Source organism: Rhinopithecus roxellana, unplaced genomic scaffold, assembly GCF_007565055.1.
Source record: "Rhinopithecus roxellana isolate Shanxi Qingling unplaced genomic scaffold, ASM756505v1 contig2783, whole genome shotgun sequence".
NCBI lineage: Eukaryota > Metazoa > Chordata > Mammalia > Primates > Cercopithecidae > Rhinopithecus > Rhinopithecus roxellana.
In genome coordinates, this window is record NW_022142232.1 from 1 (window position 1) to 61,534 (window position 61,534).

The 61,534-nt window shown below is 49.6% G+C and overlaps 1 protein-coding gene and 2 long non-coding RNA genes across 7 annotated transcripts; 2 read left to right on the plus strand and 1 right to left on the minus strand.

Annotated features, from left to right (window-relative positions):
* The first annotated feature begins 5,900 nt into the window (after positions 1-5,900).
* LOC115895819 lies at positions 5,901-27,632 on the plus strand. Of its 4 annotated transcripts, XR_004055922.1 has the most exons (4): positions 5,901-9,756; positions 9,883-10,011; positions 11,798-11,915; positions 27,122-27,632. It is a non-coding gene; the product is annotated as an uncharacterized LOC115895819 (long non-coding RNA). The 4 variants fall into 4 exon arrangements; XR_004055919.1 differs by having other exon boundaries at positions 5,901-10,011; XR_004055920.1 differs by lacking the exon at positions 27,122-27,632 and adding an exon at positions 21,533-21,994 and having other exon boundaries at positions 5,901-10,011.
* Positions 27,633-37,778: 10,146 nt separating this feature from the next.
* Positions 37,779-46,369, plus strand: LOC115895817. Of its 2 annotated transcripts, XR_004055918.1 has the most exons (4): positions 37,779-39,155; positions 41,866-41,923; positions 44,608-44,710; positions 45,339-46,369. It is a non-coding gene; the product is annotated as an uncharacterized LOC115895817 (long non-coding RNA). The 2 variants fall into 2 exon arrangements; XR_004055917.1 differs by lacking the exon at positions 44,608-44,710 and having other exon boundaries at positions 37,780-39,155.
* Positions 46,370-49,518: 3,149 nt separating this feature from the next.
* On the minus strand, positions 49,519-58,902 carry LOC115895816 (SH3 domain and tetratricopeptide repeat-containing protein 1-like). Its single transcript, XM_030926407.1, has 5 exons — positions 58,612-58,902; positions 58,187-58,306; positions 57,222-57,378; positions 55,968-56,164; positions 49,519-49,623 (listed from the first exon to the last, which is right to left on the minus strand). The coding sequence occupies exons 1-4, from the start codon at positions 58,660-58,662 to the stop codon at positions 56,061-56,063; spliced, it is 432 nt and encodes a 143-aa protein (XP_030782267.1). The 5' UTR covers positions 58,663-58,902; the 3' UTR covers positions 49,519-49,623; positions 55,968-56,060.
* Positions 58,903-61,534: the final 2,632 nt, after the last annotated feature.

A 61,534-nucleotide genomic window follows, 5' to 3' on the forward strand; every position in this document is an offset into this window, starting at 1 on the left:
AAGTTCTATGACTTGATTGCCCCTGCGTACTCGATTTTGGTTTTCGTTTATGTGTCCGTATAGCACAAAGCCTACAAAAAAGCCGCCTCTGGGGACCCCACCCTAAGGGGGCTGTGGTGAGGGTTTATTACCAGAGTCGTGGTCCTTTTAGTTGAATGGCACCAAACGGCCTTGTGGGCCTACTTTGGCTTTTTTCGTTTGAACCTGTAGATTGTTAAAACTTAATTTTCAGTTCTACCCATTTTGAGCGGATTATTAACTTGGTGGATTTCTTGGTTCTAACGAAAGAGGGGTTTCTTGTTTCGTTTCTGAAGGGACAGGGAGCCACAATACAGGATGGTCCCTGGCTCACATATGGTTTACTTTGTGGACTTGTTTTTTTCACTCTTCTTTGTGATGTGTGAGAAACTAGTCCACCCCCCCCCACTCAGTGCCATTTGTTCGGCCCCAGATGGGCTGCCTCTGGAGAAAAAACCGTTGTAAGTGACAAAACAATATTATGTCCAAATTGCCCACTTTTCCAATTTTTAGGGAATTTTCAAGCCCTTACGCTGGTTTATTGGAACAACAAGTTTCATTTTCCCCCGATGGTAAGTCATGGGAAAACAGCATATGTGCTCATAAAAAAAGGTTAGAGGATGATCTCGTACGGATTTACCGTGAAGCTAAAATGTCTCTGATGTTGTTTACATAGGATAACGATGAAATCCAACAAATTTCAAGTGGGGACTTTTCGGAGGAAAAGCCTTTGGAGGGCCTTCACATGGTTGGCTCCTGGAATTTGGCAAAAAAAACGTGACAGTGCCCACTGGGCTTCTGGATTGTGGACTCTGTGCCTTTCTGCTTCGCCCCAGTTGGTGTTATTGGCTGCTTTCGAGGGGCCCACAAGGAGGAGAGGTCCAGCTTTTTCCCTGTGTTTTAGGTGGTTTGAGCGCTGCCTTAAGGAGGCTAGGTCCAATTTCTCCCCCCACGGTGTCTTCTTCAGGGGCCTTTAGGCCTTCTGACAACAAAACAGGGAGGTAAGGACGACTTTTTTTAGAGCTTTGGGAAAAATTTCTTCTCAACGGGGACCTTTCAGGGGCCACCCCCACACTTGGCAGGGAGGAGAGCCCCACTGGGAGGTCAGCCAGGGTTTTTTTGCCGTGCAGGCCTGGGTGTGGGGCCCAAAGGAATCCATTTTTTGTGACTGTGAATTGTTGGTGACGGGGACAAACAGGACGCAAGATAGTTCTTGGGTCCCCATTTCTGGGGTGTCGATTGTGCCGGCCAATTGCGTATTTCTGGCAATTGTTTTATCATTTGGATGTGGGGGAGGGACCGTTGGGGGTTTCTCGGGTCACCGGTTGTGCTGTCCTGGGAGGGTGAACCCTATGTTTAAGACCCCCATCCTGATCCCCCACGCCTTTGGAGTACACAGGGCCCCTCCGGTCTTCCACACGGCCACCCCCAACAGAAAGCAGTGGGTCCGGTTCCACTAACGCCCCACCAAGCTGTTTTCAAAGATGTGCGTGTTGTATCTTCCTCTGGTCCTCAGGGATGGGTTCCTGTTGTTTTGAGGTTATTAGTAAAAATATCTTTAAAGAGGGTTTTTTGGTTGTTTATTGTTGTTTTGAGACCAGGGAGTGTTTGAGCCATGTGAGATCCCCCTTCCCCAACCCCCAAATGCGATTTCCAGATTCACAGCAGGTAATACGGCAGGGGAAGTCTGTTGAGATCAACCTTTCCCAAAAACCAATGAACTTCAGATTCGGTCAGCGTTAACTTTAGGCAGCGAGGGCGCTGGGTGGCCAGAACCCTGAACTGTTGCTTGTTTTTCTGTTTGTTCTTGCCCCATGGACAGGAGTGTCCTGGGCCTGGCCCCGCAGTCCTCTTTGGGGGTTGAAGGTGGAGGCGCATGAAGCGGGTGCTTGCTGGGCCCTGGCTGGGCTTCCCCAGCCCCGTGGGTGCGGGTGGTTTCTTGGGATGGGAGGACTCGTTATTAAAAGGGACCAAACTTGGAACCCAGGAAACGGGCAGCCCCGAGGAGAAAGGGATGTGTGCCCTTCTTCGGATCGTTTGGTGCTTTCCCAGTCTCAGTGCCCCACTTGAGGCAGGCTCTGAAAGGGGTTCGTCTCCAGGAGGACTTGGGAAACAGTTGGCCCCCGGGTGGATTGGGGCTTGCAGGCGGTCTTGCAGGCGCTGGAAGTGGGGGTGAGTTTCTCGCACGCGGGACCTTTCAAGGGGCCCAGCTGGATGCAATCCGTGGAAAAATGGTGCCACCTAACGCGGGCTGCGGCCAGCCAGGACCTGAAAAAGGCTTACAGCGGGCTCTGTTTCTGCTCTCTCTCGAGCCTCTGCCACGGTTTTCCTTGGTTTTTGTCTGTTTGGAGTGGCGCTTCCCCCCTTTCGTTGCGCTTACCTAGCCTTCTGAGCTTCCTTGTTGAGTATGGACAAAGCCCTGAGAATGCATTTTATTCGCATAATTGTGTTATCCTGGTGGCTGGATATAAATGACCTGCAAATGTGGGTGGACTCAGTAGCTCTGAGGGTGTTCATATCCAAGACAGAGGTGGGAAGGAAATGTTCAGGCAGGCGTTCAGGATCTGTTCTCCGCTTTACATGGGGCCCTGGTTGCTGACGTCCTCTACACTCGATCCCAACATGGGGATAATGAAGTCTCACGGCTTGGCTTCAGCTGATGAGAGCTGCCTCCAGCCCAGTCTTGTGTGGAGACAGTTTCGTATGTTTTGGTTGCAAAAGTGCGGGCCGTCAGTTGATTTTATTTTGTGGTGGTGCTTATGTGGCTTTTCCGTAAGGATTAGACTTTATAGTTTTGGCAAGGGAATCCTGAGTGTTAAATTGGAAGTGTTTCAGGAAATTCTGGAACTGAGTGAATCTGGAATCTGTACGAAATTGACGATTTGGGATCTCACGATTCCTTTAATGCATTGGATTTCCCCGCAAACCCAGTGGTTGAGGACAGTCGTTTAGAGCGCTTCAGTTGTGCTGCCCCGGTTCCCCATTTTAAAAGGAACACTTTGCTTTCATCTAGAATGTTCTGAGCTCTGAGTGCTGCGGCAACCAAATGACCAGCTCTCTGCATCAGAGGGGAAAGCCAGGCTCGCTCACGCGCGTCCGGCAGCTGGGAGCTGACCCTGGACCTCAGGCACTGTGATGGTGACCTATTTCTGTAAACTCCAAGGGTGTTTGTGGTCGTTCTCCTTTGGCCCTTTACAGTCTTCTGAAGCTTTTGATGTGTCTGCACTTTATGATATTTTTCAGAAGTAGACAGCCTTTTCCCACACCCTTGGGCTGAGTTTCGTCAGAGGCTGGTGTGGGGAAGCACCACACCCCACATTCTGACGCGGAGAAGACTCTGGTGCCCAACTGAGGTCAGAGTGGAAATTTGTTCTTCCTTCCCTTCAGTCTGGTCCAACTGCTCCCTGCTTGGCCAGAAGAAAAATCTGCTTATCCAAGTTGTAGGTAAACCCCTGAAGTCCAAACATTTATCTTTTTTCTTTAATATGCCCATTCCCAGGAGGAACTTAAGGGTTTGAGAACTGACACCCTTAGGACTGTAGTTTTTTTCAGACTGTAAAAACCTTGGTGTGTGACAATACTGAAACATTGCCTGATCCCTGATACCTGTAAAACCAGTGATGGTTAAGACGTTCCCCCCCCCACCAACTGCCCCCCACTTTTACTGCAAGAAGCCCCTTCCCGTGTGGCTTAGGCTGACTGGCGGATGACCATTTACAAGGACAAGGCCAGACAAGGCCTTCAAAACCCCCTTCTCTGCCTTATAAGTGATTAGCTAAACTGCCTGTTCCCACTGATCGATCACCTCCCACCTTGAAATGGTTCTCCGTGGTGCAGTTGCGCCTAGCGGGGTGGACTTGTCTTTGTCGCCTTCCACAGAGGACGGTTAGGGTGGGCAGGAAAGAATTCTCTGCTACAGGTCTGCATTCCAGGCTGTTTCCAGAAGTGGGAATTCTGGTGCCCTGGAGTCGGGGAATGGATTTCTAGTGCCCCAACTTCAGGTGGAGTTGAAATTGAGTGAGACAACCCACCACACCCATCTGGAGCCAGGAACTAGAGGCGTTTTTAAAGTGGCAGATTCTCCATAAGATTACAAAAAAAAGTGCACTCAGCACGTTGCTTTCTTTCTCATATGCATTTGGCCATCTAAAATGGGAATGGTGGTTTTTGAAACATGAATGTAGTTTTAAATTTTGAGTATTGTTAACTAATGGCTTCTTAAAATGTTTGCCTGATTATCTGGAGACTTACTAAACCTTTGGAGTGGTAATAATGAGTTGATCTGTATGACTTTGCTTTCTATGATGCAATGAGACAAGCACGACTGTAATAAACCTCTGCAGTTGTCAGCAGGTATTGGCCAAAACAAAGTCTGCCTTTTGGGTTTCTTTAACCAAACAAGGGAGTAGAGTGTAGGCTGAAGTGGCAATTCATTTCAGAGCTGTCAGAGCCCTCAATGATTGAGCAGCCTTCTCAGGAGAAACGTGTAACGTGCCGTGAATCTTGGCAAGGCTGGCTACTGATGTGTGCACCTGCACCACGGAGCCCCACCTAGAAGAGTGTGGTTTTGTAACAAGCTTTGGAAAACCGAAGTTCAGCTTCATTATCCACTTTGTTACAGAAAAAGCTTTGACACAGATGGCCAAGACCTGATTGTCTCAGGGTTGAGACGTGGTTATAAAACTGCCCTTACTTGGTACAGTCAGTGTTGGTCCACAGTGATACTCCTGCAACTCACTGAATAGTTTGGAGACTGAAATGAGACGTGTGAAAATCTCCTTAAGGTGAAAGGGCTCTGGGGCACCTGGGAATCTCCTCACACCCGTGACCATTCCCCTTTAAGGTGGAAAAGACGGCTGGGTCACGCAGGAGCATCCTCACACCCGTGGCCGTCTTCTTTAAGGTGGAAAGGGCTGCTGGGGTGCCCCGCAATATCTGCACACCCGTGGCGATTGTGATTGTCCCCCTTTCTGCTCAGTCACCTCTCTGTTCCCACATTCAGGCTTTGGGACACTCAAGATCAGCTCGTCCCCTGGGCTGGTGAGGAAGGAGTGGGAGGTTGTTCTGAGGCTCTGTCACTGTCTGCCCTGTCATGAGCTGGGCAAGGCAGTGGCAGTGACCCCTGAGGAGTCTGGTCAGTGAGGGCTCCGGCAGGAAATGCTGAGGCTTGAGGTGGCTCTGCCTGTCGTAACCAAATGTCTTCCATCTTATTTCCACGATTCCTTCTAGTTCTGCACCTTGCACTGCAGTGTCTCTGTGTGTCTATAAATACACATGAGTTACGATACAGGTGTCTCTTTCACCTCTGTCTGGGGCTGGGTCCAGGGAGTGAAGTGCAAGACCCCCTTACTGCTGGATGCCCACCAGCACGAGGCACTACCTGCCCTGCTAACGAATGCCTACAGCAAGTCCTGGAAGCCCCCTTCTGAGCACCTGGCCTGTTGACGGTGTACACGGGAGACAAATGAGCTCCCCTTGCCCTACCCTGAGCAGAGACTGGGGAGGCGGCGGCAGCACTGTCCCCCATGGTGCATCCTTGGTGCATGGAGGAAAGTGTTCATGCTTAAAACAGCCCATCCTCTCAAAAGCAGGGTGACAACCACATTTACATCTGGAATCTTAAAAAAGGGCCCTTCTCTTTGAGAGAAGAACGTGGCATGTATGTGCGTACCTTTTTTTTTTTTTCTTTTTTTTTTTTTTTTTGAGAAAGTTTCCCTCTGTCACCCAGGCTGGAGTGCTGTGGTGTGATCTCAGCTCACTGCAAGCTCCGCCTCCTGGGTTCATGCCATTCTCCAGCCTCAGCCTCCCGAGTAACTGGGACTACAGGTGCCCGCCACCATGCCTGGCTAATTGTTTGTATTTTTAGTAGAGACGGGGTTTCACCGTGTTAGCCAGGATGGTCTCGGTTTCATGACCTCGTGATCTGCCCGTCTCGGCCTGCCAAAGTGCTGGGATTATAGGCGTGAGCCACCGCGCCGGGCCGTATGTGTGTACCTCTTTACAAGTTTTGCCTGACCCTTGCATTTAAAAATTATTGAAAAACTTAAGGATGTGACTGACAAGAACTTCATAGGTTTCTCCAAGTAAAAATTTGGAAAAGTTAAGGGAACCCATAATGTGTTTTATTTCTAGGAGTCCCACACTTGGATTTTTAAGTGTGGGCAAAACATCTCTAAGTTTTTCAGCCTGATTTCCGTGGAATTGTGAATGAAACGTGCTGAAGTTGCCGTGCGGATTTTGTTATGTGGCGGTGACAAGTGGGACTGGTCATTAAGCAATTGGAGGGATCCCTGTCTGTTCTGTGCTCCTGTTGGACACTAGGCACGTGCTTGGTGTTTTCTGTGTGTGTGGACAAGATGAGGACAGAATTTCTGGATGATTCACATGGTGGTATCTTCTCCCTTTTCTGTTAAAACGTGTCTTCTGCTTCTACATAGACCAAGTGTTTCTTTCTCTTGCCTATCTACATAAACGCTATTTAACAAAAACTGTACTGTAGACACGTGAAGCTGAATTCCACATTACAAAGCAGATGGAGATGACTGAGTATACTGTTTTGTGGAAGGAAGGTTTAAAATGATTTTTAGCTTTTTCCCTGAAATAGGGAATAATTTTACCTTTTTCCCTGAGATAGGGAATAATGAAATGGGAAAATAATTAAATTTTCCCATTGAAAGGTTAGATTATATTTAATTATTAGATTATTCATGTATTGCAAGGGAAAAAGGAACTAGATCACCCCATCTACCCAAATGAAATTTTAAAGGGTACGGGCGAATTCATTTGAACTCGTTTAATTTTTGTTTGTTTGTTTGTTTTTGACAGTCTCACTCTGTTTCTCAGGCTGAGTGCAGTAGTGCAGTGACAGCTCACTGCAACACCAACTTTCCAGGCTCAAGTGATTTTCCTGCCTCAGCCTCCCCAACTGCTGAGATTTACAGCATTAACCACCACACACAGTTTATCACCTCTTGGAGACCAGCTTTGAGTTTGGGCATTCAGTGAACTGTATTTTGGTTAATTCCCAAAGTTTCTCACTGTTGATCTTTAATTTGCTAAAAATCTAAATGTATTGTGAAATGCGTTACATTTCCTTAGCATTCACGGATTCCCTGTTAGTGGGGCAGAGACGCAGAAGGGCAGAAGGCGTTTGGACATCATCAGGGTTGCAGTTGAGTGCTTGCCCCGAACACACTGGAGCTCTGGGCTCTGTGGCCCCACAGGGGTCCTCTGTCCACTGAGGGGGTCGGGTTACCTGGAAGGTTTCTCCAGCCTCTGCGATTTTGCCCTTTTCAGGTTAACATCTCATCGTTGTCTTGGACAGCGTCGCCTTTCGTTCACTGACCCACGAGTGAACAGTTGGTCAGTGGCCAGTGCTGCTTCCTTCAGCTGGGAGGTGGTGATGTGATTACACTTCCGTGGAACTTGGTTCTTGGTGTATTAAGGGTTCAGTTGTATCTTGATTTTTAATCTGCACCTCTGAATTGGTCTTTTGATTGCAAAGAGATTGCTTGCTGCATTTGTTTCTGAATATTTCATGGATAACAGGAGAACCTCGCTTATCTGTGTGTTCATTTAATGTGTTTTTGCCGGGCATTTAAATGGGTGTGTTAGCCCTTAGCCCACTTTCTGTGTGTGGTGGATTCATTGAAATCATTTATATGAAGTCTCTCTTCTATTAAGGCCAGAGGACGTGGGGTGCTGTCTCCCTAAACTCGGGGGAAATGGCATTGTTCTGCCCTCCTCCCTGGGAACCCTGGTGTTTCCAGGTCTCTGAACTTGGCTCCCACACTGAGAGAGTGGCTGTGGCTTCTGGAGCCCGTTTTGTGTGGGACTGACTCCTTCACTTGCTTTATTCCCCACCGTCTTGGCTGCTTTATGACTCAGGGATGAGGGAGTTGGGCCCGGGGGCCTTGCCTGTGCCTGAAAGGCCCGATGCAGAAACTCCTCGTGGGAAGGATGTTCCTTGAGGGCAGCTTTTGGAGTCTTTTCCTACTTTTAACTGAGAAGTAGCTATTCACATGGTTCTATTCTGCTAGTGTGTTTCAAAATAATTGGTGTAGAGTTACGAAGATGTCCGAGACACCCATGATCCACTCCGGGCCAGTGCCGGGCATTGTACTCAGATGCCTTCAGACCACATTCAGATGCCAAAGATTCTTGCTTGGTTATTCTCAAACATATGAGAATCTTAAACGCGAGTCACGGTGTGGATTTTCTCTTGAGCCCCCATGACTTTGCTTTGTATTTTGGGGATGAATGACTTCATCAAGGGGAAAGAATTTGAGGAAGGAACCTCTGAGCCTGGGGAGGGGGGAGGGGCGGGGGACAGAGGGAAAAGGAGCTGTAGGGGGAAGAGCCAGGCTGGGGCATCTCCCCATGATGCTCCCCACCCCTGGCGCGAGGCCCCAGGGACTGACTGACTTTCCCACAGGAAATGTGTATGATTGCGTGTCTGTTTTGTGGGCGGGCCAGTTGGATTGAGGGAATGTCCGTGTTGTGATTCCTTATTGATTCGAAGGTTGAAAAGGTTTGTGCTCAATACAGGGGTCCCTTGGTGCGATGGGAAATGTAATCACAGCCGCCTTCGGGATGGGGAGAGCCCTCGAAGCCCTCAGTGGGGGCCGGTGCTGGCCTTAACCTCCCTGGATGGGCTGCCCTCCGGGTGGGAAGGGAGGTCCTCGGTGGTGGCCGCTGCTAGCCTTCGCCTCCCTGGGTGAGTGCTGCTCCATCCTCGGCTCTCCGACTCCTTGCCTGGCACCTTTCTCGTTGGAGGCCGTGATCCATCAGCTTTGTCCACGAGTGTCCTGCAGACTAGTGCTGACTGCAGGTTCAGTGGTGGTCAGAGGAGGCCCTCGTGATGCGAAGCTAAACGTTTAATGATGGCGCTGCTGAGTGCATGAGCCGCGTCAGCCCAAGAGTCCGGGTAGGAGGGAACCGTGGGGTGGAGGGAAGACTGGACAGATGGGTGCTTTCTTCAGCCCCTGGGAGCACAGCCAGGTAAATGCTCAGACCTCCTGGTTTCTCCCGTATTTCCATAAATAGCAAGGGAAGGACTCGGGGCACCCAGGGACCTGATGGGTATAAGCTGTGTCCTCTCATGGCCCCAGCTGTGGCCAGTGACGTTATTCTCTTTAACCTCAGGCTTATTTTGTATAAAAACACAAGGAACAGAAGTAGTTCAAGGGCCTCTAAAGACTTATGTAATTGTTAATAGGCCTACTTTTATGATTTCATATGTATTAAGAGCAAATCATGAAAAAAACTCATTTCTGTTTGAAGAAATCTTTACTGTTCTCATTTTTGTGGCAAGCAACATTGATTCTTTGTTTAGTGAGCGTTAGTGCCCTCCTGCCCAGTGCCACTGCCTGGCGTGTCCTCGCACACGCCTCTGTCCATTGGTCTCCGTTCACCTATCCGCCTAGAATTGTAGGAGGGGCGCTGGGATCTTAGGGCTAGAAAGAAACTCTGAAGACAACTTTTAGGGGCGGCTTTTAGTCAGGGCTCTCCAGAGAGACAGCCAGCCAGGTGTGCGTGTGTCTCCAGGGGGAGGCTTGCTGCAGGGGCTACAGAGTCCAAGAAGCCCCAGGACCCACAGCCTGCAAGCTAGAGTCCTGGGAGGGTGTGGCTTGAAGTACTTGAGAAGCAGAGGGTGCAGATCCCAACCGGGTCCGAGAAGCTGAGACCCAGGAACACGGGCGGCAGAAGACGGATGTTACTGGCCCATCAGCCAGACAGGTGGAGTGAACCCAGTTTTCCCCGCCTTGCTGTTTTACTTAAGCCCTGGGTGGATAGGGTAGTGCCCCCCACACTGGCGAAGATGGGTCTCCACTCAGTCCAGAGGCAAACATGCATCTCACACAGAAATAATGCAGAACCAGCCATCTGGGCACCCCGGGCACGCTCAAGTCGATGCGCAAAACCAACGCCGCGTGTGGCCCTGACGTCTGCGTGTTCGCATCACTCCACGCACATTGCTCCGTCGTCGCCTCGGTGAGTTTGTAGGCCCGTTGTGTGGTTCTGGGGGACTTTGTCCCGGGTGGTGGTGGTGATGACAGGCTCCCCACCGCCCCAGCTCAGGTATGGAAGGTGATGCCACCAACCGCTCCTTATTTCTCAGACACTTGAGCGGGTGCTCTGTGTAGCCAGTTCCACCTGCAGCAGCATCTGTTCCCTATGCCGATTCCATTCGGAGTGTGCGCCTCCCTTCTGTTGAGGGTGCAGCTTTCTTTCAGGGAAGAACTGTGTCCTGTTCGCCTCTGTCTCCTGTGGTATATCTCATGGCTGAATAAGTAGCTCTAGGATACCTCGGTGGCTGAATGATAGGTTCCTTGGAAGGAAAACTTTATACTTTTTTTTCTTTTTGGGATGGAGTTTCACACTCAACGCCCAGGCTGAAGTGCAATGGCACGATCTCGGCTCATTGCAAACTCTCCCTCCTGGGTTCAAGTGATTCTCCTCCCTCAGCCTCCCAAGTAACTGGGGTTACAGGCATCTGCCACCATGCCTGGCTAATTTTCATATTTTCGTTAGAGACGGGGTTTCACCATGTTGGCCAGGCTGGTCTTAAACTCTTGACCTCAGGTGATGCACCCATCTTGGCCACCCAAATGGCCATGAGCCACCGCACCCAGGAACTTAATACCTTTTTTTAAAAAATCATAATGGGCTGGTTAAATGCTCACGTTAATGTTTATTTTTAAACATGTTATCTGTGACGTTTCAGCTTTTCATAGCACTTCTCGTGTGAACATTTGAAAAAGGCCCTTTAGTCGTGGGGGAGAAGCGGTTTTCCCTTTCTGCAGAGGGAGATGGAGGAACAGGCCCTGGTGGGTCTGAGCACAGGCAGTCACCCCAGCCTTGGTGTTTCCTTAGGTCTGTTCTCCGTTCACCATAGCCGCTTCCACTCTCACTGTCAGCTTAAAAATAAGCTTTTTCCTCTTTCTAATCAGAACACTTAGTTTGTTAACCATCACGTTAAGGTATCGCGAATGATGGCTTTCAGGCCTCAGATATGAGACAAGTAGTAAATGCAGCTGACCTTGAACAACATGGTTTTGAGCTTCGAAGGATCACTTATGTTAATTTTTTTTCCAACCAAACCCTTACTGAAAAAACCTGGCTTTGTGGAGGGCCGACGTCTCCTACATGCAGTTCCATAGGGTGGCCGCGGGGTCCTGTGGATACGTAATTTGGGTCAACTCGGGGCGTGTTCTGGAATCCATGTCCCTGTGTACACAGAGGGACAACTGCAGCTTTTTAAAAGTTTGTGTCCTGCCTTGTCCTAAAAAGGCTCCAAGGTGGATGCAAAATTATTTCATTCTCTTGGTTTTCTTGGTGGGATATTGATGTTTATTCTTCAGTGTCTAAAATCCTGAGTGAACAGAGTTAGTGCTTCAGGAACAAAGCCAGTCTGGAAACACATATTGAGATATCCACCTTTTCTTCATGGTTTCACAAAAGGCCATGATCATATTTTATTCAGTTGAACCGTAAGAAACTGCCAATATTTGCTGTTTTTGGCCTAGAAAATGGCAAGTTCGTACGATATTAAAAACAAAGGCTTCCTGGATGGGGAAAATAGGAATCGGTAAGAACCTGAAGTTGTCTGTCATGGCCTCTGAGTCACAGGTAAATAAACCTGCGTGAGGGGAAGTTGGCTGTACAGCATTTTCCTTCTGTTTTGAGACTGTCAGAAAAAGGTGAGTTCCATTGCGTTGGGTCCCTTTGCCTCACCTTTGCTGCAGAGGGGACTTGCCATTATACCTCTTGTTCCCAGTGCCCAGGAGGCTGATGCCACATAGAAGACCTGCAGGTCGGCGGATGTGAAACAGGCATCGGACACGCTGTGCACCTTGGGACGCATCTGAGAAGTGCGTGCTTGCAGCAGATCTGAGGTGAGGGCGTGTTCCATCTCCTCTCCCTTCTCTGGCTTTGCAGGCCTTTGAAGTTGGTCCTGGAAAGTGAAATTAGTTAACGCTGATTAGCTGCAGGTCAAAGCCGGGGCCGAAGAGACCCACCCTTCAGTACGGGTGTGAAGCATTGGGCCTTCCCATCAGGCAGCAGGGACTCGAGAAAGCCCCACATGCCCTCCAGTGCCCTTATGTTGAAATTTTTTGTACTCGGCCATGCCGGGTCATTTTGGGAGGTAAATGGGGGGTTCACATGGGGGTGTGCAGTATTCTTAGGTGTCAGGTGCGAGAGTTGAATTTGTAGAAGCTGTGCAGATAGAAAAGGGCCTGGCAGGGAGTGCTGTTTACACGGAGCCGATTTAACGCGAGGTCTGTGCTCTGCCTGGGTCCGTGTCTGACCGGTGTCTCCCAGTCTGCAACAGGACGTTGACATGACTCGGTGCCATTGTCCCACTCTGTGTAGATGTCTGAGGATCTGTGCGCAGCTGCTCTGTTAGAATGAGTTGTGATAATGAACTGAGAAACAGTGAACAAACCCTGAATTGGTTAGCTCTGGTTCCACGGCCACTTCTGCCGTGGTTGGAGTCATTCATAAAAAAGTGTGCAGGACTCCTATGCAGAGCTCTGAATTTCAGAGGCCCTTTAACTAGGCAGCTAACCAGCTGCTTCCTTCAGAAGACATTTGAGTTCCCTTTACCTGCCAGGGTGACCCTGGGAGTTTGAAGATGAGTGAGACAAGCCCTCCCTGTCTTATGGATTTTACTGTCCAGAGGGGAGACAGATGTGGATGGTGAAGGAGGCCCTATCAGAAGTCAGCGCACGTCAGTTTTGTTTCTTCAGCACTTGCTGTGTTCAGGTGGTGCCCTGGGCCATGTGCAGAGCATCTGGGGACCCTGCCCATGGCATCCTAGGCACAGCTAGCATCTGCGCCATCTTCATACTTGGCCTGAGTTTTGGGGAAGTACCGAGGATGGCTTCTGCCTTTGCTGGAGACAGTTGGAAGTCAGGGCAGCCCTCCACAAGGAGATGATCACCAGCTGATGCCTCAAGAAAGAGAGGTGATCCCCACATGGGCAGAGCAGGGCAGCGTGCACAGACCTGGGTGTGGGGTCTGCTGGGAGACAGCAAGAGTGAGGTGTGAAGGCAGTTGGAATTTACAGGATAAATGATCACTAAGGCGATGCTGGGAAAACATAAAATTGGGACTCTCTGGGGTAAACGTGGACTGAGAGTGACCCTGGGCGTGGGTGTTTTCAGGTTCTGAAGGCAGAGATTTAGGAAATTGGGGCAGAGCTGAGCCCCAGATGAGGATGAAGACCACCCTTGGGATGTTGAATGAGACTGGGGTGGAAACCCAGTGAATGTCCTGGGGTCAGTCCAGCAGGAAGGCAGCAGAGGAGACTGGTGTCTTCAAAAGCCCTGTGGGGCCTGCCTTTCAAAGTGCTGAGATTACAGGCATGAGCCACTGCTCCCTGCCGATACTTTTAAAATTTCTAAGCTACTCTCTCTCATACCCACTCCCGTATTTTTTTTTTAAACCAGGTTTATGGCTATATTTTTTCCAAGGGAACCAAACAGTTACCTGTTTGAAGTACAAATAACACCGTGTTTAAAAACAGAAAATGCCAATTTGCATAGAAGTTTCCAAATACCCAGTTGGTTTGAGCCTTGCATTGCAGTGTCACTACCTGCTCTTAAATTGGGTGTGGCAAGCAATGCCAGGGTATTTATTTTGAAGCTTGTCCAAGAGCAGTTGGGAAGATTTTCACATTTTTAGAATTTTCATAGTAATAGTTATAATTTACAAAGAATTTAAAATTGTGTAGTCATTATTTTCCTTTTTTCTAGATGTGCCCCGAAACAGGGTTGCTAATTATCATTCTACATCACAGGATTCAGAACAGTACCCTTTTGGAGCAGATGCCTGTAATTGAGGAATTCTGCCCAGTCAGTTCACTTCAAGCGTGTTTAAAAGGTTTTCTTTATCCTAGTTGGCACCTGTGGCTATAGTTTGTTTTCACTGCTGAGGAATATTCCATGATGGAAACCGTAATTCATCTGTTTTTCATATCGGTGGACATTTGGATTATTTTGGGAGTGTGTGGATGTCTATTCAGCCTTCATTTTTTCAGGATTTTTTTGTAGAGGATCATGTAACAGTGTAACATCTGCTACGGAGCCAACACGAACCCTGATTACAGCCACAGACTCTCACATAGACTCTCAGGCCTTGTTACCAACACACAGAACCATTTTCTTAAGTTGAAACACAGTAGCAGAACCTGAAGCCATGTGAACGGGTCCTCCGATCTTACACTTGGAATTCACTTTTTATTACTATGTCTGCTAATTAGGAAGCATATCAATTATACAGAAATCTGAGAATGTAAAATTATATGTTTATAACAGAAAAAAACTTATTTAATAGCCCAGAACACATGGCTGTTTTTCCCTCATGCCCCACCACTGTTTTCTTTGCTTGAAATGGGAAATGACACTTGAATGCGGTTTTCTTTTTTTTTTTTTTTTTTTTTAATTATACTTTAAGTTCTAGGGTACATGTGCATAACGTGCAGGTTTGTTACATATGTATACTTATGCCATGTTGGTGTGCTGCACCCATCAACTCGTCAGCACCCATCAATTCATCTTTTATATCATGTATAACTCCCCAATGCAATCCCTCCCTCCTCCCCCCCCCCCCCCCTCCCCATATAGGCCCCAGTGCGTGATGTTCCCCTTCCCGAGTCCAAGTGATCTCATTGTTCAGTTCCCACCTATGAGTGAGAACATGCGGTGTTTGGTTTTCTGTTCTTGTGATAGTTTGCTAAGAATGATGGTTTCCAGCTGCATCCATGTCCCTACAAAGGACGCAAACTCATCCTTTTTTATGGCTGCATAGTATTCCATGGTGTATATGTGCCACATTTTCTTAATCCAGTCTGTCACAGATGGACATTTGGGTTGATTCCAAGTCTTTGCTATTGTGAATAGTGCTGCAATAAACATACGTGTGCATGTGTCTTTGTAGTAGAATAATTTATAATCCTTTGGGTATATACCCAGTAGTGGGATGGCTGGGTCATATGGTACATCTAGTTCTAGATCCTTGAGGAATTGCCATACTGTTTTCCATAATGGTTGAACTAGTTTACAATCCCACCAACAGTGTAAAAGTGTTCCTATTTCTCCACATCCTCTCCAACACCTGTTGTTTCCTGACGTCTTAATGATTGCCATTCTAACTGGTGTGAGATGGTATCTCATTGTGGTTTTGATTTGCATTTCTCTGATGGCGAGTGATGATGAGCATTTTTTCATGTGTCTGTTGGCTGTATGAATATCTTCTTTTGAGAAATGTCTGTTCATATCCTTTCCCCACTTTTTGATGGGGTTGTTTGTTTTTTCTCGTATATTTGTTTGAGTTCTTTGTAGATTCTGGATATTAGCCCTTTGTCAGATGAGTAGGTTGCAAAAATTTTCTCCCATTCTGTAGGTTGCCTGTTCACTCTGATGGTAGTTTCTTTTGCTGTGCAAAAGCTCTTTAGTTTAATTAGATCCCATTTGTCAATTTTTGCTTTTGCTGCCGTTGCTTTTGGTGTTTTAGACATGAAGTCCTTGCCCATGCCTATGTCCTGAATGGTACTACCTAGATTTTCTTCTAGGGTTTTTATGGTATTAGGTCTAACATTTAAGTCTCTAATCCATCTTGAATTAATCTTCGTATAAGGGGTAAGGAAAGGATCCAGTTTCAGCTTTCTACTTATGGCTAGCCAATTTTCCCAGCACCATTTATTAAATAGGGAATCCTTTCCCCATTTCTTGTTTCTCTCAGGTTTGTCAAAGATCAGATGGCTGTAGATGTGCGGTATTATTTCTGAGGACTCTGTTCTGTTCCATTGGTCTATATCTCTGTTTTGGTACCAGTACCATGCTGTTTTGGTTACTGTAGCCTTGTATTATAGTTTGAAGTCAGGTAGCGTGATGCCTCCAGCTTTGTCCTTTTGACTTAGGATTGTCTTGGCAATGCGGGCTCTTTTTTGGTTCCATATGAACTTTAAAGCAGTTTTTTCCAATTCTGTGAAGAAACTCATTGGTAGCTTGATGGGGATGGCATTGAATCTATAAATAACCTTGGGGCAGTATGGCCATTTTCACGATATTGATTCTTCCTATCCATGAGCATGGTATGTTCTTCCATTTGTTTGTGTCCTCTTTGATTTCACTGAGCAGTGGTTTGTAGTTCTCCTTGAAGAGGTCCTTTACATCCCTTGTAAGCTGGATTCCTAGATATTTTATTCTCTTTGAAGCAATTGTGAATGGAAGTTCATTCCTGATTTGGCTCTCTGCTTGTCTGTTACTGGTGTATAAGAATGCTTGTGATTTTTGCACATTAATTTTGTATCCTGAGACTTTGCTGAAGTTGCTTATCAGCTTAAGGAGATTTTGGGCTGAGACGATGGGGTTTTCTAAATATACAATCATGTCATCTGCAAACAGGGACAATTTGACTTCTTCTTTTCCTAACTGGATACCCTTGATTTCTTTCTCTTGCCTGATTGCCCTAGCCAGAACTTCCAACACTATGTTGAATAGGAGTGGTGAGAGAGGGCATCCCTGTCTTGTGCCAGTTTTCAAAGGGAATTTTTCCAGTTTTTGCCCATTCAGTATGATATTAGCTGTGGGTTTGTCATAAATAGCTCTTATTATTTTGAGGTACGTTCCATCAATACCGAATTTATTGAGCGTTTTTAGCATGAAGGGCTGTTGAATTTTGTCAAAAGCCTTTTCTGCATCTATTGAGACAATCATGTGGTTCTTGTCTTTGGTTCTGTTTATATGCTGGATTACGTTTATTGATTTGCGAATGTTGAACCAGCCTTGCATCCCAGGGATGAAGCCCACTTGATCATGGTGGATAAGCTTTTTGATGTGCTGCTGAATCCGGTTTGCCAGTATTTTATTGAGAATTTTTGCATCGATGTTCATCAGGGATATTGGTCTAAAATTCTCTTTTTTTGTTGTGTCTCTGCCAGGCTTTGGTATCAGGATGATGTTGGCCTCATAAAATGAGTTAGGGAGGATTCCCTCTTTTTCTATTGATTGGAATAGTTTCAGAAGGAATGGTACCAGCTCCTCCTTGTACCTCTGGTAGAATTCAGCTGTGAATCCATCTGGTCCTGGACTTTTTTTGGTGGGTAGGCTATTAATTGTTGCCTGAATTTCAGAGCCTGCTATTGGTCTATTCAGGGATTCAACTTCTTCCTGGTTTAGCCTTGGGAGAGTGTAAGTGTCCAGGAAATTATCCATTTCTTCTAGATTTTCTAGTTGATTTGCGTAGAGGCGTTTATAGTATTCTCTGATGGTAGTTTGTATTTCTGTGGGGTCAGTGGTGATATCCCCTTTATCATTTTTTATTGCATCTATTTGATTCCTCTCTCTTTTCTTCTTTATTAGCCTTGCTAGCGGTCTGTCAATTTTGTTGATCTTTTCAAAAAACCAACTCCTGGATTCATTGATTTTTTGGAGGGTTTTTTGTGTCTCTATCTCCTTCAGTTCGGCTCTGATCTTAGTTATTTCTTGCCTTCTGCTAGCTTTTGAATGTGTTTGCTCTTGCCTCTCTAGTTCTTTTAATTGTGATGTTAGAGTGTCAATTTTAGATCTTTCCTGCTTTCTCTTGTGGGCATTTAGTGCTATAAATTTCCCTCTACACACTGCTTTAAATGTGTCCCAGAGATTCTGGTATGTTGTATCTTTGTTCTCATTGGTTTCAAAGAACATCTTTATTTCCGCTTTCATTTCGTTATGTACCCAGTAGTCATTCAGGAGCAGGTTGTTCAGTTTCCATGTAGTTGAGCGGTTTTGATTGAGTTTCTTAGTCCTGAGTTCTAGTTTGATTGCACTGTGGTCTGAGAGACAGTTTGTTATAATTTCTGTTCTTTTACATTTGCTGAGGAGTGCTTTACTTCCAATTATGTGGTCAATTTTGGAATAAGTGCGATGTGGTGCTGAGAAGAATGTATATTCTGTTGATTTGGGGTGGAGAGTTCTATAGATGTCTATTAGGTCCGCTTGGTGCAGAGATGAGTTCAATTCCTGGATATCCTTGTTAACTTTCTGTCTCGTTGATCTGTCTAATGTTGACAGTGGAGTGTTGAAGTCTCCCATTATTATTGTATGGGAGTCTAAGTCTCTTTGTAAGTCTCCAAGGACTTGCTTCTGAATCGGGTGCTCCTGTATTGGGTGCATATATATTTGGAAGTTAGCTCTTCCTGTTGAATTGATCCCTTTACCATTATGTAATGGCCTTCTTTGTCTCTTTTGATCTTTGATGGTTTAAGTCTGTTTTATCAGAGACAGGATTGCAACCCCTGCTTTTTTTGTTCTCCATTTGCTTGGTAGTCTTCCTCCATCCCTTTATTGAGCCTATGTATGTCTCTGCATGTGAGATGGGTCTCCTGAATACAGCGACTGATGGGTCTTGATCTTTATCCAGTTTGCCAGTCGTGTGCTTTTAATTGGAGCATTTAGTCCATTAACATTTAAGGTTATATTGTTATGTGTGAACTTGATCCTGCCATTATGATATTAACTGGTTATTTTGCTCTTAGTTGATGCAGTTTCTTCCTAGCCTCGATGGTCTTCACATTTTGGCATGTTTTTGCAATGGCTGGTACGGTTGTTCCTTTCCATGTTTAGGGCTTCCTTCAGGGTCTCTTGTAAGGCAGGCCTGGTGGTGACAAAATCTCTAAGCATTTGCTTATCTGTAAAGGATTTTATTTCTCCTTCATTATGAAACTTGTTTGGTGGATATGAAATTCTGGTTGAAAATTCTTTTAATAACGTTGAATATGGACTTCTTCTGGCTTGTAGAGTTTTCTGCGAGATTGCTGTTAGTCTGATGGGCTTCCTTTGTGGGTACCCATTTCTCTCTGGCTGCCCTTAAGATTTTTTCCTTCATTTCAACTTTGGTGAATCTGGCAATTATGTGTCTTGGAGTTGCTCTTCTGGAGGAGTATCTTTGTGGCGTTCTCTGTATTTCCTGAATTTGATGTTGGCCTGCCCTACTAGGTTGGGGAAGTTCTCCTGGATGATATCCTGAAGAGTGTTTTCCAACTTGGTTCCATTTTCCCCCTCACTTTCAGGCACCCCAATCAGACGTAGATTTGGTCTTTTTACGTAATCCCTACTTCTTGCAGGCTTTGTCATTTTTTTCTTCTTTTTTCTTTGGTTTCTTCTTCTCGCTTCATTTCATTCATTTGATCTTCAATCGCTGATACTCTTTCTTCCAGTTGATCGAGTCGGTTACTGAAGCTTGTGCATTTGTCACGTATTTCTTGTGTCATGGTTCATCTCTGTCATTTCGTTTATGATCTTCTCTGCATTAATAGTCTAGCTGTCAATTCTTCCACTCTTTTTTCAAGATTTTTTTGTTCTTTGCGCTGGGTAGTTATTCCTCCTTTAGCTCTGAAAGTTTGATGGACTGAAGCCTTCTTCTCTCCTTGTCAAGTCATTCTCTGACCAGCTTGATCCGTTGCTGGGATGGGCTGCGCTCCTTTGCAGGGGGGATGAGATGCGCTCTTATTTTTTGAATTTCCAGCTTTTCTGCCCTGCTTCTTCCCCATCTTTGTGGTTTTATCTGTCTCTGGTCTTTGATGGGTGACGTACTGATGGGGTTTTGGTATAGGTGTCCTTCCTGTTTGATAGTTTTCCTTCTGACTAGAAGGACTGTCTGTTGGTCTGTTGGAGATTGCTTGAGGTCCACTCACGACCCTGTTTGCCTGGGTATCAGCAGCAGAGGTTGCCGAAGATAGAATATTGCTGAACAGCGAGTGTACCTGTCTGATTCTTCCTTTGGAAGTTTCCTCTCAGGGGTGTCTCCACCCTGTGAGGTGTGGGGTGTCAGACTGCCCCTAGTGGGGGATTTCTCCCAGCTGGCTACTCAGGGGTCAGGGACACACCTGAGCAGGCGTCTGTCCTTCTCAGATCTCAACCTCCGGTTGGGAATCCAGCTCTCCCCAAAGCTGTCAGACGAGTCGTTCGCGTCTGCACCGGCCCCGCTTTCCCCTGTTGGTCTTCAGCTGTGCGCTGTCCCCAGGGTGGAGCTACAGAGACAGGCAGGCTTCCTTGAGCTGCTGTGAACCACCCATTCGAGCTTCCCAGCGGCTTTGTTTACCTATTAAGCCTCAGCAATGGCGGGGCCCCTCCCCCAGCCTTGCTGCTGCCTTGCGATAGATGCGGCAGACTCTGTGTTAGCAGTGAGGGAGGCTTCGTGGGCGTGGGACCCTCCCGGCCAGGTGTGGATATATTCTCCTGGTGTGCCTTTGCTTAAGCGCAGTATTGGGGTGGGAGTTACCCGATTTTCCAGGTGTTGTGTGTCTCAGTTCCCCTGGCTAGGAAAACGGATCCCCTTCCCCCTTGCGCTTCCAGGTGAGGCGATGCCTGCCCTGCTTCAGCTCTCGCTGGTCAGGCTGCCAGCAGCTGACCAGCACCGATTGTCCGGCACTCCCTAGTGAGATGACCCCAGTACCTCAGTTGAAAATGCAGAAATCACCGGTTTCTGTGTCGCTCGCTGCGGAGTTGGAGACTGGAGCTGTTCCTATTCGGCCATCTTCTCGCCCTCCTGAATGCGGTTTTCTAGTGACTGTTAGACTGGCACAGTTCTTACAAGACAGAGGATGTAAAGCACATGGAGAATTTCTGTTGTGTGAAGTGATTTCCTGGTCGCCTATTCAGGCTGCAGCCTTCCCCTCTGGCCGCCTGCACCGTGGGACGTCTGAGGAGGTCCCTGTTTTTCCTCTCTTGAAGTTCTGAAAAGGAAGGAGAGAGGAGGGCGTGCAGGGTGTGTGCATTTGTGTTGGTCCTTCCAGCTTTTATTTGGAGTCTCGGCTACCTTGGTGGTTCCTGCCTTTATGTCCCTAGCTCGTGGCTTCGTCCTTGTGTCTAACTCACAGGCAGACAGAGGGAAAGGGAAGTTGTATTCAGCCAACAGCTTGATCTTATTCTCAGACTCAAATCGACTGGTATTTGGAGACTTTCGTGCGGGCGTTTTTGGCTTTTAAACGTGGTGTCTTATCTGTACTTCAAATGGGAACTGGTTCTCCTGGAAGAATACAGCACTGAAGCTGGTTCTTTAAAAAAAAAAAAAAAGTGGGTGGGGTGTGGAGAGTGGCCAAGAAATTACAGCAGTAATGGTCGGGAGTGGTGGCTTATGCCTGTAATTCCAGCACATTGAGAGGAGGAGCCAGGTGGATCCCCTGAGGTTAGGAGTTCGAGACCAGCCTGGTCAATATGGTGAAACCCCGTCTGTACTGAAAATATGAAAATTAGCTGGGCATGGTGGCAGGCACCTGTAATCCCAGCTACTTGGGAGGCTGAGGCAGGAGAATCACTTGTACCCGGGAGGCAGAGGTTGAGTGAGCCGGGATTGCGCCACTACACTCCACCCTGGGCGACAGAGCAGAAACTCCATCTCAAAGTAGAAAAAAAAAAAAAAGAAAAAAAAAACCAAACCCTGTAATGGAAACCTGATTGCATCATCTGTGATGGAGATGGCGGATTATTTCATTTTTAGTGACAGGATGAATTGGATATGTTTGAAGTATTGATCTTGATAAGGGAAATGGTGAGAACTAAATGAGCCACCCAGCTTGGGCCTCGCCGTTGGCAGAACACCCTGGTGGGCAACAGACTGGAGACTCGGAGACTGAGGGGAGAATTCTCACTCCTTGACGCTGGTGCAGTCTGTGCTTCTGGACTCCTGCTGGAGGGAGCGGCCCCTTTGCCTTGCAGGCTTTGGTGCAGTGGAGACCTTAGGACCTGCCCCTTCTGGCACACCTGTGGGTGTGGCGAGCAGTGCCAGGCCTAGAGGCACAGGTGTTCAGCCCGGAACGTGGGACGGGAGAGGCTGCACACGCCGGCAGGCGTCTGCTCCAGCAGCCGGGGGTTTCCGCAAGGGAGCTGCGCGCTGGTTTTCCTCCTTGAATTTGGGTGGGGAGGGTGTCCTGGGGTGCTGTGTCTGCACTTGTGTTGCTCTGAGGTCAAGTTGTGGCCTCGAGTCCCTGTCCCTCTGCAAAGTGAGGGTTTGCCCATTTTCAGGTCCGATTTCCCTTGGGTCCGGGCCTCTAGGGTGGGGGGCATTCGAAGGGGGCGTGAGCACGTGGGGCGCGCGTGGGCCTCTTCCTCTCCCCTCAGCTCCTGGGCTGTGTGTGAAGAGCTGCCCAGCGGATCACCCTCCTGCCTGGTGTTTCATTCACCACAAATCGTTCTCACTGTGGACTCTTGAGTCAAATGTAATCCAGGAATGGAACTGCTGTTGCTGGATGCCACACACACATCAGGAGCCTGTTGGGGATTCTATGATTTACCCCACACCTTAAAAGTAAAGACTAGGTTGTCAGGCCTGTGAGCCCAAGCCAAGCCATCACGTCCCTGTGACTTGCACCTATATACGCCCAGATGGCCTGAGTAACTGAAAGATACAAAAGTGGAAATGCCCTGCACTTAACTGATAACGTTCTACCAGAAATAAGTGAAATGGCCAGTCCTTGCCTTAAGCGATATTATTTTGTGAAATTCCTTTTCCTGGCTCATCCTGGCTCAAAAATTTCCCCCACTGAGCACCTCGTGACCCCCACTCCTGCCCGCCAGAGAGCAACCCCCTTTTGACTAATTTTCCTTTGCCTATCCAAATCCTATAAAACGGCGCCACACTTTACCTCCCTTCGCTGACTCTTTTCAGACTTGGCCAGCCTGCACCCAGGTGAAATAAACAGCCATGTTACGCTCACAAAGCCTGTTTGGTGGTCCCTTCACACGGACGCGCATGACAATAGTTAAGGAGATACTGAAGTCTTTGCCAGCTCCAAGAGCTTTTTCAGTTTGTGTCGGGCCATTTTAGGCAAAAGGAAAATCTGGCTTAGAGAATCTTACAGAAATGTTTGGTGCAGCGCCATTAACTGGTGGAATAAATGTGTAACTTTCCGTGGTGGCCCTCTGGAAAGAGATGCAGTTTGAGTGCACCCTGGCCTGCTCGCTACAAAAAGCGGCCGTGTCAGCCCACTTTCCGTGGGTCTGCAGGTGTGCGTGGACCATCGCCCTGCACTGTGGCTGGGAAGGGAAGGGAAGATGATCTGGAATGCTGGCGAGAGTTATCGGTGCATGTTGATGTGTGCTGCTTTCTACAGGTGAGAACATTTCTGTTTAATAAACATCTCATCAGGATGATGACTGCAAGATATTTGAGTCTCATTCAATAGTGTTTCTGGGTTCCTTCTGTTTTTAATCCGCTTTCTAGCACAAAGCAAGTGAAGACATGGAAAGTAAAAACCCATCGAACTTGTAGAGATGTAATGTTGTGTAGGAGCAGACTGTAGCCTCTGGCTCTGTTTAAAGATCGTAGTAAACTCTTACCTGGCATGGTCAGGGTGTAAATTATCTTGTTTAATCAAAATGTGAATAAGTCAAAGCTGGCGCCTGCATTGTTGATGAAATACCAGATTTTAAAGGAACATGTCGATATGCTGTAAGATACCAACAAAGTTCCTCACTGAGGTTCGGTGCGGGTTCGGAGGAGCTTGGGCCTTACGTCACCAGGGTTGTCTCTGGGAGCAGATGCTCAGTGTGGGCATTAGTCGCTTAGCCTTTCCAGAGCTGAGGAACAGCTCGCTGTGGTGTTTTTAGAACCTGTATTTTTAGTCAGTTTGTCCCACTTGACTCGAAGTTGCTGCGCACTTTCAGACCTTTGCCTCACACCGTGCGCTCATTTTCTTGTCCCCTGATAACTGTCTCGGTTGTCCCCAGCCTGACTTTCGAGCCTCGTCGTTCGTGGGCACAGAATCCGTGGTGGGGCCCAGGCTGCGACTCCGGCTTGCACAGTTCCGTGCTTCTCACCATTGTTTATCACATCACTCCCGGGATCTCCCGTTTAGAGGAAGAGTGTCCGTTTCCTGCAGGCCCTGTGTGGTGTGGAAACCACGCCTACCTACCCTTCTCCTCTTTGAACTGTACCGTGAGGCTATTTCTGTTCTAGTCAACCATCAGAATTTAAGGAATGGTGATTTATGTAACTTATCACAGGCTTCTCAGCAGTTCTTTATAAATTTCATTCTGTTGTGAAATTATTGCAGTTTTCATGACCATGCTGGTCTCACATTGTGGCCCTTGGTAACTATCTTGTAAATGAATTGCCTTCCCCATTGTGTGTTAAGATTTTGCCTGGGAGCTGTTGAGACCGCACCTCTGCTTCGGGGGGGGGTGGCTTTGCTCTCCTGACAAGAGGAAGAATCTTATTTAGAGCATAGCTAATGTGGTTTTTGCTTCCAGACAGGATTACTTTTTTCACAAAGAGACAGCCACTAAAGTCGTAAATCATGCTCAGGATGGACACGGGTCAGCTGGCAGAGTGGAGTCCAGAACAGACCCAAAGGCGCAAAAGCAGTTCAGTGGAATTTGAGTCTTTTCCACAAATGGTGCTGGAATTATGGGACAGCTGTATGCAAATGAGTGAAAACAAGGAGAAATTCCTGTATGAAAATTAAGGTGAACCATAGCCCTGAATGTAAAATACCAAACTACACAACCTGTAGAAGAAACAGAAATTGTCGAGACCTAGGGTTAGCGCTCTTAGCCATGATACCATGATCCATAAACAAGGAAGAAAACAAGCAGGTAAGACTCATGAAAATTAAACTTTTAATATAAAAGACACCCCTAGGGAATTGAAGATACATTTTCTATAGGTGGGGAGAAGATGTCTATGAACCATGCAGCTGGCAAAGGACTTGTATCCAGAATGCACAGGACTCCTACAGCTCATGACAGAGCAAACCACCTGACTTAAAAGCGGGCAGAGACCTGAACAGACACTTCACTGAGAAGGATGGGAGGATGGCCCGAAAGCATCTGGGATGTGACCTTCAGCATGACTGGTCGCACCGAGATGTGCACCGAAGCCACAGTGAATTTGTTCACACCCCTGCTGGAGCGCCTGACATAAGGTATTCCCACAGTCCCAGGTGCTGGTGAGGACAGGCAGTCGGGACTCTTGTGCGACGCTGGGGTTCAACACAGTGCAGACAGCTCGGCGATTTCTTACAAAACTGAACTCACACAAACGTGGGGCCCGGTGACCCCATTCCTGGGTATTTAACCCTAGAGAAACAGAAGCTGGTGTTCAAGAAAAACTGTGCCCAGATGTTAATAGCGCTGTCTATAGTTGTCCAAAACAGGTTACAATGTGCCGCAGCCATACATGGAATAATAAACAACCCAGCAGCCCTGAGGCTGGGCTGTTGATCGCAGGACACCCTGGGTGCACCTCCAAGCACGTTGCCCCGAAATCCTGATTTTGCGAGTGTTTTGCGACAACACTCGCAAAAGACAGATCCGTGGGATGGGGAGAACACGGAGAACGGTGGTTGCTGGGAATGGGCGAGTGTGCTTATGAGGCCTAGTGAGTGGGTTTGGGGCTGTGGGACTGTTCTGCTTGTGTGATGATGATGGTTATGGGAATATTTGTGCCAAAATTCACAGAACTGAACACTGTCCACTTTACAGTAATTTTTAAAGAGTGGTAATATGCTCATTTTCAGTACTGTTTTTAATGGAAGATGGAGTTTGCAGATGTTTCGTTACGACAAGCCTGTCTCAGGGTACCCGGATTGGGTTGGAATAAGCTCATTTTCAATACTGTTGTTATGGAAGGTGGAGTTTGCAGACGATTCGTTAGGGGCCTGTCTCAGGGCTGTTGGGTTGGGTTGGGTTGGGTTGGAAAAGCCTTCTCTGTTGTGGGCAGTAGCATGGGGCATGGAAAGGATATCGCCACGGAAACATGTAGAATCCTTTGAGGAAAAGTGTATTTCTAACTTGCTATAAGATAGAATTGGAATTTGGAATGATTTTGTTTTCTAGAGTCTTGGTAGAATAGGGAAGACAGTGTAATTAAAGCTAATTTTGAAATGAAGAATTTTAAAGATTTTCAACAGCAATAGGAAGTCACCCTAGAAATGTTTTTAAAGATGTTCAGTAGCAATAGCTCTAGGAACCTGGAGTTGCTTCTTGAGCATTAGTTTCCTGGCTGTATCTTTCGACTTTCATTTTTAAGTTGTGCTGTGAGTTGGGGGTGTGTGGGAATAGCCATCCCCGGGTGTTGGGTAGGAGTTGCCCTGCAGGGGTGCATGTGCCCCGAGGCCTAGGGCACTGTTTCAACCTAGCTTGGAGCATGGGTACTCTTGTCAGTGACTGGAGTACGAGTATCAGCCTGGCAGGCTGGGGGAGCCCACGGGGTGGTCTGGGCACTGTCCTCCCTGCCTGCAGGACGGCAGCTGGAGGAGCTGGAGGGCCGCCTGCCTCGTGGCTGTCAGCGCAGCAGCCCCTCCTGGCCCTGGAGCAAGCTTTGGGTCCACGAGTGTCTGCGCCTGGACTTGCCTCCTGGGACCTCCGCCACTGTCCTGAGGGCCCTGGTGCCACTTTCCCGGTGGGACCCAAGCCTCAGGCAGCTGCGACCCCAGATTCGGTTGCTTTCCCTGACGTCTCATTCCAGCACGAGTGCTCACCTCACTCGGTGCAGAGCCTCAGGTTCCCCCGAGATCCAGAGATGGAATCTCCCAATTTAACAAGATTGTTGGTGTGAAGATTTGAGCGGCACTGATTTAACTCAGCTTCCAGAGTTTAAGTTCCCAAGACACAGTCCTGCTCCTTCCCTGCCCTCATCCTGTATGGCTGGCGTGGATGCAGGGTTTCCGGAGGGTTTGGCTGAGGCAGTGGCTGCTGTGGGGTTTTGGTTTCCAGAGGATAGGGCTGAGGCAGGTCAGCAGCAGGGGGATGGCTCATTATTGATCGTTCAATGCCTTGAGGGATAGCTAGGATTAATGACCTTTATAGGATTGTAGGTTTGGGTTTTTTTTTTTTTTTAAACGAATTGGATTTCACGTGGGGCAACCTACGGCAGTGTGGCCTCGCCACGTGCCCAGTAAGTCACCTGCTGACACTGTTACTGTGTGTGTTCCCATCACGAGGGACCGAGGTGGCCACGGTTATCACCGCATTTTTCTGACATGAAACTTGGAGAGCAGAGGGTTTAGGAAACTCCTGAAACCACACTGTCAGCAGACCCGGGTGGTCTGGCCTTAGAATTCAGGCTGGTCGCCCCTCCCTGCCACATTATGGGGTTTTTCCTGCTTCTGGGGCAGCATTTGATAGCTTGTGAAACGAGACCAAGACTTTATATGAGTGGATATGCCATTATCTGAGATCCAGAACGTTCCCTGGACCTGGCCTTGAGGATGTCATGTAAAGGGAGGTAAAAACATTTTCATTGTGGTCATTGGGGCTCCTGAAGTGGTGTTCTTCCCAGTGAAAGTTTATTCATAAAAATCTGTTAACTCAGTACTATGTGAACAGGAAGGAGGTGTGTTGGGCTCTAGTTAAGTGTCTCAGAGCCACAGAGTAAATGAGGGCACCTTCTGAGCACAGCCTTCTGGAAGAAGCCGAGGACGTTTGCCTGGAGGGTTTGCCGTGAAGCAGGACTCTGGCAGGGCTGGTCTGCCTGGAGAGGCCTCTGGCATGATGTAGTTTAGTTGAAGTAGTTGAGGGGTGGTGGCGTGAGGTCGGTGGTCCCCGAGGAAGCCCCTAGCAAGGCCGGTTGCAGTGGGATGAAAAATGGCCGTTCAGTGGCTGTAATCCTCGCTTCACGGGTCCGACGTATATTTCTGCACTTTGGATACTTGGATCCCAGCCAGGTCAGATGGCCCTGAAAGGACATTCGGGCTGTGAGGGCTGCACCCGTTCTCAGCAACTGTGGGGCTTCCCGGGTGTGCATTTCCATTTTCTGTCAGAGGCTCAGCACAGTTTAATTTTCTCTCCCAGAGAAGTCGTGAGAAATAGGAGACGTGGAATGAAGACGTGATTTGAGGAGAGTGTGGTGTGGTCTTCGACTTTATTTTGCTTCGGTTGGTGCTCAGGAACTCCGCCTGCCCTCCGCTGAGCGTTTCTGCCAGGAGGGTCCTGCCTTTTATCCTGCTTCTCTTTGAGGCCCATTGAGACACACCAAGAAGCTTCTTTTACAAATTGCCTTTTCCTTTCACAGCAGTTGGATATATTTGCAGCAAAACAAAGGAATAATCCCCCAATACGGTGATTAAATGCATTTAAGTTATAGATAACATTCCGTCTTGAAGGACCTGGGGTTTTCATCATCTTGGGGTCATGTAACTAGTGGTATTGGTGATTAAAGTCTCCTGACAGCTCTGTTCTGCTAAGTTCCTCAGTTTTGAATGATGATCTTCCCAGTTGTACCTTGGAGCGGTGTTTGTGACAGTAGAGAGCAGAGTGGTGGTTCCCAGAGGCTGGGAAAGGACAGAGGTGAGGCCCCTGCAGGACGCCAGTCTTCCTGCTTTAGGGGTTTCAGGCTCAGCCACCTTCCTGTGTCTGTGTAAATTATACCCAGGATCATTTTCACTGGCCCCACTTTAGTTGAGCATTGGAGCTTCAGGATGTGTGTGCCCACATCACCTGGGCCATGCCAGGGCTGATGCATCAGGAACAGGCGGTGCTGCCCTCCCCTTGTTCGGTGCCAGGGCTGATCTGTCAGGATCTCTCGTGCTCATCTGGTCCTCATGTCTTCATCACCAGCCTCCTGCTCATACCGGACTTACTACCTTGGTATGTGTTGTGGGGCGGTGCTCAGCCCTTAGCCGATTCATAGTCAACAGGACCGGGGTATGGGTTCTTGTTCCATGTCCTGGATCCCAGGAAGCCCGTGCCCTGGACCCTGTAATGCCCAGGGTCTTCCTGAGAAACTCGAGCCACTGGAGCACAGCCCTGCCCCGACCCTCCAGGCGTCCCTGTTTCTCCGCTTTGTAACTGCACTTGTGTTTAGCAGATGTTCCAAGACTTAGACGCTGCTTGGTGTGAGCCAGGTTTTGTGTGGAAAGAGGACAGGTCATATGCAGAAGCCTGAGCCCTGGCCCGAGCCAGCAACCAACTAGCTGAGAGCCATCTTTTATGCTTCCAGATTCTGTGGCCAAAAACTTACCCGTGGACATTGAGGGTGAGGCACTTCTGCTCTGAGACGTCTGTGGCCTCAGCTGGAGGGATGGAAAGGATATGGAGCCTCTTCACTCCTGACCTGGGTTTCAACCTGCTGTTCAGCCTCTCACTGGCACCAGGGCCCTAGTGTGTCACAGCGGCCTCGGGTTGGTGGCACTGCCCCAGGATGTCCCAGGCTCCCCTGGCATGGCAGCCTCAGGTCGGGGGTCCTGCTCTGACGGACCTCTCAGGCTCCATGACGCTAGGGCCTCCTTGTGCCATGGCGGCCTCGGGATGGTGGCACTGCCACAGGGTGTCCCAGGCTCCAAGGCCAGTGTTCCGTCCAGCAAGGGGAAGATGTACTGTAAGGTCTAGTCTTGGAAGGTGCCTGGGGTCCTATCCTTCAGAGTGGTCCCACGCCCACCACAAATCAAGCCGGGGGAGGCCCTGCCAGAATTTGCAGCTCGGTTTCAGGTGGTCCCACCAGGCCTCTTTTATTTTGGCCTAGTCAGGTGTATCTTTTTTTCTTTGGTTTTTTCAAGACAGGGTCTCACTTTTGTTGCCGAGGCAGTGGTGTGAGCATGGCTTACTGTAGCCTCAACCTCCAAGGTTCAAGTGATCCTCCTGCCTCAGTCTCCTGAGTAGCCAAGACCCACAGGCACATGTTTGCATGCCTGCCTTATTTTTGTACATTTCGTAGAGATGGAGATTTGCAATGGTGCCCAGGCTGGACTCAAACTCCTGGACTTAAGCAGTCCAGCTTCCTCAGCCTCGGAAAATACTGAGATCACAGGCATGAGCCACTGTGCCTGGCCAAGTATGTTTCTAATCTCAAAATTAAGAGGACACAGTTGCCAGTAAATGACGTCTCTATTGGAATATGCTGCTTATAGTACATTAAGAAAAATCCTCCAGAACTTAGAAAGGGGCTGGACAGACACAGCACTTTGAGGTTGTCTGAGCGCCTGGGGTCCTTAACCATCTGGAGGGATGTACCGTGTCAGACTCACTGTTGTCGACGGGCTGAAGCCCAGGTTTCGTGAGGTCACGTGTCGGCTTGTAGGACTTTCTCTGGCAGAGATGCGAGTGACTTCTGTTCCCTGTGAGAGGCTCATCTCAGGGGCTTCATGGCCTGAGGGACGGCAGCCTGCTTGAACTGATCGAGCAATCTCACGCTCCCCTTACTTTCTGAAACACCTGTGAGTGACTTTTCACACGTTCTTGGAAGAGGCTTCATGCCCGTGCTCCTTGTGAATGAGCGAATGCTTTTGTTGACCCCTCATCCCCTTTCTTTGGGGTGTTCCGGTCTCGCTTCTCACGGGTTCTGCTTCTAAGGGCATTTCTAAAGCTGCTGAGTGTAGAAAGCACCGAGGAGGCTGTGCTCCCACCCCCGTGAGCCTTCCAGGCATCGTCCTCTCCCCTCAGCGAGGCGACGTCCATGGCACACCGAGGAGGCTGTGCTCCTGTCCCCCGTAAGCCTTCCAGGCGTCCTCCTCTCCCCTCCAGGGGGACAGGAGGAACCTTTCAAACCCTTCTTAAACTTCTTTTCATGTCTTTGTTTTAACAAATGTCTTTGCAGCTTCTCCCTTATCCAGAAGTGAGGGTGAACGCTGAGTTATTCACGGGAGTCAAGAAACCACACACAGCCCAAAGTGACATTTGTTTCGCCGAAATGATTTGTGTGTGTTCACCTTAAAATGCAGCTCAGTAAAACAGGTGTGTTTTGAGGAATGACTTGAAATTCCCCTGGGAAAAATGTGACAGTTAAATTTCATCCAGTCTGTGCAGGTGTCCACAACCCCCTTCAGTTGGTTGCGCGTGAGTTTCTGTGACTTGGGGTTATTTTTGAAGAAAGAAAATCTGTTGTTGCTGAGGACTTCAGAGGGTGTGCTGGGATTGTGTGGGGCGGACATCGGGGGCGGGGGTGTCTTCAGTGTGTGGCCTCCTTGAAGACGTTCAAATGAAGGCTGAGCGTCCCTACTCCAAAATGCTCTGAAACCTGAAACATTCCGAGCTCTCCCTCATGACACTCTCGAAGGAAATGCTCTTCGGAGCACTTTGGATTTCAGGCTGGGGATGCTCAGTCAGAAAGTGAAATACTGCAAGAGCCTTCTTGCCCCAGGAGCTTGGATGAGGACATGTGGCCTGTGCCGGGCATCCCTGGCGTGCGAGGCAGCCTGGGCTCGCTGGACTGGTTTTCGTAGGAGCCACAGAAGGGCAGAGGGTCAAAGTGGCCACGCCTGGCTCCTGTGAGAAGGGCGGACCAGAGGGAGGTGGGCACGGAAGGGCAGCAGCGGAGTCCCCAGCGTCCGGGGCTCCTGTCCCTGGTGGAGTTGAGAGCCGCCTCTAGTTGTGGCCTCTGCCCTGTCAGCAGCCACTGAGGCCTGGAGGGAGCCTGGGGGGCTGAGGGAGGAGGGAAGGATAGGCCTGCTTCTGGAGAGGGCTGGCGTCAGCCTGTGCTAGCCTCGTGTGCTACTCCTGCGTCCGGGGTACACGGCCGTGCGTTGTGGCACAGCGGTTCCCAGGGTGGGCAGCACTCATGTCTGCAGTAACGGCTTTGTCTCCAACCCTTGGAGGCAAGTTACCTTCCCCCCTCCCCCCCAAGTGAAAAGAGGCAGAGAATCTTACAGAAATGCATTTGCTGGAATGTCTATTTTCTGATAAAACATCGTACGCTTAGGCGAAATCTGAAAGTATCTCCTAGTGAGTCTTGTGTGTAGAGTAAGGACAGTTCATGCATCTCTTTAAAGCAGGTACATCTAGCAACACAGAGCATCCCGGTGCTAGGATGGAGTTTTCCACTAACTCTGGGAATGGAATCGGTAGAGCTTCGGGTGCTTGCACTGTGAGGTTAGCGAGGGTGCACCCACAGCCCTGCCTGTGCCACATCCCTTCTGCTAGAGCGTCTGCCGGGGCCTGTGTGGGTCGCTTGAGTGTCGCTGTTACCTTTTTCAGGTGAGCCTTTTTATCGAATACTAGGATAAACTTGACCTCACATACTTTGTGGGGAGAGAGAAAAGTATATCTGGGACCTCTTTAAGTATATGTTGGAAAATAGATTTGGGCAAAATATTTCTGCACATGCGTGCTCGGTGGGCATGGTGTTCCCTGCCGCACCCTGAGGCACGTTCACACGCACCTTTTGGTTTAATCTTGGGTTTATGGCAACAAAACTGGAGAAGTTGGCTATGACTGACTTTCTAAAATCTAGAAATAAACATACAATTGGAATCATCATCTATTGGACTTCTTTGTAAAACCTGATTTGAGCTATCACTTTTGTTTGGTATGTTAACAGTTTCAAACTCCAATTTAGAAATGAAGAATTGGTACCATTTTGTTTTCATATCAACAGATTGCTTCACCAAGTTTCTTCTCACTAGTAGTTATCCTTTCTCTGAATGTGGCATAATTGTTATAGGATTAAGAAAAAGGTTGGGCATGCTGGCTTATGCCTGTAATCGCAGCACTTGGGGAGGCCAAGGCAGGAGGATCACTTGAGGCCAAGGAGGTCAAGACCAGCCTGGACAACATAGCAAGACACCCCATCTCTATAACAACAGAAAAATTAGCTGGGTATGGTGGTGCGTGCCTGTGGTCCCTGCTACTCTGGAGTCCGAGGTGGGAAGATCACTTCAGGCTACAGTGAGCTGTGATTGCTCCACTGTACTCCAGTCTTGGCGACAGAGCCACGACTTTGTCTCAGAAAGAAAAATGTAAAAAAAAAAAAATCCAGAAATGTCATTTTCTTATTTAATCATCCCAAAAGAGAAATCGGTTTTTTCTAAGAGTGTAAAGGGCATAACTGATAAGATTCTTTCCTTGCATTGTTTCTCCTTTTCAAATATTTACAGTATTCTGTCCACATCGTCTCTTGTCTCTCGTCATCTCGTTACAAAGGGGTGTCTTCGAGGTTAGTGGTGTGTCTGTGTTGCACCTTGGAGAACAGCCGGCATGAAACCTCTTACCACCATCGTGCGCCTTGTAGTCCCAATTAAAATCCTCTCCAGAGACGCCCGTGCTGCTGATGAAAGCAGAACTTTGGTTGTGCTGAAACGTGCATTCAGCTAATGGTTTTAAGTTCCTATCTGTAGATGATGCTGTAGAATTCATTAATCATATGGGATCAGTAATGATTGAAGATAATTCTGGCTGATGTCATTAAGAGGATATTTTTCACTTCAAGTTACAACTTCCTTGGTGCTAGTCATTTGGGGATTCATTTAAATATGTGCTTTATTTCATAGCTCAGATTTTCATTAGACATTTCATAGCGTAGGATTTTGAAAGCAGATTTGGCAGAATCTAACAAAATGTTTGCTTGTGACATCAGAAGGAACAGCACTCAGAATTACTGGTAACTGTGGTAGATTTTAAGGCTGATGATAGAAGTCACTCGAACGGTCAGGGCTGCTTTGTGAGGTGGATGGGGTTTGAACCCTGACCCTCCTGACATGCCAGCTCTGACCCTGGCCCTGGCCTTGGCCTTCTCTCCACTGGGAGATGAGCAGGTGCCAGCATCCACCTCACAGGCCATCATGAGAACCCGGGACTAAGGGCTTGTGTTCCTCCTGCAGGTGGCGCCGCAGATGTGGGGGCTTGACGATATATAGACACTGCAGGCTGCCAGTGTCGGGGTAATCCAGTTTTAGTCAAAAGGTGGGATTTGCTTTGCTCCCTTGCGGACCAGGTGCGGTGCTGCTGTGACAGCAGGTGTGTGGGTCCTCTTGGGTGGTCCTCAGGTGGACAAGGAGTCACCAATTCCGATTCCCTTCCAGGGTTAGATGGGGGGGGGGGACCATGGACCTCATGTGTTCAGAGGGGAGAAGTAAAAAGCTTCCCTTGTAATTCCAGGACTGTCTATCCAGGAATGCCAAACCACTGGCTTTCACCTGACTCTGTCGTAGGTGACGCTGTATGGAAATGAGGACTGTGTTCCGCATACCTGAGCCAGTACCTGTCTCCCTCCAGGGCTGGCCGTGGCCGAGCCCTCCTGATTTCACTGGGTGGCCAGCCTGGGGATCTGTAAGCCCAGTGACGTCTGTGGTCTCGGCCCCCCTCCCCGTGGAGACAGGAGGTGGCTTCAGGAGGCCGATGATGCATGCCTGAATAAAGCCAACTTGTGACTGCAGTTCTGTCTAAGGGCCTCCCCGGGTGTTAGATGTCAGTAAGTGACACCTGTGTGTGGATCTCATGTGATGAGAGAAACAGTGGGGGAAACCAAAGCTTGTGGAGTCTGCGGGTTCTGGACTTGGGGATGTGTGCACCTGTGTACTTGGTGAGGGGTGTGATGTCTGGAGTGAGTGTGCACGTGTGTCACGTTTGTGCGTGCGTGGTGAGTGTATTTAGCAGGTGTGTGTGGAGTGAGCATGTTCATGCGTGTGCCGTGTATGTTTGAGGGCGTGTGGAGTGTGTACACGCATGACATTTGGTGAGTGTGTTTGAGGGTGTGTATGCAGGGCCTAGATGCGTTTGCCTGTATAGTATTGGGTGAAGGGGTGGCATGTGTGGAGCAAGCATGCACACGTGTGTGCTGTGTGTGGGGTTTCTACCTGGTCCTCCCCTGAGCCTGCTCCTGGGCCCTGCTGTCCTGGCAGCTTTAGAGTTTGGTGTGTCTTTGATTCCGGAAGATTCTGGAACCCGATTCTGAAGCTGTGACCACAAACTTGCAGCCCTGGAGGACGCTGGCCCGTGGAGCCGGCACAAGGATCTCGGTGCTGGCCTCTCCCTGGGCTGGGCTCTGTCCGCAGCAGAGCGTGTCCGATGTTGAGCTGTGCGGGTCTGTGGCTCCCCAGCCTCGAGTCGGCCCTCGGTTCTGTCCCGCCTCTGTTTTTCTTGCTGAGGGGCTCCGGGAAGTGGTGCCTGGGATGACGTTTTCACCCCGGGGTTGCTTCGCCAGCTGCCCAGGTGCTGGCTGCCTGAGCCCTGCCGCCATCCTGGGTGGACAGGGCTGGCGCGGGGACATCCCTGAGCACCTGTGGGAAGGCAGGTTCAGGAAGTGCCAGAGGTGAGTGGCTTTTTTTAGGAAGTGGCTTTCTTTTAGGAAGTGTCAGAGGTGAGCGTGCCCCCGGGGTCCACTACATGGAACCCCAGCCTTCCTGGTGAGACGAGGTTCTTTAGAGTGCCGTAATCATGCCCTGTTGGGCAGGCAGTTTCACCAACATGTGCTTTCGGAGGAGTGGATTCTTCCAGTCATGGGCCTGGTGCTGACACCTGCATGGTGGCCCCTCCTGTCCCTGATAAACTGACCCAGAGAGGGTCCTCAGCTGCAAACGGGATGGTGGCCCTCTTGGCACGGGGGGCCACATCAGTGGCTTGGCCGCCTGGTGCCTCCTGAAGAGCAGCCACTGGCCTTTACCTTAGATGTTGACGTCCAAACCAGCTCCAGAGTTTGCGATGAAAACTCCTTGCCCAGTTGGAGACTTCTTAGTTCAGCTTGGCACAGAACCTCGGAAAACAGCAGTTCTGTTCTGGGTTCTTCCTTCGGAACTGAGTTCCATGCCAGGGAAGGGAGCGGAGGGGCCGTGAGGTCGGCTACAGCCTCCTGTGCCTCCCACTCGAGCTGAGGACCATCTCTCTCCTGGGCTTCTCCCTGTCGCGTTCCCTGGTGATGTGCTGGCTTTGCAGAGGTTGGCAACGGCTTATTCCCTGGACTTCCTTGGGCCCCGCGCTTGGCTCCTATTCAGTGAATGCTGTTAGGGTCTGGCCATCGCTGGCTTTGCTCTCCTTTAGCACCTTGTAGATGTCCGCACATGCTTCCACCCTCACACCCCGCACGCGGCGCAGCACTACCCCAGCCAGCAGCTGTGCTTTGCTGCCGGTCCCTTGCTGTAGCAGAGACGGGACCCCCACCCCCTGCCGCGTCTGGCCACCGACATCAGCAGAGGCTCGACTACCATGAGGGATACCAGTCATGGGAAGACTGGCCTCCATGCAGATTCACAGAGCAAGGTGGTTCTCACAGAGAAGTCAGTGGCTTTTTTCTACCTTAACGCTGTAGCAAACGCCGTCTTATCTTTCACCACCAATTTATGTTTCTTAACACCACACCCATGGAGCAAAGTGCTGGTGATGTTTGAACTGTAGCCTGGGACTCTCGCTCCCATGGGACTCCTTGGGGAATTTCCTAGCAGGATCGTGTGTGTGCCCTTGCAGGGAGTTGTATCTGCCGGGCACATCCCATTGTGTGGTAAGAATGGCTGAGGTCACAGGCTCTGCCTGATGAGTGCCACTCACAGCTGCTGTCCATGCAGGGCCACGCTTGGGATTGGCCACCTTCTCGTCAGTGCTGCTTTGACTAATTGCTTGAGGTACCATCGGAGTGACTTGCTATTTTTAGAATCTAATTCAGGCTTCAGATGCCATCTAGGTAATGAGAGAGTTCAGGAAAGCTGTATCTGAGCTCTAGCAGAGGCAGACTCTTTCGTCCCAGCTGTCACTGTGTTTACACTCAGAGGAGCACACGGTCGGGGATGTGGCTCAGGTGTCAGGGCTGTGCTGTTCCATGCACCCATAGGGCCAGCCTGGCGGGGACCAGGACTCAGACACGCTCAGGCACAAATCAGCCTCTTGGGAGAGCTGCTTGCCCGCAGAATTCTTTTGTCATTAAGCGGTTGATGTCATTCTTTGAATGAGTGACAGTAATTCCCCACCTCAGGGTGGGCTTCAGGGGAGATTCAGTTGGAAAAATAACCCATGAGGCTTTGTGCCTCTGGGAGTCCTGATGCCCCACCCACGTTTTCCTTCCCATGCCCAGGATTGTCTAAGACAAAGGGCAAGTCTTAAAGCCTTACGGCATCTTAAGTCTTAGATCGCAATTAGAGAGAGACCTAGTACAGGTGGAACAGTGAAATCCTCAGAATTCTGCACTGGCCCTTCAAGAAGGCAGTTGTGGGCTCTTTGGACCCTTGACGGGTTTCTGTTCTCTGTCCTTCCTAAGCACAAAGATGGAAATTCTTCCCATTGTCTGTTTCTCTCCCCATCTCGGCTTCTACACAATGCAAAGTGGCCCTCTAACTAGAGCCCAGTGTTCACTTTTGAATACATCAACCAATTATTTTGGGAGGAAAAGAATCTGCCAAAGAAACGAAGTATAGGTTGGAATGGTTTAATCAAGCCTGTGTTTATTCAACAAAGTGCACTTTTAAATTTCATCTGAAGTACTCAAGTGAAAATTTCCCAGTGGGTGTTAAACTTTGGTGTATAGACTCTCATGTGGCTCCCAGTCTCAAGTCCACACCCCCACTTCATGCTTTTACTCTTGGCTGAGTCCCATGGAGGCCGGTTAGGGAATCCTGCAGGATCAGCCCTTGACCAGGACAGATGGATGGACGGAGGGATGGACGGCTGGCTGTCTGGCTGTCTGTCTGTCTGTCTGGAGAATACTCTGCTTATGTCATTCAGAGACAAACATTTCTTGAGCGCCTGCTGTGGGGGCTCGGCCGGGTCCTGCTGATGGTGCAGTGGTGTAAGTCCAGCCCACAGTTCCTGCCCTCATGCAATCTGCAGCCTAGTGAGGACTGCAAGTCAAATAACCACAAGGTAACTGCAGGGAGAGACACTGGGGTGATTTCTATGAAGAGAGGACATGGGGTGCCCCGAGAGCCCCTGACAGAGGGAACTTTGCCATCCTAGAAACCAGGCAGTGTTTTCGTGAGGAAATGACATTTCCCTCTGGGTCAGAGCTGAGGAAGGTGCCTGTGTGTGTCCCGTGGCTGCTGTGACCCTGACCACACACCTGGGGCCAGAAAATAATACTCACTCTCACACAGCTCTGGAGGGCAGGAGCCATGGGCTGAGGCCACAGTGTGCTCCAGGAGAGTCCCTCATGGCCCATTCAGGTGCCCAGAGCTGCGGGCCTTGTTTCCTGGCGCTGCCTCCTCCCATATGGGTGTGCAGCATCCTGCTCCAGAGCCTTCAGCCTCTGCACCCCTCATCTGCCAATGCAGGTGGTGGCACTTAGGGCCCACCTGGGTAGTCCTCACGATTCACCTTTATCACTGCATGAGAGAACATTCTCAGTTCCAGGCATTAGGACCGGAATTCCTTTGGGGCCGGCTCTCCCACCCACCACTGTGCCTGAATGTGATGCACACAGTGGCCAGCATATCCAGAGGCTTCCAGGAGGACCTGGGGTGGCTGGAGCTAGAGCAGGACCTGGTGTCAGAAGCAGGTGGGGCCAGGGATTCCCAAGTAAGGCTTGGCGTGTACTTGAAGTGAGCAAAGGGTTTTGAATGACTGGATCAGATTAATGTTTTTTATAGATGGGTCTCCAGTCTGTGTGAACAGATTGCAGGGTGCCACGGTGGGAGCTAAGGCCCAGGCAGAGGCTTTGCAGAGTCCCAGGAGAGGGCGCTGCAGCCCAGACTGGTGTGTGGGTGGAAGGCGGCCGATGCATTTCTCTGCTGTTTTTCTCCCCGCTGAGCTTGGTTCCTCATGGAGGGCGGATGGCAGACATTTCGCTCTGGGACCTGATGCCTATGCATCTGAAAGACTTCCCCAGGTGCCTGGGTCTAAGAACCACCGTCTGCCTTTGAGTAGAGTTTCTACAAACGTAACATTCACCGATGGATGGAAGATGGCCACAGCTCTAAAATCACAGGGAGCTTTAGCAGAAGAAAATAGAAGATCACAGCTGTTCCCATGGACTAAGCTGGCAGGTGACAGCCCCCTAACTTCTCAGCTCACACCTAACGGTGTCTGTGTCTGGTGAAAGCTGCTTCAGCAGGGACAGTCAGAGAACAGCGTGGAGTGAGCTGGCTTGTGGGGTCATCTTTTCAGTCTCCTCCTTTGGGGCCTGGGAGAAGGGAGCGGCAGATGGCCAGGCCCCCACCACAGGTCATCGAGGTCACCTCCAGGTGGCTGCCGTGGTGGGCGGGGTGGGGGGCATGTTCACACCCATTCTGAGGGCACATCCCAGTTGCTGCACACCCTTCACCTCTGCGATGCTGGGACCACATGCTCAGGCACAGTAGGGGGCCTTGCTGCACTCATCGGGTAGCTCTGGGATGGTGGGTGTGCCCTGGGCTGGAGTGACTGTGACCGCATCAAGCAGTCCGCCAGCGGAACCAAGTGGCGCATGTTCATCATCAAGTCCATGGGCGGCTACTGTGGCTACCTGGCCAACATGGGGGGCTCGCGGTCGGAGCCGATGCTGTATACATTTTCGAAGAGCCCTTCGACATCAGGGATCTGCAGGTATGTGACGGGGGCTGGCCTTGGGGGACTGTCCCCTTTGGATCCTGTCCCCTTTGGATCCTGTCGGTGCTGCTGAGTGAAACATCGTGTCTAGGGTGGTTTGCTTTTCAAGGGGGCATGGAGACGGAGGTGCTACAGAACATGCCGCGCTTGATGCCCTTCGCATCGCCCAGGTGCCTCTCCCGAGTGTCAGGTGACGGCGGACATGCCTGGTTGAGGACACCTTCTAGTCTCGTGTGTGAAACACAAGCTTGTTTTTTTGATGTAGTCTGTTGTGTAGTTAATGTTTTCTCACTTCTGTCACAAACGATTTGAGTGCCTCCGCTGACAGTCACCACCCACATCTGTGACTGGCTCTGAAGCTTGCTGCAGCTTCTTTTAAATCTTGAGGCCTCTGATGCTGCATCTGCCTCTAAACTGACACAGACACGGCCGTGGTTTCTTGGCATCTGTGGCTCTTTTAAGGAAGGGTGTCACCGACCCTGGGGTCTGCCCCTGCTTCGACGGCACAGCAGAATCCAGGCCTGGACCCTGCAGTGTTCAAAGTTGCTAAACTCCATGCAGGATGACAGGCCTTGGTAGATAAAATGCAACTTGAACAATTGTCTTTAGTTAGTTATATAAATAAATATATAATATAGATTGCTCTGCAACCCAGGCTGGAGTGCAGTGGCGTGATCCCGGCTCACTGCAACTTCCGATTCCCAGGTTCAAGCAATTCTCCTGCCTCAGATTCCCAAGCAGTTGGGAATACAGGCGCATGCCACCATGCCCAGATAATTTTTGTTTTTTTTTTTTTTTTTTTTTTTTTTTTTTTGAGACGGAGTCTTGCTCTGCCGCCCAGGCTGGAGTGCAGTGGCCGGCTCTCAGCTCACTGCAAGCTCCGCCTCCCGGGTTCACGCCATTCTCCTGCCTCAGCCTCCCGAGTAGCTGGGACTACAGGCGCCCGCCTCGTCGCCCGGCTAGTTTTTTGTATTTTTTAGTAGAGACGGGGTTTCACCGTATTAGCCAGGATGGTCTCGATCTCCTGACCTCATGATCCGCCCGTCTCGGCCTCCCAAAGTGCTGGGATTACAGGCTTGAGCCACCGCACCCGGCCTGTATTTTTAATAGAGATGGGGTTTCACCATGTTGGTCAGGCTGGTCTCGAACTCCTGATCTCGTGATCTGCCCATCTTGGCCTTCCAAAGTGCTGGGATTACAGGCATGAGCCACCGTGCCCGGCACCATTGTCTTTTAAAAGGTTAGGATGTTACTTGTTTCTGAGCCAAATAGATCAAGTAAAAAGGGCCTTGGTGTTGTCACTAATTATGTGACATGTGAATCACGAATTTCTTCACTGTGAAATTAAATACTTGTGGAGTCATTCACTGCATCGCGATGTTTCTGTCAGTGGTGGGTCCCATAAGATGATACTGGAGCTGCCCCAAACAGTTATTTATCTTTTATAGAAAGATATATATATTAAATATATATATTATATACATTATATATGTTTTTTACTGTGCTTTTCTACATCTAGACATATTTAGATACACAACTGCCTGCAGTATTCAACAGTCCCAGACATTCAGGTTTGTAGCCAGGAACAACAGGTGTGTGGCAGGCCCTGCCTCCTGGGTTTGTGAGAGTTAACTGTAGGATGTTTGCACAAGGCTCAAGTCACCTAGCAATGCATTTCTCAGAACATATCCCCCTGTTATGTGACTCATGACTGTATTTCAGAAATCTGTCCAAAGATCCTGCCTCACCAGCATTCAACCTGGCAAGAGTTTAAGAAGAGAAATTATGATTTGTTGTTGTTGAGATGGAGTCTCGCTCTGTCACCCAGGCTGGAGTGCAGTGGCACAATCTCAGCTCACTGCAACTTCAGCCTCCTGGGTTCAAGTGATTCTCCTGCCTCAGCCTCCCAAGTAGGTGGGACTACAGCACCCGCCACCATGCCCGGCTAATTTTTGTATTTTTAGTAGAGACGGTGTTTCACCATGTTGGCCAGGCTGGTCTCAAACTCCTGACCTCAGGCAATCTACCCGCCTTGGCCTCCTAAAGAGCTGGGATTACAGGCGTGAGCAACTGCACCCAGCCTCCTACTTTGTGAAATTCTGCCACCGTGCCCAGTGACAGATTGATTAGATGTAAAAAATCTCCATTTTCTTAGGATGAGTCATTAGAGAATTACCTCCCTCTTGTAATCCTCCCAAGATGATCTGATATAGGATGTTACTCTTTTCTAAGACAATCTGTTCCTTAAGAAATCTGTGTGTGAATGAGACTCTACAAAATTCTTTGGTCAGACACTGTTCATCAGGTCGTCACAGGAGATTCCATAGAAAGGCCACAGGTCACTCTTTTCCTCTGAGAGCGCCGAGAGAACATCGTCATGAAAATAAATAAGGAGCAATAGAGCCATGAATGAGCACTAGGCCAGTCACGGAATTATCATCTTCAGAGGGACCGTGTTGATTCCGGAAGGCGTTTCGAGTGGCCCCCGTGAGGGCTGCTCACCGTGCCCTGCGCTCGGCATTCATCGCTGCAGACGTGCTCTCCCCGCCTAGGGGAGGCTCCCCGAGACCCGAGCCATGAGAGCTTGCAGCCTCCTTGGCCACGCTCGCCACCACGCATGGTTGGCACTTCCCGCCCTGCAGGGCCTGGCACACAGTAGGTGCTTAACAGAAGTTTATTGTCTGATTAACAAAATGCTCTTTTCCAGTCCAGTGTGGAGCACCTGATGGAGAAAAGACCACCATCCAGAGGGGCCTTGTGCTCAGGTGAGTGAGAGATCAGGGCTGATCTTACGGTCACCGTCACACTGTGGTTCTTAGATTCTGGTCTGTGACTTTGGGCTGGATGAGTGGTAATTTCTTTGCCGCTGGAGTCACTACACGCTGAGCAGATGCAGAAAAGAGTCATGGTGCATTGCTCTAAAGACTTGCCCGCATTTAGACAACTAAAATTTTTGCTTTATAGTCTTACTCTTTTAGATATCTCACAATAATTTCTCTAGTTAGCATCTGATGTTTATGAAGGAAGAAGGAAATACAGTCATTCCTCTTAGCCTCAGGGAATGTGTCCGAAGACTCCAGTGGGTGCCTGAAACTGGGTATAGTACCCGCCCCCTGAGAGACTTTTTTTTTTTTTGAGACAGAGTCTTGCTCTGTTGCCCAGGCTGGAGTGCAGTGGTGCAATCTTGGCTCACTGCAACCTCCACCTCTTCCAGTTTCAAGAGATTCTCCTGCCTCAGCCTTCTGAGTAGATGGGAGTACAGGCGCCCACCACCATGCCCAACTAATTTTTGTATTTTCAATAGAGATGGAGTTTCACCGTGTTGGCCAGGCTGGACTCAAACTCCTGACCTCAGGTGATTTCCCCACCTTAGCCTCCCAAAGTGGTGGGATTACAGGCATGATCCCCACTGTGCCCAGCCAAAACATCTAGACTTCTAAGTCATGCCAGACATCACCAGCTTTAGGATTCTTTTGTTGGGGAGATTTGAGTAATGGGGATTTTTAGGGAACTGTCAGCTTTCATGAAAACAGTGACAACCCCATTACTTGGAAATGCTTATTCAAATTAAACACTTCATCAAGTTAAAAACTGGAGCTTCCTAAGATTTAAAATGGATTATCAGACATGTAATATACTTGACACTCACCCCCAAATCAGAATGACCTGGAATGAGCTGCATGCAGGCAGACACGTGTTGTGAGCTGAGCCTGGGACACAGCAGTCCAGCATTCCTAACTTGCACACACTCCTTCCTCACCACCTCCTATTCTTTTATTATTCTTTATACTTTTAAACCAGAGCCCGTGAATTTATTCCAGAGAGCTGATGAATCCCCTGAAATGATGATGAAATAGTAGGCATATGTGTGATTTTGTTAAAGAATCCACAACGGTTATCAGATTCTTAAAGCTGCGACCCATCCCCACCCCAGATGAGTTTATGAAATCCTGATTGAAGATTTTAAAATATTGGAGACTTAGTTGACTCGTTCCATTTATTAAAATCCTCCTCTTACTGGGCAGGGGGAACACTTGACACTTTTGCTTAACAGGCTGAGTTCAGGCTACAGGAAACACATTTTGTTCTGTTCCAGCTATCCATAAAGACCTGGAAATAAAAACATGAATTCTGTGAAATAGAAATCATCATTTCTATTGAACAGCAAAGTGTTACTGTGTAACTGATATTTCATATGACTCTAACCACCAACAGGGTGGGGCACCCTCTCCATTTGATAGAAACTTTGGAATCAAAATCTCTGCCAGAGCTGTGGAGTGGATTACTGCAAAACTCAAGGAGGCCCAGTGCAGAGATAAGGGGTCTGGGGAGGGAGGCAGTCTGCCTTGGTGAAAATGCTGTCCTGTCGGGGAGAAGTAGGGTGCTGGTTCCTCCTTCAGTTCAGTACTGAGCTGCGTGTGATGTTCTAACTCGTGCTGGTCTCTGAGCATTGCTATTTAACCAACCTTGGATTTCTGGGATAAGGTCAGCTTGGGCATGGGTGACATGTTCTCTTTTATCACTGCTAGATTCAACCTGAAGTTCTTTTGTGCAGGCTTTTTGCTCTGGAGATTCTGAGCGTCAGCCCACAGTTTGCCTCACAGTTTAAGTGGGGCCTTCTATTTTTTGGATGTTTGTTAGGAGAACCTCCTTGTGACTCCATCCATCAGAACTTCCAGTTTTGAGGAAGATTTGGCTGCTGAATGAATTGTTCATGTTTGTAGAACTATGCATGTTTTTCCTTAAATCAGTTTTGTAAGTTACATATTCTAACAAATCTTTAGATAAACTGAAAAGTTTAAAAAAACATGACATTTTGTATAATACTCTTGTTAATGGTTTCAACGTGGCCGGTCCTCACTCACTCCTGAGTGGCTATTTGTGCCAGCATCTTTCTCACCCCCATCCCCCCCTCAGCTTTCTTCAGTCATACCAGATGTGTGCTTTTATTAGAGCAAACCATTATCACTGCCAATGTCCGACTTAGAAGAATGACAGTCTACAAAAAACAGTGATGTGAATAGTTTCAATCGGTTTGTCTTTTTGAAGAACTGACTGATTCTCTCTACATCAATTTTCTTTTGCTAATTTAGCTATGGATGTTTCCTACACCTCAGTGTGTGTATTCGTGAGCATCAATTTCTTAAGGTAATTTCCCTATTCCACTATTTAGTGAAAAATTCTCTCCACTGACAGGAAAAACAAAAGCTGCTTTCCAGGAAACCATCAGGGCGATCCTACAAGAGCAGAGCTGCACAAGTCCAGGCCGGGGCGCTGGCCACACTGTGCGGTTGTTGGCTGTTCTCGGCCGTTCTTGGCCTCCCCGGGGCTTCCAGGCCAGGTTCAGCATGGTTGCCAGGAATCTCACTTTTCATCTCGCCCCATGTTTCTGCTCTCCCACCTGCCCATGTGACAGGGTGTTGTTAATCTTTTTTTAAATCTTTTATAGGAAAAAAATTGACCACTGATGATTCCATTTGTGTGCTGGGAATAAGCAAAAGAAATGTTATTTTTCAACCTGTGGCAGAGCTGAAGAAGCAAACGGATTTTCAGTAAATCAGAGTTTTATTGCCTTAGCAAACCCAGCCAATGTGAGTACAGGACAGGGGAATGGCCATTGCCGTTGCTTTTGGCAACTCATTCAGGGGTTTGAAGAACTAGCTTTTCTGAAGCTCAGTTAAAAAATACTAGGTCTTGGCCAGGCACGGTGGCTCACACCTATAATCCCAGCACTTTGGGAGGCCTAGGTGGGTGGATCACAAGGTCAAGAGAATCAAGACCAGCCTGGCCCACATGGTGAAACCCTGTCTCTACTAAAAATACAAAAATTAGCCTGGCGTGGTGGTGCCCACCTGTAGTCCCAGCTACTCAGGAGGCTGAGGCAGGAGAAATCGCTTGAACCCGGGAGGCAGAGGTTGCAGTGAGCTGAGATTACACCAGTGCTCTCCAGCCTGGGGACAGAGCGAGACTCTGTCTCAAAAGAACAATAAGAAACCACCACTAGGTGTTTGGGAAGAATTTTTAGAAATATAAAAACAATGGTTTCATTTGACCCTGAAATTGGCTTTATCATCTAGTTGATTCAGCCGACCCTACAGACTCCGTGTTTCTGGCAAGACCACTCACTGTGCTGGCCATGGCATCTCTCAGCCTCACTGCTGTCCCCTCTTCCCTCCACAGCCACAGGATTCCCAAAGAACAGTGGTGGCTCAAGCTGCGGCCCCTCATGAAGATCTTGGCCAAGTACAAGGCCAGCTACGACGTGTCAGACTCAGGCCAGCAAGAGCACGTGCAGCCCTGGAGCGTCTGACCCGGTCCTGCCTGCATGTGCCTGCAACCTGGACTCACTGTGGACCACCTGTTTTTGTAACACTTATTTATCAGCACTTTATGAAAGTATTATTGACATTAATACCTAACCAGCAAGCACCTGTCACTGCCCATGTGCCCCACCAGCTCCAGTGCATGCTGTCTGTGGACTGTGTCTCATGCTTTCAGATGTGTGTATTACATGTTTGCCTACAACTGCAACAGTCCTCCATTTTAGTTTTTTAGCTACTAATGGTTTTCTCAGCACTTTTGTGGGCAAAGATTATAAAAATATTTTTAGCAGGGATCACTGAACTATGCACAACTCATAAAAGGAGAAAAAAGCCAGTTGTTTACACAGGCCAAAGGGAACACCGTGTTTATTGCCATGTGTCAGTTTCCATCCACAGCAGCAGGCCAGGACCCTGGGCCTCGACCCCAGGCTCCTGCTCTCCTTAGAAAGTAAAAGAACACATGAATCTTATCTACTAGGCCTCTTGATTGCAATCCTGGCTGCATGTTAAAACCACCAAGGTAGGGGTTCGAAAAATCTGATAGCCAGTTTCTCATCCAGTCCAAGCCACCGTCCTTGCTGGGACCTAATTTGGAATTCTCTGATGACTCTTGCCAGAACAGACATGGGTGCTGGGGTGACAGCCCTGCCACCCTCGCGGGCCCCCCTCTTGTAGGGACAGCGTTTGTCTCTTAGCTCTAGTCTGTAAGAGACCACACTGTGCCTCAGAAGCGGGGGTGGAGAGCTGTATTGGGGGAGAGGAGACCCCAAAAACAAGCTGTTTGGGAAATCAGAGTCCAACGGCCAAGAAGAGCTGGCATGGAGGCTTTCCTTTCTGGCTCTGTAAAGACGAAGTGAGCGCTTACTCACCCCAGCCTACCTCTCAGGACTGCTTCCATCCAGCCGCCCCGTTGAACTTCCGTCTGTTAGGAGGACGCTCCCACAGGGCCTCAGTGTGATTGAGTTTCATGAATCAGCACAGGCAGACATGGGACACCTTTGTGTACCTTTTCATTTTCTTTTAGTAAAGGCCCTAAATGCTACTTAAAATAATGACTCAAGCAGAGGTTAAGTCAGAGTTGCCCTTTATTTTTAGATTCTTAAATATTCTAGAACTAATGAGGTAAAACAAGCCTTTCTGTCAGTAGAAAGTGAAAATTCTATGTGATGCATCTTTGGCATTTCGTGCATGACTATTTCAATGAACGTCTTCCTGGTCACTCAAGATTGACTTGCCAGTCAGTGGCAACACCTTAAGAATGACACAATATTCTTGGAAAAAGCAGTAGCATTTCTGACTTTTCATATTCGGCTCTAGAGGCCTATTGTCTCGGGGGCACCAGGGCTGCTCATCTGATGATCCAGGATGGGTCCTTGGCGATTTTGGGGTTCTCGGGTCTGAGTATGGCCAGGCCATGCATGCTCTTCCCAGTGCTGAGGTACCTGAGAGGAAGGCAGGCGAGGTCAGCCAGGACTGGCTTCTGCGTCAGTGCCGTTAAGGCCTCCAATCCCAGACGCTGTCTCCCCCACTCACCTATTGCTCACGGCCAGGAGCTTGTCGTGGCTGACGGTGAAGAGCTGCTCCCTGTGGGCCTGCTTCATCTCATCCGAGGCCGTACAAGAAGTGGTCCATTCCTAGAAGACAAACCACAGGCATGGTGGGGCTGCCGCCCAGGAGCTCGCACAGTGGGCTGTGCACTCGTGTCCCGGAGGGGACAGGCGCATCTTACTGTTATTTCACGTACGTGTTTCAACCACAGGGACGTGTCTAACAGCCCAGAGATCACACCCTGACCTCCAGCTCCCACGAGCCACGCTGACTCCTACCAAGGCCTGCTTCTGCAGCGTGGACGCAGTCAGGGCCGTGTGAGGCTGATAATGCTGTGAGCAAAAGTGGCTCTACAGAGTAACGTGGCCAGGCCAGGGCCATGCCCACGTCGTCCTTCTACCCTAATGAGCCCAGACACTGCCGTGGGTTGGCCCCACTGGGCCTCAGGTCAGTAAAACTGAAATGACAGGATTCACTCTTCTCACCCGGATGTCGGGAAGCATATTTCCAAGGCCAATGTTTAGGGTGTCAGACGTGGAAATCGTATCACAGGCAAGGACGGAGGCTCCAGAAGCTGGTGCTCCTGCCTGTGCATGAGGGGAACTGGGAAAACAGCAATGTCATCTGAGGCTATGGACTGAGATTCTCACTGTTATACTCACAATACCTTTGTCTGAAGGAGCGACAGGAGGATCTACGGTTGAGAAGACAGAAAGTTTGGCTTCGTTGATGTCTTGCTGCGTGAATTTTCCAGACTTTGCCCAGTAAACAGCCTTCCCACAAGATTGGAGCGTCTCTATTGTATTTGGGTCCCTAGGAAACCCAGAGAAATAAACAGGCAAGCATTTTCCCAATGGATAAGTTTATGACAAACCTGTCACTTAACAGTTCAACATCTTCTATGGGTTAACAGCTCTATTTTACACCTGATCTAGTCCAAACAGCCTACTAACAAATTGCTCAATTACTCAGTGGAAATTTAAGTCCCATCACATAAGACTTTCAACACGTTCTCCCTCTTAGACAAGGTCTGTCTGCAGTAATGTCCTCCCCAGATTATTTAAATACACCTCTCTGTGACCTCATCAGGAGAGGAAAGATGTGGAGGGTGGGGGCAGGTCAAGATGACAAGGAAATTACAGAAGACTCACATGGAAAAATTAAGCAAACAAAGGTTTTCCTTTAATCTCCCTTAAGGACACACCCAGGGTAGTACAGGAATCTGCCTGAGGGGCCGATCCAGACTTCCCTTTGTGTAAATGGAAAGAGCCCAGCCCTCCCTTCACCCTGACTCAGAGCTGCAGAGGTGCTGTGAGCTGCTTCACCATCCTTGTCTAGAAGAGTGGCTTCCAGCACAGCAAGGGGGGAGAACTCAGCAGGGTGGCAACGGCTACCGACTTCTCTACCTACATGCCTTAAAAAACAAGGCCTACATGCCTGCCTACCTACCTACCTACCTAATTATCTCTGCATCCACGAGACAGGGTCTCACTCTGTCGCCCAGGTTGGCATGCGGTGGTGCAATCTGCTCACTGCAGCTTCAACCTCCCTAGGCTCAAGGGATCCTCCCGCCTTAGCCTCCTATAGCTAGGACCACAGTCAGTTGCCACCACGCCTGGCCGGCTCCTTCTTAAAAAGTGTCAGAATACAGGTTCTCTTGGTCAGCAAAGCCATAGACAATCAAGAATTCATTGTTTTAGAGTAACGGTGTTATGTTTATGAAAGCTAACAGAACTGCATGCACATCAGGCACCTCCGACTGAAATGAGCTAAGAATGCTCTCAGGCTGTATCTCAGCCCCTCACCTGGGGCCTGTGTTCCAGGTCCCCCAGAGCAGGGTTGCAACCTCAGACAGCCACTATGGATACTGTGTTTTTTTCCTATGCCTATGAAAAAGTACAGATTAGGTGCAGCAAGATATTAACAAAATACAACAATTACACTAATAAAAGTTACACTAAGTAAAACAAGCATTCTGTGAACAGAAGCTCTTGGATACCCACAGTGTATCTGATGACCTAGACGGCTACTGAGTGACCAACAGGCAGGTACCGTAGACAGCGTCAGCTTTCATCCCACTGCTTAGAAGAATGGTATACAATTTAAAACTTTGGAAGTGTTTATGTCTGGAATTCTCCATTTAATATTTTCAGACCGAGGGTGACTGTGGGTTATAAACCATGGAAAGCAAAACCATGGATGGAGGCACTACTGTGTTCTGCCAAAATATGCTGGCTTAAGCCAGGGTTTACTGAAGGCAGAATGCTTCCCGTTTAGGCTGCTGGCCCCAATCCTTGCACCAGAAAGGACATTGCTGGCTGTGGCTAAGTGCTCGAGAAGTGAAAGGCAGCACACAGAACAACTTTTGTCTAAAGTTCACTGCAGTAGAAGAAAATGACACTGATAATCATGAGTAGAAGACTAAAACACCATGTGCGTCTCAATGTGTGAACTAGAGCAAAGCTCACCTGTAAGAGTAAAGGGTGAAAACCCCACTGCGGCTGAGTTTTGTGCCTCCACCATAAGCGCCACCTTTTTCTCGAATTTCTGTATGCAGGAATTTAGCAGTCATCAAACGTGCAAGGATTTTAAGACTGAAATGAATGATTTAAAAATGCAAGTTAAAAACACCATGGCTGATAAAAAAGCATAGACAATGAAGTAATTATTGGATTAAGTGAAAATGAAAATAAAATCAAGTTGTACAATAATGCCACATAAATTATGGTCCCATTTCTTTGGTCTTGTTTTTTAAGAGATGGGGTCCTGCTCTGTCGCCAGGCTGGAGTGCATAAGTGCAATCACAGCTCACTGCAGCCTTGAACTCCTGGGCTCAAGGGATCCTCCCACCACAGTCTCCCGAGTAGCTGGGCCTACAGGTGCATGCCACCACGCCTATTTTTACAGTTTTTGTAGAGGCAGGGTCTAGTTTTGTTGCCCAGGCTGGTCTTAAACACCTGGCTTCAAGTGATCCTCCTGCCTTCAAAGTGCTGGGCTTACAGGCATGAGATTTTCTTTTTAATTAACAAAAACTAAAAAGCACAAGGAAGCACAATTTTCAAGCAGTTGGCTTGGATTACAGGGTTGAAGCAGTGGTGGTGGGGAGGGAATCTAACACTTCCAGCACCACACTGCTTAACTTGTTCCAATGCATATGTGGCATTTTTAAAATCTGGTGAAGTAGAAAGAGGTTATTTCTATTGTAAAGGCAAGTGTGCAAATGAACATTTATTTAAATGTCTCACATCAGAATATGGAAAAAAAGGAAACTGAAGTCAAACTCTTTGAGTTTTATAGGAATCCCTTAAGAAAACACACACTCTCCGATAAAGCACATTTCCAGGAACGGGGGTGATTTCATCTGCCTTCCACTGCGAATGGTGACATCACATTCTAGATGATTCTAGAACACATCCACCTCTGACAGAAGGCAGGGCAGACAGTGATGGTAGCGTCTGCAGCAAAGACACAGGCTCCTTAAAGACGCCTGTGGCGAGATCAGCCCCCAGTCACCACTTCCACAGATGTGCCATTTCCTAAAGCAGACGAAGAGAGTCAAATAGGCCAGGTGGAAAATCAAGGAAGGAGTGGGCGTGTTCCCAGGGACTGTGCTGGGAGAAGTCACGACCATCTCGTGTGGACCCTCCAGGAGAAACCCAGCGCCACTCGGGTGGCTGGGGCGCCGTCAGTTGGGACCAGCGAGGTTGGAGCCAGACCCTGGGGGATGGAGCCTCTACAAGCACCAGCAGGGATGGCGTTCCAACCATCCATGCATCCTCCTTCTTGAGAAATTTCTGTTACTTGTATATTAAAAACAGATGCTCACTGTTGAAAGATTATAAAATACAAAAAACAAGGAATAAAAGATCTAGAATTCCCCTGGCCCAGGAGGAACTTCCACATTTTTAGTGTTTTCTGTCTGCACTTTCCTACTGGATGGTGGAAACAGACACCACTCTTCTGCTGGCACAGCAGACAGATCTGCGTATCTTCTACAAATATGGAAATAAATGAACAAAAGAGCTGACCACATACCTCTTTTCTACAGGGGAGCTCTTTCTGGGCCCCCATTGTAGCCCCACATTTCCTCACGCCTGGCTACACACCTCCCCATCTGTGGTCCTACTATGACACACATGCACCCTGGAGGTCCGGCACCTTCTCCTATCAGGATAGACTGCCCAGGCCTAAGCCTGCCTTCCTCTCTCTACTACTCGGGTGGCTGGGGCGCTGTCAGTTGGGACCAGTGGAGGTTGGAGCCAGACCCTGGGGGTCTCCTCCTTGGTTTAGTCCCTCATGGGGGTAGCTGCCTGGGACAAGGATACAGGAAGTGAATTTCCGGGATATAACATGTTTGCACAGATCTGTGTCATCCACACCCAACTGACAGGTCCCCAAAAGTGCATGTCTGTGAGTCTGTCCTCTTGGTCTGGCCAGTTTCCACAGATGGGATGAACACAGTCGAGGGGCAGCCACACTTCGGAAGAAGGGGCTGGAGGGCCGGACCGTAGGCTGCAAACTCCCTTGCCCTACGCCACTTTGGGAACAGGCCTGACCCTCACTCCCAGCTGTGGCTTTGGCTGCTCAACTCAGGGCCTCCTTCCCTGAGCTTCTGACTTGTGTGAGGAGACAGGGGAGGCAAACTCCTCAGAGGGACTGTGAGGCGGCCCCCAGCCCTGCCATCTGCAGGGCTCTGCAGGACCACCTGGTTTCTCCCCACCGCCCTGTCCCTCTGTGGCTCCGGGTCAGGCACCCCCCACCCACCCATCCATAGTCTGGCTCATGAGGTTCTCCTGTAGCCCGTGAATCAAGAATGGATTTTACATTTCCAAATGGTTAAACAAATAAAAAACTAACACTTCATGACACTGAGAAGTTTCCATGTCCATAAGTTTTTTGGGGGTGCAGTCATGCCCATCTCTTCACAGGCCACCTGCAGAAGGCTGCTGTCGTGCAGCCACGGCAGAGTTGCATCCTTGAGGCAAAGATCAGTTGGCAAAGCTGAAAATACTGATTCCTGGCTCTTTATGGAAACAGTTTCCAGTCCCTGGTTTAAGGGCTGTGTGGCAGGACCCCAGGATCTTGATCAGATTGCTCCTCACTCAGGGCCTGCTGTGGCCCTGAGTCATTCTCTCTTCTAGGTTTTACGATTCATATCACAGGCGGGGTGTACACTCCTTGTTATATCGGATGGAATCTCATCCTCTTTCAACTTGTATCTTTAGAACAATATCCCATGGGGGCTGTCCATCCCTTCAATATTGGTACTAATACCATCTTCTCATTTCCTGGATATAAGAAACAATATCACAGGAGGGGTGTACACCCCTTGCAATGTTGATGGTAATATCACCTCTCCCCTGTGGTTATTAAGGACAAATATTAAGGTCTGCAAAGTCTGCGTGCTATGGTGCCTCTCATGGGGGCGTTGAGCTCTGTCATGCTAGATTTCAGAGTGTCTGCCTCATGGTCATCTGACTCACCAACAGAGACCCTGTGGCCAGATTCAAACCAGCAGGAACAGTTGGTCTTTGGCAACAGGGATACCTTAGAGCTGAGCTACCACTCATCCTGAGATGGTCCCATGACACCCACTGTCTGGGTCAGGGTTGGGGCAGGGCTGGTGTCCTGAACTGCCATTCGATGTGGATCATAATAGCCAGGGGGGCAGAGGGGGTTGCTATTATACCGCATATCGCGGGGTGTGCCTCAAGCCCCTGCGATGTGGACCGTAAGAGCCAATTACTCCCCCCTGCAATGTGTGTCCATTATTAGCAGTCTCTTTTGTTCAGGATATTAGGAACAATTTCACAGGGTGTATGTACACAGCCTGCGACAGGAGAACGAACACCATCCTCTGCACCTCCGGATATGAGCAACCGTATCACACAATGGGTGTACACTTTTTGGGAGATTTGGGGTAATGTCTTCCTGTGTTTCCCTGAATATTCGGAGAAATATCACAGGGCGGCTGTGCACCCACTGCTCTCTTGGCAGGAACATCATACTTTACCTACTGGAAATTAGGAGCAGTATCACAGACTTGGTGTCAAGCCACTGTCATACTGGAAGTAATATCATGCTCTCCCCCACAAGTTATGAGGAACAATATCACGGGGGGGGGGGGGGGTGTACCTTCTCCGGTAATGGGAGTAGTATCATCATCTCTTCCTTTAGATGACAGGAACAATATCACAGGTTGGGTGTACACCCCGTGTGTTTTTGGAAGCAATGTCATTCTCTCTTCTTCTAGGTTTTACGATTCATATCACAGGCGGGGTGTACACCCCTTGTTATATTGGATGGAATCTCATCCTCTTTCAACCTGTATCTTTAGAACAATATCCCATGGGGCTGTCCATCCCTTCAAAATTGGTACTAATACCATCTTTTCCTTTCCTGGATATAAGAAACAATATCACAGGAGGGGTGTACACACCTTGCAATGTTGGTAGTAATATCACCTCTCCCCTGTGGTTATTAAGGACAAAATCCCAGGGTGGCTGTACGGTTCCTAGTTTGTTGGGAGTAATATCATCCATTCACCCCCTGGATAAGAGGAACCATATCAAGGAAGAGGTGTCCACCCCCTATGATATTGTCAGCCATGTCATCTTCTTCCCACCTGGATATTAGGAATGATAACCCGGGGTTGGGGGTGGTGTACACCCACTGCGATATTGAAAGTGAAATCAGCCTCTTTCCTGCTGGATATTAGGAACTATATCACAGGTGTGTGTGCACCTTCTGGGATATTGAGAGTACTATCAGCCTCCACCCTGCTGCATATTAGGAACAATATAAAGGGGGCAGGGTGGTTACAACCCCTGCGATATTGAAAGCAATATTCTTCTCTTTCCCCTGTACGTTAGGAACTATATCACAGGGGTCTGTACACCTTCAGTGATATTGGGATTCATGTTATCGTCTCCCCCACTGAATGTCAAAAACAATATCAGAAGGGTGTACACCCCCTGCGATATGGCCAGTAATATCATCGTCTCTACCTTTGGATACTAGGAACTGAACACTGACCACAAAGGTGGCCCGGGCTGTGGCAGAGGGAAGCCCAGGAGCCTGTGGGGGGCCCAGGAGGCCCCTGACTCAGACGGGGGTGGGAAGCAAAGGGCTTCCTGAAGGGGTGGGGGCATCCTAACTAAACAGGAAGCAGCCAGCCAAAGCATATGTCTCTGCGTGTGCCTGTGCGTGTGCGTGTTTGTGTGCCTGTGTGTGTGCCTGTGTGTGTGCGCACGCCTGTGTTTGTGTGCCTGTGCGTGTGCCTGTGTGTGTGTGTGCCTGTGTGTGTCTCTGTGTGCGCGCCTGTATGTGCGTGTGCCTGTGTCTGTGTGCATTTGCTTGTGCATTTCCATGTGCCTGTAGTGTGTGCAGCAGCTAGTGAGTGGCAGGCTGAGCCAGGACACACCTAATCCACCCTATTCCAGGGCTCACTCTCACGTGTAGACTAAAGGGGACCGCATTTTAGAGGCAATCGGCAAGGATGCCCATTTACCCCTGCCTCTCTGCCAGCCTTTCAGGCACCATCCAGCCCAGCTTTCTCTCCCACTCCTCTGGGCCCTCGGTCCAGAGCCTCCTATACAAGGAGGAGGGTGTGGCCTTGGAAAGACAGCCGCCCCTGGGGAATTCCGAGGGGGCCTCCCTGTGGGAAGCTGGCCTGGGCTGACAGCATAGTCACGATGAGGCCCAGAGGGCTGTGCATGGGAAGGAGGTGAAGGAGGCCTCTGCCCCTCGACCCCAACCATGGACTTTGGCCTCTCAGGTACTACTTGGCCCTTTCATTCCTCTTGGGCAGGCGGAGTGGGCAGCAGGCTTGACCAAGAGAGATAAAGGCCCACTTCTGGGAGGCCCGTCCCCTGGGTCCCAGGCAAGTCCCTGAACGGTGAGCAGCGTCCCTCTGGGCCTGACACCTGGCACCTCCCTGTCTGGCTGGGACTTGGGAGGCCACAGGGACTGCTTCTGACCACCAGGTGTCGCCAGCACTGGGTGGGGGCCTCCCGGGCAGCCCCAGGCCTGTGGTGAGGGATACGGGGCGGGGTCTTAGGGCTGCCCCAGCTCCTCATGTTGTTCTAAGGCCAAGATCTCAGTCCCTGGACTGGAGCGCCCTGGCTCCTCAGCCCATAAGGAGTACTGATGCGGTGCCAGTGCGATGCTGAGGAGGGGCAAGTGCCTGCTGGGCAGAGGGATGAAGACACCCCAGGTCTGAGTCTGCCAGTCCCAGCTCTCCACCCCTGCAGGGCTGGGGGCAGAGAGAGCACAGCACCTCCCCTTGAGACAGACCCGACCCAGCAAGGTCTCAGCCTGGCTGGCTGGGGCCCCACCCCACTGCACCTGCCGTGAGCTGGGGTTCCCATGTCTGTGAAGCGGATGGTAAGACATGGGTCCCACCCCACCCTTCCTGGGTGATGTGAAGATTCAAGGTGTCTCAGGACTCCAGAAAGGAGTTGCTCAGTGCAGGCTGGCACCCTGGGCAGGCTTCCTAGAGGAGGCACTGGGATTTGGGTTGGATCTTGCAATGTGGATTCAATGTGAGGATGATGCCATCCTCCAAAATGTCCTTCTCCCGACCCTGTTTTCTTTCTTAAATGCAAGTTGACACTTGACTGTCAAGACTCAGTTTGGTGTCACCTCCTCCAGGAGGGCCCCCCTGACTACAATCCCCCTTCTTTACCCAGAAGCCACCATTGCCCGCTCATGTGTCAGCCTCCCAGGCTGAGACTGAGTTCTTGAGGGTGGGGCCTGGGCAGCTTGGGAGCTGGGTTGTATCTGCGAACCTTGCCAGTTCCTCCAGCCACGTGCAGAGCTCCAGGGAGGCCACTGGGCCATTCCTAAGGAAGGCTGGAACCCAGGCCCCTGGGGTCAGGGTGGAGATCCCACTCCAAGGGGGCTGGAAACACCCCGAGCCCTGCCCCTCCCCACCCACCTTCAGGTCATAGAAGAGGATGTCACCGAGCACCAGGTACACCTTCACGTAGTAGAGGGTCTCCTCGTTGAACTCCAGCGGCGAGTTGCAGAGCTACAGGGCCTTGAGGTAGAAGTGCTCCACCAGCTTGCCATGGCCCAGCAGGTGGTGCAGGGCGGCCAGCCGGTGGTAGGCCACGTGCTCATTCAGCTGGTCCCCTGGGGTGCAGGCCAAAGGGGCAGGTGTGAGGACGTGGCTCCCTGGGGCAGTCAGGGCACAGGCCCCTCAGGAGCAGGTATGCAGAGCCCAGGCAGCACCTGGCTTGCCTCCAGGCACCTGCGGTCACCTGGGCAGCTCTGGCCAGTCCCTTCTGGGTTCCCAGACTCACTCTCCCATCTGCAAAGCAGAACTAATAAGTCCTGCCCCTGTCTACTGTGAGGCTGTGGCAAAGTCGGACTTGGATGGCCCAGCTCTGCCTACACATAGCCACCTGCCTTTGTTCACTGGTTTTAACCAGGGGAGCCCAAAACCCATGCAGTCCAGGTGCTCCCGGGAACCCCGGCTCCATGCAGCCCACAGACGTGACATCCGACTCCTCCTGGGTGTGTCACGATCAGAGCCCCTTACCTTGGGGAGTCACCGCATGCCTAAGCTCCAGGTTCCCCCACAGATGCACAAACCCACCTAGGCTGTCTCTGATGTCCTCCCCTTTTCAGGGCGAGTGCTGTGGAGCCTGCATTCAATGCATTCCCACACAGCTGCACACCTACTGTGTACTGGGCCCCAAGGCACAAGGCGTTGGGGCATGCGGCCCGCCCAGGGTTCCCTGTCTCTGGAGGAGGACAGATGATCCTGGCATAGCACCAGGGGATGCCCAGCCTTAAGGGGCAGGCTGCTGGAAGGGGAACTGGGATTTCATCAGCCAGAGAGCCATGTGGTTGATGAGGGTGGGAAGGGCACAAGACAAAGGGAATGTGCCACTCAGCCTGGCACATACAGGGACCGAGATGCCTGGCATGTCTGGAAGGCAGAGGGCACACTGGGTGGCCCTTGTGGTCAGCAGCGGGAAGAGACAGAGGAAGCAGAACTCAGTACTGCGTGAGAGACCTCGGGCTGTGCTGCACGGCCAGACGGGGAAGCCAGCTGGGCAGATCTGCCTGCCTGGACAGGAGACCAGGAAAATCCAGCAGCTGTTTCAGCTCCTGCCCTACAGACCTGGAGGCTGGGCTCTGGCAAAGTGTGGATCCTGGCAGAACGGGGGCTCAGGGGACTTACCCAGAGTGATGCTGAGTGCTAGGGCCATGTGGGCAACCTCCAAGCCCTCCTGGGGCTCCTCCAGCATGGCCAGCAGTGTCATCAGCTTGTTGCATAGCTGCAGCTGTGGCTCCACCTTGCGGTTGCCCATAGTCACTGCCAGGGGCAGGGCCCGGTCCTACCACACAGGCAGGTGGGGTCAGGCTTCCCGCAGCACCCACCTTGCCCAGCGCCTTCCTCAGAGCTCAAACATGTGCTTGGAGCATCCCACGCCCCAGTTACCCCTGCACCTCCGCAGAGCTCTGTGCTCTGGGATAACGCACGGTTCAGACACCCAAGTTGGGGGTTGAAGAGTCACCTGAGGCCCATCTAGCTACATCCGGCAGCCTCAGACCAGCCTCTCCCACTTGGGCACCAGGGGTCTGACTAGGGGGAGCCAGCACTCCTCTCTGCTCTAAAAACACCACATTTATCTGTGCCCAGGGCTGAGCCACACCGTGAGCTCAGAGGAAGGGAGAAGCTGTCCCCGCTTCGGGGTGCAGGCAGACTTGGGCCCTGGCCCTGGGCCTCCCACTGACATGCTGTGTGTCCTTTGACATGTCCCTGTGCTTCTCTGAGCCTCAGCTTCCTCATCTGGAAGATGGGGACAGGACTTCCCACTCATGGTTGCTTGAGATCATCAGGTGCAAAGGGTAGAGCCACTGTCATGTCCAGACCCGAGCGTTTGTCCCGGGCAGGGGCACAGTCAATATCATTCCCGGTGAGACCACTAGGCAAGGATAGGGCCATTGCCACGTCCAGGCCCCAAGTGTTTGTCCCGGGCAGGGGCACAGTCAATATCATTCCCGGTGAGACCACTGGGAAACTCAGCATGTGCATGGGTGGCCTTGCTTCCAGGTGGGAGGTCTCTGCCCTGCCACACCTGTGCCTCAGCCCTCCAGGTGACCCCCTGAGGCCCACATACATCAGCCCACAGGCCAGCTCACCCGGTAGAAGGACATGGCTTTCTCCCGCTCCCAGGCCTCGTTGAAGATGTCTCCAGCTGCCTCAAACGGCTCCAGCCCCAGGTTGGAGTCGCCTGTGTACAGGACCACATTCTGTGCCACCTGAAAGGAGGCAGAAGTTCCCTCAAGACCCACACCTGGCGAGGTGGCCACACCCACCTTCGCCAGCCTCCTTCCTCTCACACACTGCAGGTACACCTGAGCATTTTTCAGACCTGTGCATTAGGACTGCCCCACCACTGGCGTGAGGACAATGAACTGATGCACCCCAGTGCCAGGAGGTGACTAAGCAGCTGCAGCCCAGGAGCCCAACACCTGTGAATCCTACCACCAGGGCTAGCCCTAGCCCACCCCCCCCCCGCACTCAAACAGTCTCCGTGGCCCCCAGATTGCTGGGAGCCCATCCCCTGGTTCCTTTCTGCGTTGCCACATCCCTGCTGCAGCTCAGGGCCACACATCAACAGTGTTTGTGGGTGGGCCTGCTCCCCTCTTGGCCATGAGCTCTTGATCCTTCTCCTCAGCTCAAGGAGGTATACAGCAGGTGCTCAATAATGAAAGCTTCACCAGGCTCGTGGGCTTCACAATTTGTTCCAGATCACACTGTGTTTGGGAAAGCCTCTGAAAACAGCCACTATGATAGATTCATTTTGTAAGGAGATGTGCCACGTGTCGCTTGGAGCAAGTTCTCCTGTGTGTTAACTGAGTGGTCTTTGAGCATGAGCTGTATGCCAGCAGGTGCTAGGCACTGTGAGGGGCCATGTCTCTGCCCTCAGGGAGAAGATGCTGGCCACTGGGGGAGGATGTGAGGGAACCAGTTGGAGGGAGGGAAAAGGCATACAACAGGTGCTCAGCAGTGGCTTAGGAATGAGTAGATGGATGGATGAATGGATGAGCAGATGTGTAGACACATGGATGGATGGGTGTGTGGATAGATGAATGCTTGGATGGATGGATGGATGGATGGATGGGTGGATGGATGGGTGGGTGGGTGGTTGGAATGATGTGTGTATGTCTGTATGTATGTATGGGTGAGTAGATAATGTATGGATGGGTGGAGGGTAGATGATGTATGTACATATGGATGGATAGATGGTGGATAGATGAATGTATGGATAAACAAATGGACAGGCAGATGAATGGAGGGATGGATTAATAGGTAGATTGGTGGGTGGATGGATGATGGAAGGATGGATGGATGTTGGATGGATGGATGAATGGATGGGTGGATGGATGATGGACGGATGGAAGGATGAACAGGAGGTGAGTGGATGGATAATGGAAAGATGGATGGATGACGGATGGATGGATATATGGATGAATGGATAAATGGATGGATGGATGAATGATGGATGGAAGGAGGAACAGGTGAATGGATGGGTGATGGATGGATGGGTAGATGGATGGATGATGGATGGATAGATGAATGGATAAATGGATGGATGGATAGATGAATGGATAAATGGATGGATGGATGGAAGGATGAACAGGTGAATGGATGGATGATGGAAGGATGAATGGACCGATGGATGGAAGAGCAGGTGAATGGATGGATAGACGGGTGAATGGATGGATGATAAAAGGATGTATGAATGATGGATGGATGAATGGACAGATGGATGGATGATGGATGGATAAGTGGGTGGATGGAGAGATGGATGAATGGATGGATGATGGAAGGATGAAATGAATGGATGGATGATGGAAGGATGGATGGATGGATGGAAGGATGAACAGGAGGTGAGTGGATGGATGATGGAAGGATGGATGGATGATGGATGGATGGATATATGGATAAATGGATGGATGGATGAATGATGGATGGAAGGATGAACAGGTGAATGGATGGATGATGGATGGGTGATGGATGGATGGATAGATGAATGGATAAATGGATGGATGGATGATGGATAGAAGGATGAACAGGTGAATGGATGGTTGGTGGAAAGATGGATGAACAGGCAAATGGATGGATAGACAGGTGAATGGATGGATGATAATAGGATGGATGAATGATGGATGGATGAATGGACAGAAGGATGGATGATGGATGGATGGATGGATGGAAGGATGAACGGATGGATGGATGATGGAAGGATGGATAGATGATGGAAGGATGGATGGATGAATGGATAAACGGATGGATAGATGAATGATGGATGGATGGAAGGATGAACAGGAGGTGAGTGGATGGATGATGGGAGGATGGATGGATGATAGATGGATGGATATATGGATGAATGGATAAATGGATGGATGGAGAATGATGGATGGATGGAAGGATGGATGAATGAATGGATGGACGGATGAACAGGTGGATGGATAGTGGCTGAATGGATGGATGATAAAAGAATGGATGAAGGGGCCGGGCGCGGTGGCTCAAGCCTGTAATCCCAGCACTTTGGGAGGCCGAGACGGGTGGATCACGAGGTCAGGAGATCGAGACCATCCTGGCTAACACGGTGAAACCCTGTCTCTACTAAAAAAAATACAAAAATCTAGCCGGGCGAGGTGGCGGGCGCCTGTAGTCCCAGCTACTCCGGAGGCTGAGGCAGGAGAATGGCGTAAACCCGGGAGGCGGAGATTGCAGTGAGCTGAGATCCGGCCACTGCACTCCAGCCCGGGCGACAGAGCGAGACTCTGTCTCAAAAAAAAAAAAAAAAAAAAAAAAAAAAAAAAAAAAAAAAAAAAAAAGAATGGATGAAGGATGGATGGATGGATGATGGATGGATGAATGGAAGGATGAATAGGTGAATGGATGGATGATAAAAGAATGGATGGATGATGGATGGATGGAAGGATGAGGAGGCAAGTGGATGAATGATGGAAGGATGGATGCATGGAAGAATGAACAGGTGAATGGATGGATGATGAAAGGATGGATGGAAGAATGGATGGAGGGACGGATGAACAGGTGAATGGATGGATGGATGGGTGAATGGATGGATGATAAAAGGATGGATGATGAATGAATGGATGGGTGGATGGACAGGTGAATGGATGGATCATGGATGGATGGAAGATGGTTGGATGGATAGAAGGATGAACAGCTGAATGGCTGGATAATGGAAAGATAGATGGAAGGATGGATGGAAAGATGGATGGATGGATGGACAAACAGGTGAATGGATGGATGAAGAGGTGACCAGATGAATGACGGATGGATGGATGGATGATGGATGGATAGAAGGATGAACAGTTGGATGGATGATGGAAAGATAGATGGAAGGATGGATGGATGCATCCATCATATCCATCCATCCTTTTATATCCATCCATTCACCTGTCCTCCATCCATTCACCTTGTCGTCCATCCATTCCACCTAGTTCGTC

Coding starts and splice junctions, on each gene's coding strand:
- LOC115895816 (XM_030926407.1), bottom strand. CDS start 58,662: ATGTGTGGCCCTGAGCTGCAGCAGGGATGTGGCAACGCAGAAAGGAAC. Junction 58,307..58,611: donor GCAACGCAGAAAGGAACCAG/GGGATGGGCTCC, acceptor GCCTCCTTTCAG/GTGGCACAGAATGTGGTCCT. Junction 57,379..58,186: donor AAGCCATGTCCTTCTACCGG/GTGAGCTGGCCT, acceptor CCTGTGTGGTAG/GACCGGGCCCTGCCCCTGGC.